Below are 72089 nucleotides of genomic sequence, written 5' to 3' on the forward strand. Positions count from 1 at the left end.
AATCACCGCAGACCTATCCAGGCGACCCTCATTTTGGAGCTTCAATTATGCAGTCAGTTTGCGGACCGCATACGTGTTATGCGATCGCATATGAGATCGCAAATCTGCGTCGGGGTTTCAATTCTTTCTAATTTTTTACCCGACCCAACTTAGATTCATAGCCCTTGAAGCTCATTTTGGAGCAAAAATCTGACATTTTTAGAGAGAATGGAGAGTGTTTTAGAGAGAGGAAGAAGCTCAAGTGCTTTGTTCATCAAGATCTTGTTCAAGCTTTGAAATCCAACAAGGGAATATCAAAAGATCTTCACCCAAGAGGTAAGGTTCTAACCCCTAGTCTTCAGTTTCGAGTTTGGTAAAGATGGGTGATTAAGAGTATGATCCTTGGGTATAAGAGTATTATTTATACGTATCAATAAGGTTTATGGAAAGATTGTTGAGTTCAAATGGGTAAAGATTGGGTTGAAAATGGTAAAAATCTTCAAAGACTTTAATTGAAGATTTGAGGGTCGAGTTGATGTCGGAATTTGGTTAAATTTGTATGGTTGGACTCATTGTTGGATGGGCGTTCATATTTTGTAAATTTTGTCGGGTTCTGAGACGTGGGCACCACAGGCGATGTTTGAGTTAATTTCGGATTTTTATTGGAAAATTAGTATTTCGTTATGGAATTAATTACAGTAATTGGTATTGACTGAGTCGAATTAATTGTGGCTAGATACGAGGCTTTCAGAGACCAATTCTCGTGGCAAGGGCATAGCGGAATAAAGAATTTTACGGTTTGAGGTAAGTAACAGTTCTAAATTTGGTCCTGAGGGTATGAAACCCCAGATTATGTGTTATGTGATTGGTTTTGAGGTGAAGTGCATGCTAGGTGACGGGCGTGTGGGCGTGCACCGTAGGAATTGTGACTTGGTCAAATTCTATGGAACTGTGTAGTTGAATTATCTGTTGATATCCGTACGTTCTCTACGTGTTAGAAAAAATTGAGCTGAGACTCATATTAAAATCATGCTTAGACATATGTTATTATTATTGGTACCCACTGGGGTCATTTCTGTGGTTGAATTATACGTTTAAATTGTAATTTCACACTCGGTCATGTTCATTCATTTCATATCATATCTCAGTCTCTGTTGCTATATATTGATGCATCATATTATCATTTTTGGGCTGGTTTTCATGACATCTTGAGCCCGAGAGACTGGAGAGGTTGATGACTGAGTGGGTCCGAGGGCGTAATTTTGAGGATATTTATGGGATCGGGCTGCACGCCACAGCATGTTTCATTGTTATATGCCATAATTGGCTTGATATAGTGCTTGGGCTAAAGGAGCCCCTCCAGAGTCTGTACACACCCCCAGTGAGTGCAGGTACCTACTGAGTGCGAGTGCCGAGTGCGAGTGCCGAGTGCCGAGCGATGAGTGACTATGAGGAAAGAGTGATTGTGAGGAAAGAGTGATTGTAAGGTTGGAATGAATGGCAGGACTGAGTGACTGTTACTCTAAGAGGATGCACTGATTTCATTAATTGCTGCATTTCACCAGTCACATATCATTGTTTTAGAAATTTCGGAAAAATATTATTTTCTGTTTCTGTCAAATTTGATATGAAATTACTGCGAAATTTTTAACGTTGAACTTGAGAGCATGCCTACCCTTTTCTATTGGAAAGTACTGTATTTGGACTTAGTTGAGAAGCGCGTCACTACTTTCAGTTCCTTATTTATTATTGTTACTTACTGAGTTGGTTGTACTCATACTACACCCTTCACTTCTTGTGCAGATCCAGGTGATCCCGGACACAGCGGGTGTTGATTCTTTCACACAGTTGATTTTCCGGAGGTTCAGAGGTAGTTGCTATGTTTCGCAGACCTTGTCTCTCCTACCCTATCCTTTTGTTTATTGTATTTGGTCTCGAATTATTATAGACCGGGTTCCCCAGACTTGTAATGTATAGATGCTCATGTACTCAGTGACACCGGGTTTTGGGAGTGTGTTTATTTCTAATGTTTGTGGGATTTACTCTTAAACTTAATTATTATATTTTCAGTATTTAAAATAAATTGTGGGTTATTGATGTTGTCGGCTTGCCTAGTATCGAGATAGGCGCCATCACAACGGGTGAGATTTTGGTTCGTGACAAGTTGGTATCAGAGCCTAGGTTACATAGGTCTCACGAGTCATGAGCAGGTTTAGTAGAGTCTTGCGGATCGGTATGGAGACGTCTGTACTTATCTTTGAGGGGCTGCCGGACCCTTAGGAAGATTTCACTTTCTTTTATTCTATCGTGCAAACTTGTTGATTCCGAAAAAAAAACCTAAAATTTTGTTATTCTATTCTCTCACAGATGGTGAGAACACGTATTACCTGATCGGACGGTCAGCCACCAGTTAGGGTCGTGAGAGGCCGGGCGTGGTAGAGGTCGGGGCCGAGGTAGAGGTCGAGGTATCGCTTGTGCAGCAATTGGAGCAGCACCTGTAGCACCACCAGTTGCTCCAGCTCAGGAGCAGATTCCAAATGTAGTTGAGCCGGCAAGGCCCGCTCAAGCACCAGTTGTGCCCATTGAGATTCCAGGCCTACAGGAAGCTTTGACTCAGATATTGACAATTTGCATTAGCCTTGCTCAAGTGGTTTCGGCTTAGGCCGCACCAGCCACTTCTCAGGCTGGAGGAGGTACTCACACCCCTGTTGCCCGTGCTCCAGAGCAGGTAGTGCAGGGACTTCAGATACTGGGGGCACTACCAGTCCAGCCGGCTGTAGCTGCTTAGGCCCCAGTAGTCCCCGTTATGGCAGATGATGAGAAGAGACTTGATAGATTTGGGAGGCTTCGACCTCCATCATTTAGCAGTGCTGAGTCAGAGGATGCTCAGGGATTTTTAGATAAGTGCCAGCAGATACTGCGGACAGCGGGTATTCTGGAGACCAGTGGGGTCTCGTTCACTACTTTTCAATTTTCTGCCTTCAGATGGTGGGAGGCTTATGAGAGGCGCAGGCCAGTTGGTGCAGTACCACTTACATGGCAGGAGTTCTCCGTTCTCTTTTTGGAGAAGTTCGTGCTTCAGTCTCGCAAAGAGGATCTGCGCAGATAGTTTGAGCAGTTACGTCAAGATGGCATGTCTGTGATGCAGTACGAGATGAGATTTTCTGAGTTGGCTCATCACGCAATTTGGTTGGTTTCCACTGATAGGGAGAGGATTAGGAGGTTCATTGATGGCCCCACATATCAGTTGCGGTTACTTATGACTCGGGAAGAATATCGGGTGCTACTTTTGATGAGGTAGTTGAGATTGATCGGCAGATAGAGATGGTCCGTAGTCAGGAATGTGGAGAGAGGGAGGCCAAGAGGCCTCGTGGACCAGGTGATTTCAGCGGTGTTCCTTCAGGGGGTCAGTTTTACCACGTTAGGGGTCGTCCTTACAAACACGCTCAGACGGGTCATCCAGTTCACCGTGGTGCATCATCCGGCCGGGTTCATACAGTTCTCATCAGGGCTAGTCATCTCTCAGTTCCCTCCCAGACTAGAGTTCGTCTCGTGCCCCTTCAGTTCAGGGTTCATTTGCACCGGGTGCTTCTAGCACTTATTTTGGTTCTGGGGGCCCGATTCAGTTTGCACCACCACCAGTACCGGGAGCTGCTTTGAGTGCGGGGAATTTGGGCATATTTGGAGACAATGTCCTCATCGCTCGGGAAGTCTAGTGCAACAGAGGAGTAAGACTACGACTTCAGCACCAGTTGCTTCACCACCCACCTAGCCAACACAGGGTGGGGTTCAGTCAGCTAGGGGTCACCTAAGAGGGGGAGGCCGATCAGGTAGCGGTCAGGCCAGATTCTATGCTTTTCCTACCATGCCAGATGTCATTGCCTCAGATGCAGTGATCACGGGTACTATCTCAGTATGCCACAAGGAAGCTTCTATATTATATGACCCTGGTACTACTTATTCGTATGTGTCATCGTACTTTACTCATTATCTGGATATGCCCCGTGAGTCCTTAGTTTCACCTGTTCGTGTATCTGCGCCGGTGAGCGATACTTTTATTGTGGATCATGTGTATCGGTCGCGTGTAGTAACTATTGGGGGACTGGATACTAGATTTGATCTCTTAATGCTCAGTATGGTTGATTTTGATGTAATCCTAGGTATGGATTGGTTGTCTCCATGTCATGCTATTCTGGACTTTCACGCAAAAACTGTGACATTGGCAATGCCGGCGTTGCCAAAGGTCGAATGGAGAGGTTCTCTAGATTATGTTCCCAGCAGGGTAATTTCTTATTTAAAGGCCCAACGTATGGTGGGGAAGGGGTGTTTGTCATATTTGGCCTTTGTGAGAAATGTTGGGGTGCACTAGTTCTGTTTGTGAAAAAGAAAGATGGTACTATGCGGATGTGCATCGATTACAGGCAGTTGAACAAAGTTACAATTAAGAATAAATATCCATTGCCGCGTATTAATGACTTATTTGACCAACTTCAGGGAGCGAGGGTGTTCTCCAAAATTGATTTGAGATCGGGGTATTACCAGTTGACAATTTGGGATTCGGATATTCTAAAGACGGCATTCAAGACTCGTTATGGTCACTACGAATTTCTTGTGATGTCATTTGGGCTAACCAATGCCCCAGCAGCATTTATTCACCTGATGAATAGCGTATTCCAGCCGTATCTTGACTCATTTGTCGTGGTATTTATTGATTATATCCTGGTGTACTCACATATCCAGGAGGAACATGCACAATATTTGAGTATTATGCTACAGAGGCTGGGGGAAGAGAAACTTTATGCCAAATTATCTAAGTGTGAGTTCTGGCTTAGTTCGGTCGCATTCTTGGGACACATAGTGTCCAGTGAAGGAATTAAGGTGGATCCGAAGAAGATAGAGGCGATCCAGAGTTGGTCCATGCTATCTTCAGCTACTAAGATACAAAGTTTTCTCGGCTTGGCGGTTATTATCATTGCTTTGTGGAGGGTTTCTCGTCTATCGCATCGCCTATGACTAAATTGACCCAGAAAGGTGCTCTGTTCAGATGGTCGGATGAATATGAAGAGAGCTTTCAGAAGCTCAAGATAGCTTTAACTACAGCCCCAGTATTGGTGTTGCCTATGGGTTCAGGGTCTTATGCTGTGTATTGTGATGCATCATGTATTGGTCTCGGCGCAGTGTTGATGCAAGAAGGTAGGGTGATTGCCTATGCATCCAGACAGTTAAAGGTACATGATAAGAATTATCTGGTCCATGACCTTGAATTAGCAGTTATTGTTCATGCCTTAAAGATTTGGCGGCATTATTTGTACGGTGTCCGTTGTGAGGTTTACACCGATCACCGGAGTCTACAACATCTGTCTAAACAGAAGGATCTTAATTTGCAGCAGCGGAGGTGGTTGGAGTTGCTTAAGGATTATGATATCACCATTATTTATCATCCCGGAAAGGCCAATGTGGTGGCCGATGCCTTGAGTCATAAGTCGGAGAGTTTGGGCAGCTTAGCATACTTACCAGTAATAGAGAGGCCTTTAGCCTTGGAAGTTCAGGCCTTGGCCAACCAGTTTGTTAGATTGGATGTTTCCGAGCTGAAACGAATTTTGTCTTGTATGGTTTCTCGGTCTTCTTTATATGATCGCATCAGAGAGCGCTAGTATGATGATCCCCATCTGCTTGTCCTTAAGGACACGGTTCAGCACGGTGATGTCAAGGAAGTCACTATTGGAGATGACGGTGTATTACGGATGCAGGGCAGGCTATGTGTACCTAATGTAGATGGTTTGCGTAAGTTGATTCTCCAAGAAGCTCACAGTTCGTGGTACTCCATTCATCCAGGTGCCGCGAAGATGTATCAGGATTTGAGGCAGCACTATTGGTAGAAGCGAATGAAGAAAGACATAGTTGGGTTTGTAGCTCGGTGTTTAAATTGTCAACAGGTGAAATACGAGCATCAGAGACCGGGCGGATTGCTTCAGAAACTTGAAATTCCGGAGTGGAAGTGGGAGCGTATTACTATGGACTTCGTAGTTGGGCTCCCACGGACTTTGAGAAAGTTTGATGTGGTTTGGGTGATTGTAGATCGGTTGACCAAGTCCGCACATTTCATTCCAGTTGGTACTACTTATTCTTCGGAGCGGTTGGATGAGATTTATATCTGCGAGATTGTTCGCCTACACGGGGTGCCCGTGTCCATCATTTCGGACCCGGGCACGCAGTTTACATCACAATTTTGGAGATCAGTGCAATGAGAATTGGGCACACAGGTTCAGTTGAGTACAGCATTTCACCCTCAGACGGACGGACAGTCCGAGCGCACTATTCAGATATTGGAGGATATGCTACGCGCTTGTGTCATTGATTTTGGGGGTTCTTGGGATCCATTTCTGCCACTGGCAGAGTTTGCTTACAATAAAAGCTACCAATCGAGCATTTAGATGGCTCTGTATGAGGCTTTATATTGGAGACGGTGTCGGTGTCCGGTGGGTTGGTTTGAGCCGGGTGAGGCTAGGCTATTAGGTACTGATTTGGTTCAGGATGCTTTGGAGAAGGTTAAGTTGATTCAGGAGCGGCTTCGCATGACGCAGTCTATACAGAGGAGTTATGCCGACCGGAAGGTCCGTGATGCTGCTTACATGTTTGGGGAGAAGGTTCTTCTCAATATTTCGCCCATGAAGGGTGTGTTGAGGTTCGGGAAGAAGGGAAAGTTGAGCCCTCAGTATATTGGGCCTTTTGAGATACTTAAGAAAATTGGAGAAATGGTTTATGAACTTGCTTTTCCACCTAGTCTATCAGGTGTTCATCCAGTGTCCCATGTATCCATGCTCGGAAAGTATGTCGGGGATCCGTCTCATATTTTGGATTTTAGTACAGTGCAGCTGGATGGTAATTTGACTTATGATGTGGAGACGGTGGCTATTTTAGACCGGCAGGTTCGAAAGTTGAGATCAAAGAACATAGCTTCAGTGAAAGCACAGTGGAGAGGCCAGCCAGTCGGAGAAGCTACTTGGGAGACTGAGCGGGAGATACATAGCAAATATCCACACCTATTTGAGACTCCAGGTATAATTCTAAACCCGTTCGAGGACGAACGTTTGTTTAAGAGGGGAAGAATGTAACGACCCGGCCGGTCGTTTTGAGTATTACAACCGTGTTCCCCCATTTACTGCTCAATTTATGGTTTACATTTGTTATGTGACTTGCCGGGGGTAATTAGTTCGGGTTCGGTGAGGTTTTGGAATGATTTGGAACACCTAGTTCCAAGGTTTAGAATTTAAGTTGAAAAGGTTGACCAGATGTTGACTTATGTGTAACGACCCCGGAGAATTTTGCTAAGGAAATTAAGGTTTTGTGGTGCCGAGGTAGATCAATTAGTACAAAGGTTATAGAAATTTCTCGCGGCTCGAACTTTTTGGGTTGAACAATGCACTGGGGAGTAAAGGAAAATTTTCGGTAGAAGAGGACATTTATGCGGCCCACTATGCGATCGCAGAATCACTCTGCGGACCGCATAATGGCCGCAGAGTGAAGCAGATGCGAGGCAAGATTTAAGGAAATCTGCGATGCATTATGCGACCGCAGACCTGTTCTGTGGTGTATTATGCAACCGCAGACCTGTTCTGTGATGCATTATGCGACCGCAAAATAGGTATGCGGGCCATATAATCACCGCAGACCTATCCAGGCGACCCTCATTTTGAAGCTTCAATTATGCAGTCAGTTTGCGGACTGCATACGTGTTATGCGATCGCATATGCGATCGCAAATCTACGTCGGGGCTTCAATTCTTTCTAATTTTTTACCCGACCCAACTTCGATTTATAGCCCTTGAAGCTCATTTTGGAGCAAAAATCTAACATTTTTAGAGAGAAAGGAGAGTGTTCTAGAGAGAGGGAGAAGCTCAAGTGCTTTGTTCATCAAGATCTTGTTCAAGCTTTGAAATCCAACAAGGGAATTTCACACGATATTCACCCAAGAGGTAAGGTAAGTTTCTAGAAAGATTGAAGATCAAAAAGATTACATCTTCTCCATATCACCCAAGTGCCAACAGATAAGGAGAGTCAACCAACAAGGTGATAATTCAAAAACTAAAAAAGAAATTGGAGGACCCTAAAGGCAATTGGCCAGAAGAGTTACCGAGGATGCTATGGGCATATCGAACAACGGCGAAATCTAGCACAGGAGAGTCACCCTTTTCCCTTGAGTATGGAGCTAAAGCTTTGATTCCGATGGAGATTGGGGAACGAACCATAAGGTATTCGAGGACAAGCGAGGAAGCAAATAATGAAGCAATGGTAGGGGTGGCATATGGGACGGTCCGGGCCCTAACCGGGCCAAGTGGGTCGGTCCAAACGTTCCCGGACCCGGGCCGGTCCCTAACTAAATGGGCCAAACGGTCCCGGGCTAAACGGTCCTTTTCTAGGAATCGGCCCGGGACCGGGACTGCGAACTCATGGTCTCGGGCTAAACGGGCTAAGTGGGCCCAATGGCTAAAATATTATTTATTTTTTAAAAAAAATAGAATTGAAATTAGAGACAAAAAGATGTAAAAAAAATATCTAAGGCAATGCCTTGTAAATTTTATGATAGAATTGTGACCTAAACTTTTTAATTCAAAATTTAAAGACAAAAATATTGTAAAGAGATATTCAAAACAATGTCTTGTAATTTTATTATAGCATTAAAAAAAATATGGCAATATCTTTCTTAGTCTTTCTCCCCCTATGGAATAAGCACAACAAGGTGCTAATACCACTATTGAGAAGAAAAAGAAACTAATCAAGATGTGCCAAAATACAAGTTACATAATAAATACTAATTTTTGTTCATACAAGTTACATGGTATCTCTTACAAACTTCATAAATCTTTCAAGGTTCGGAAGAATTTCCGTTGGTGGTAGCGTAAAAGTAGCTTGGTCATTGCCGCTTCCATTGTCGGGCGAAGTAGCATCCTCGACAAGTTCAGCTAGCAGTTCTTCGTAAGCTTCGTCTTCCTCTGGTTGTGATTCAGCAAGTCAAAAATTTCTTCTTTGCGAACGGATCCAATTTCTAAAAAGTATTGATTTTTCCAAGCTCTCCCTCATAGATGCTCTATAATCACCAAGTTGAAGTCTTGCTTGACTGAAAGTGCTCTCCGATGCCACTGTTGAAGCTTGAATAGTTTAAATATCTCGGGTCATCCTTGAAAGAACCGGAAAGTGTTTTTCTTTGACCTTCCACCATTACAAAAGATTAAAGGAGCTGTCGGGATTCACTTCCTCAATTTCCTATGACAAATAAACTTCAAGCTCATTTAGTTGTGAAAAAATCACTACTACTAGAACCTTGAGAACCCCTAAACTCCGCCCAAACACTAAGTGCTCTTACTCTTGCAGTTCTTTTAGATGAGTGAGAATCAGAAGAAGAAGGAGTTGGAACATTTGGTCTAGCATGATTTAATGCAACTTGATAAGCATTATAAATAGTTTGAGCATTTATTCTAATTGAGGCTATTGCTTCCGGAAGTTGAGACAACTCATCATCCTCAAGTGATAAACCATTATAAACAGTTTCGTACCAAAACTGAGGACCTCCTAATATCATACAAGGATTTAACAGAGCAGCAACACCATAAATAGGGGGAATAGGAAAAAAATATTTTTTTAACTTTTTTCTCATAGAATCAATAGCAAGTTGATAAATTTCCACACCCTCTGAAAAATTAGCAAACAAATTTGCAAGTTCTTCAATATAAACTAAACAGTTAGAAATAGTAGGATAATATTGCCTAGAAAATTCATTTGTAGCAGCCGTATGAAATGTTTCTAAAAAATCAACAAGCATTTTAACATTAGCCTAATCCCCATTCGTAAGGTGCTCATCATCATCACTTACATGTGCATTAAACGTTGAGTTTATGGGGTTTCTATATTTATATGCAATAACCAAACTTTCATACATGTAATTCCATCTAGTTGGACAAGGTTTAGGAACCTTTCTTTCTCTTAGACCAAATTCATCTCATCTTTTAAAATATTCTCTAAGTCTACTTCTACGGTTTGAATAAATAAGCCAGTTAAGAGCCATTTTAACCTTTTCAAATTTAATATTTAAAATTCTCATACCATCACCCATAATTAAATGGTAAATATGACAAATACATCTAACATGAAAAATGTTACTAAATGCAGGATTTGGCGTAGTGGTAAGCAAGGCTATAGCATTTGTGTTACTATTAGCATTATCCATTGAAACTGACATTATTTTATCACTAATACAAAAATATCTACAAATATTTGTAACTGTGCTAGCAATAAACTTCCATGTGTGACGTGAATTAATTATTTTATAAGCAATTATGCGTTTTTGCATTATCCAATCCTCATCAATCCAATGACTGAACTGTGCTAAAATCCAGAACATGAGACGGATCGCCGACATACTTCCGGAGCATAGAAACATGAAATAATGGATGCACACTCGACAAGCTAGGTGTCAGGGCAAGCTTATAAGCCACATCTCCAGTCCTTTGAAGTACCTCAAAAGGCCCAATGAACCGAGGGCTCAACTTACCCTTCTTCCCAAATCTCATAACACCCTTCATGGGTGAAACCTTCAGCAGAACCTACTCCCCAACTGTCGCACCCTCGTTTTTCTCTCTCGAAAATCGAGTTTCGACGTGTGACAACTCTTTTAAAGGAGGGTATTAAAAGAGGAGAGTCGCCATCTAACGGTTTAAGGTGCGTTAGGGCACCTATTTGCATATGACTCGGGTTTGACTAGTTTGCATCACCAGAGATCAGGTAAAGGCTCAAAATTACCTCGAAGAGAAGGTGTTAGGCACTCTTCGAGGTCCACAACTGTGGGTCCCGACTGAACTTGAATTATATGAATTAGTCGGATAAATAAAGACAGAGAAAGCAACTATGGGTCCAGAAAGTTTTACAAAGACCGGAGTTGAATTCAAAATAAAATGCATAAAGATAGCCCCAAACATCGGTCACCAAGTCATGAGCATCTAGATATCCAGTCTAATAAAAACAGTGTCTAAGTATCAATACAGAAAAGAAAGAAAACATGGAAGGAGAGACAAGGTCTGCAGACGCCGGCAGCTACCTCGTAGTCTCCGGTACTCGATCGCGCGCAAACTCAACAACCTCCGTGATCAAACACACATGGATCTGCACATGAAATGCAGGGTCTAGCATGACATCTAGATAACCAGTCTAATAAAAATAGTGTCTAAGTATCAATACAGAAAAGAAAGAAAACATAGAAGGAGAGACAAGGTCTGTGAACGTCGGCAGCTACCTCGTAGTCTCCGGTACTCGATCGCGCGAGAACTCAACAAACTCCGTGATCAAACACACCTGGATCTACACATGAAGTGCAGGGTGTAGCATGACAACCAACTCAGCAAGTAACAGAAATAAATATGGAACTGAGAAGCAGTGACGAGCTATACAATTACAGTTCATTTTTAATAATTCCGGCAAAGAATAGACATGCTTTCACATCCGACAGTTTAAGTCCAATCAATTTTATACAGTTAAAGTTCAGCTAATCCAGATATAGAATCCTTCAGGAATTTCACAACAATGACAGATAGCAACTACGTGCATCAACAAATGAAAAAGCAAGTACAGCCTCTCAGGGCAACAGTCACTCAACTCGTCACAACAGCTCAAATCACTCGGCTCTCAGCCCTCAATACTCACACTCAATAGGTACATACGCTCACTGAGGGTGTGCAGACTCTAGAGGGGCTCCTTTCAGTCCAAGCGCTATATCCGCACGGACAACTCACGTGTTGCACGGACAACTCACGTGCTATAGTATCAATATGTGGATCCGCACGGACAACTCACGTGCCATAGTATCAATACCTCACAGACCGGCCCTCGGCCTCACTCAGTAATCAACCTCTCTAGTCTCTCGGGATCTCAGAAATCACAAAAATCGGCCCAAACAAATATAACATAGTGTATCAACAAGAATCAAGAAGAGACTGAGATATGATACGCAAGTAAAACCATGACTGAGTACAAGACAGTAATTAGCAAGTAATTCAACAAGTACACGACCTCTGCGGGTCCCAACAGTACCATCACATAGCCTAAGCATGATTTCTAACATAATTTGCAGTCAAATTTCTATAACACAGGGAGAGCATATAGCTAGCAACAAGTTATCCAACTTTACAGTTTCACGAAATAGACCAAGTCCCAATTCCTACGGTGCACGCACACACACACGTCACTTAGCATGTGCATCACCTCCAATACTCACATAATCCGATAATCCGGAGTTTCATACCCTCAGGACCAGATTTAAAACTGTTACTTTCCTCAAACCGCACAAAATCCTATTCCGCAAAGCCTTTACCCCTCGAAACACCCCGAATCTAGTCACAAGCAGTACGATATAATTAATATAGGTTAAAAGAATCAATTCCATAAGAAAAACACAAAATTGTAAGCCAAAATCCGAAATATACTCAAACCGGGCCCCGGGCACACATCTCGAAATTCGACAAAAGTCACAAAACCCGAAAGCCCATTCACTCACGAGTCTAACCATATCAAATTTACCCAAATCCACTAATAAAATCCCATTCAAAACCTCAAAAATCTAACTCAAGAATTCTTCCTTTTTTCCCCAAATTTTTCACCCCAAATCACAAATTAGATGGTGGAATTAAAGGCATAATCATGGGGTTTGACCAAAATTGGATATGAATCACTTACCCCAAACACCCACGCAATAATCTCTCCAAAAATCACCTTCTACCGAGCTCCCACTTCAATTTTATGATATGAACTCGAAACCCTCGTTTCTAATCTTTTAAATCTGCCCAGATGCACCTTCATCGCGAACGCAACCACCCTCTCGCGTTCGCGTGGACCAATCTGCATGCCCCTCAACTTAACTCTTCGCGAACGCGACCATAGCTTCGCAAACGCGAAGCTTTACCAACATCACCCTTCGCGAACGCGACCCCTAACAACTCCAGCTGGCCTCTCAAATGCCTTGCGCGATCGCGAGACATCTCTCGCGAACTCGATGAAGAAAAGTCTGCAACAAAAATACCAGAAATCTGCTATCTCTCCTAAGTCCAAAATGATCCGTTAACCATTCGAAATCAACCCGAGGCCCCCGGGACCTCAACCAAACATACCTACAAGTCCTAAAATACCATACGAACTTAGTCGAGCCTTCAAATCACATTCCGGACGCGTTCCTAAGTCCTAAGACTTAAGCTTCTGTTTTAGGGACTACGTATTCCAAAACACTCCGAAACCAAAAATAAGACCTCCTAGCAAGTCACGTAAGCATAAACAGATACGGAAAAAGCAGTAAATAGGGGATCATGGCTAATACACTCAAAACGACCGACCGGGCCGTTACACCTATTTAAGAATCATTCTTCCAAATTAATTTCGAACAACTCAAAAACCAAAACGACTATACACGCAAGTCATAATACACCATATGAAGCTTCTCATGACCTTAAACCACCAAACTGAGTGCAAATACTTAAAATGACCGGTTGTGTCATTACATTACAACCTTTTATTTTTTTAGAAACGAGATATACATGATAGTAGGATGGGGTAAATGTTAGTTATTTTTTCATTTTCTTTCTAAATTTGAGGGAGTCCCAAATTGTAATTTTATTTTTGGTAACTAATAATTTTTTTTATCTTCACCAACAAAAATATTAAGTGTTGTAGCATTCTTTAAGTACAACAACAAATCTAGTATAATCCCACATAATAGGGTCTCGGGAGGGTAATGCATTCTTTAAGTGATTTTACAAATTTTAACATTACTCTTAGAATGTTTCATTGTATTTTGTCCCTTAATTGGGTCAAACCTTTATTAATGAGTTTATTTGGATTATAACTTGCTTCAACCCTATATCGACAACTACTGGAGCATGTTGTAATGGAGCAAAGCCGCTTCTTTCGACACAAGATTGAAAGTTTTATTATTTTTTGTATGTATTTTGTAATATCTACAAAAGTATTTGGTATATCGCATGAGCATAGAGACTAATACTATATTAAGACCTCATTTGTTTTTATTAAGTTTAATACGTTTGAATCTGAATATTAATATGTATATTAAGATTAAAACGTCTGAATCTGATTACCCATCTGAATATTAAGAGGTTGTATTATAATTTGAATATTGAATAATTAAGATTGTTTGTTTACTCTACATCTGAATGTATAAAACTTGTCTTTATTTAAAATTTAATAAGTATAAATTCAAATGAAATAGTACTAATTAATCTAATACTATATTAATAAAATAATTTTAAAACTTTTATGATAGTTAATGGTGGTGATGGCTAACAGTAGTGATTGTGAGTACCGACTGGGTAGTAGTTGGTGGTGGTATTGGTTGGCGATGTGAGTAGTAGATGGTGGATGGAAGTAGTAGTTAACGGTAGTGTTTGATGGTGGTGGTCACTAATAACAGTGATGGATAATATATAGTGCTTATTGATAATTATTGTGGTAATGGTGGTTGGTGGTGATGGATGTGAATGATGGCTAGTAGTAATGACAACTAACGTTCGTGCTTGGCAACGGTGGTAGTTGTAGCTAAGGATGATGGTAATGGATGATGGCTAAGGATGGTGGTAGTTTATAACGGTAGAGGACGGTGATAATAGTGGCGATGGTGGTTGGTGGTGAAAGTGTAAGAGTAATAGTAAAATATCATTTTTACATAAATTCTTGAATGTATAACATCTTAATGATATTAAGACTCTGTTATAAATCTTAATCATTAAAATCTATTCATACCCGTTAAGAGATTATAAAATTACAAAAATAAACAGACTTACTGGTTAAGATCTAAAAAATAAACACACTTAATGACTAATATTTGAAAGATTAAAATTCAGACATACACGAAGTGCAAATAAATGAGGCTTACGAATGGCCTTAGGGAAATATTTTTCTCCCTTTTTATCCTTTAAAAAATTAATTTCACACTAGACAAGTTATTCATTTAGTTATTTCCCTAAAATTTAAGTCTTTAAAATCAACTAAAATTTTACATGTTAAATCTTTTCTTATTTAAAATTCTATGTAACTAATCCTTATATATAGGACTCACCCATGCTATAAGCATGAAGAATCCATACAAAGTATTTCCTTTTATGAGAAAACGGAAACTTAAGGTTTAGCAAGGTTGTAATTTGCTTGATATCATCGTTTATGTCCTAATTTTAATAGAAAACATATTTAACTTTTGATAAAATCTATTCTAAACAAATCATCATTAATTTTTCCCGACTATTTAAACAAACGACCATTCCCTATATATTAAATTAAATTTTGTAAAATATTTCTTTTAAGATTTAGTTTTCAGTTTGTTATACTTGATAAATTTTGGTTAAGTATTTTCATATTAGGTCAAAAAATAACAATAATTTTTACAAGATATTATAGTCAAGAAGTTCCTGAAAAATCACAATAAGATATCTAAGAACTTAGTTGGCCAAGATTTGAGGGTGAATGACATAGTTACCCACAAAAATAAAACTATTTACCCTTACCTACCCATTTGTTTTTCTACCCATCAAACTAATTACATTTCCTACCCATAGTAGTTTTTTGGGGGAATTTTCTCTTTTTTCTCCAATTCTTTTTTATTTCTATGCTTCTTTTCTTTCTTTTCTCCTTTTCTTTTTCGCATTTTCTTATTATTATTTTTCTTTTTTCTATTTATTTAATTTTGCCCAAATTCTATTATTGTTATTTTTACCATAACTTATTTCACATTCAATTTTTATTCCTTATTTATTTATTTTATTTTATTCTTTTTTCTTTTTTTCTTTTTCCTTTTCTAATTTCATTTAACTCTTTTTTTTCTTTTTTTTTCTTTATTTCCTGTTCCTTTTCTAAGAATCAATACGTGATTTCTATGCAAACCTTGATCTCCTTCCCTACAAATATCAGTACACACTCTACCATTAGCAGTAACACAACCAGTTATGGAGCAAGAAAACATAATCTACGGCCACCAAATCTCTATATATACTAGTTAGAATAGAAATGATAATAAATATTAGAAAATGCAATAAAAGTATAAGTAGCAAAAAAGACTTATAATACCATATGATACCAATATGATATATATGTATACCAACAGGGTATATGATTGCTCTAGAATATTGCTACAACTATCTGCGACTATACTATTGTACCAAAATATTAAAGAATGCAATAAAAGTATGAGAAAATTGCATGCTCACATTGCAAGCTAAATATTCGCAAAGCAACTTGCTCATTCCCTATACTAACAAGGTATATAGTTGTATGAGGTCGTTCCAATAATTGTCTATAACTATAAAAACTATTACATAATACACATAATCTATGTCCATCGGCACAAAAAAAAATTCCAGCACTGCAAATCATGTTCATATATATAATGTTAGAATAGAATTCACTTAAAAATGCAGCTAAAACAACCAAAAAAATATTTAAACTACCATATGATACCAATATGGCATATAACTATACCAACATGGTATACAGTTTTACTTGTTAATTCCCAATAACTATATGACTATACTACTATTACATAACACACATGCATATAGAGAAAAATAAAAAAAAAATAGTGTACCACATATCAATATAATAAAGTATTTCAAGATATTGTACTATATTACTATTATTAAAAGAAAATCAAATAGTGTACCAATTAAATGCAACTAATTCAACCACAAAAGGATTCAACTAGCATATGATACCAATATAGTATATAGCTATACTAATAAGGTATATAGTTGCACGGGGTCGTTCCAACAACTGCATATAACTATAAAAACTATTACATAATACACAAAATCTATGTCCATAGGTACAAGAAAATCCAACACAGCAAAACATGATTATATAAATCATTTTAGAATAGAATTCACTTAAAATGCAGCTAAAACAACCAAAAAAATGTTCAAACTACCATATGATACCAATATAACATATAATTATACCAACATGGTATACAATTTTACTTGTTAATTTCCGATAACTATATGACTATACTACTATTACATAACACACATGCATATATAGAAAAATTAAAAAATAGTGTACCACATATTAATATAATAAAGTATTTCAAGATATTGTACTATATTACTATTATTAAAAGAAAATCAAATAGTGTACCAATTAAATGCAGCTAATACAACCAAAAAGGGATTCAACTAGCATATGATACCAATATAGCAAATAGCTATACTAATAGGGTATATAGTTGTACGGGGTCGTTCCAACAACTGCATATAACTATAAAAATTATTACATAATACACAAAATCTATGTCCATAGGTAGAAGAAAATCCAACACAACAAAATATGATCATATAAATCATTTTAGAATAGAATTCACTTAAAAATGTAGCTAAAACAATCAAAAAATATTCCAGCTACCATATGATACCAATATGACATATAATTATACCAATAGGGTACACAGTTCTATCAATTAATTCCAGGCAACTATATATGACTAAATCAAAAAATAATGTACCACATATTAATATAATAATATATTTCAGGATATTGTACTATAATACTATTATATAAACCAAATGCATAAAGAAAAATCAAAATGATTACATAATACACATGCATAAAGGAAAATTAAAAAAATTCAAGATACAGTATTAATCTACTATTACTAAAGAAAAATCAAGTAGTGTACTAATTAAATATAGCTAATACAACCAAAAAAGGTTCCAACTAACATATGATACGAGTATAGTATATAGCTATACCAACAGGGTATACAGTCATACGCAAAGAGTTTAAAAAGGACTTTTTTAATTCAATTATTAAACACTCATTAGTTCTCTATGATACTCACATGATATATATCATATGACGTTAGGATATCTTAGAGAACTGGTTCATTCCTTCAAAAATACTTTAGCTTAAATTTAATATTTTAATTTTTATAATATTCTAAGAAAATTTTAGTTGTGAAAAAAATAAAAAAAAATTAGATTCATATTTTAGATATAAATATAATGTATCGTTTGCGAAGTTCATACTGATTTGTGTCATGACCAAAAATTCATAAAGGTCGTGACGGCGCCGGACACCGCCGTCAGGCAAGCCAACAATAAATACTTAATAAATTCTCATTTAATATTTTTGAAATCATAGTTGCTTCCCTCAATTAAATAACAGAAGATGGAGTTTACAAAATACGTAATAATATCTTTAAAAATTTCCAATACAATGCAACCCATAATCATCCCAAAACCCGGTATCACAAGTGCACGAGCATTTACTAAGAATGTAAAATAAAATACAACAGCTGCCCGGAATACAAATTGGACAGGAAAAATGTAAGTACTCTGAAGGAGACTCTGTTGACTGCAGAGCGTCGTATAGAATGCAGCTCACCTAAGTCTCCGTAATAACCGCGCCTCTGCGCCCACAAGGCCACTAGTCATATATGTACATGCACAAAACATGCAGCAAGTGTAGTATGAGTACGTAAATCAACGCGTACCCAGTAAGTATCCCGCCTAACCTCGAAGAAGTAATGACGAGGGGTCGACTCGGACACTTACTATAGGCTATAAATAGGATATCAATGATATAATTAAATATGAATTATATGAACAGTTGCAAGCTCAATATTTTGAAGTAAGTAAGCAGCTTTTTTATTTATAATTAAGAAATCTCCAAATTTATCTCCTATTATTTAACTATTTAACTTAGTCCGAGGAGGCAATATCATTATTTATAAATTTCAAGGCAAGCAATACAAGCATGCGCAAATTATGCAGAGGTCGTACGACCCCGATCCAACAAATATTTAAACAGTGCACTGCCAGAGGGTCGAATGACGCGAACCATAGATGCATCTATTACCCCACTCGTGAATCATACATACGACGCAGTCAAATGTAAATTTAAGGAATTACCCCGCTCGCGAATTATACCTGCGAGGCGGTCAAACATAAATTTAACAGTAAGTCATAATCCTTTTCTTGATTCTTTTCAAAATAAGGGAAATTCAGCTTGTAGCTTTTTAAGAAAATTACCCCGCTCGCGAAACATACATGCGACGTGGTTACACATAGATTTGCTATTATATTATTCCTCAATTCTTTTCAAAATTACGAAGTTCAAATAAAACCTTTTAAATCTTAAGTTCTTCAATTTCAACTCCTTTCAAAATATTTAATAAGCAGACTCAACCTCGCTGATAGCATCCTAGGAAGCTCAAATCTATTCAAGGACAAGAATGAAGCTTTGAAATCTCAAAGAGGGCCTTTAACAAAATGTCAAGCTAAAGAGTTACAAAATAAGGTCATTAGGCTTCGAGTGCAAATAAAGAAGTTATTAATTGGGATGGAGAGCTCAAGGATAAATGATATGAGTTGTCTAGGTATTATAATTATTTTATGGAATTCATGTTCAAGAAAAGGTGGATTAGATCCCAAGAGACATCTTGTGAAGAAGGTCCAAATCAGGCCATTATTGGACCTATTTGGCACCTAAAAAATGTGTCCAAACTTGCAGCCCAATAAGTCCTACATGAAGCCAAGTTTTTATAATACAAAAAGGACTTACTTGCTTCCCAAGAAAGATTCAATAGGCGTGATAGAAGTTGGGTACAAGTTGGTGCCAAGTTGCTTGCAAGTTGCCTCCAAGATTTCCAAGATCCTATCCATGATTGGTTTGCGACTTTCAAGATTCTATCCAAGATTGATTTTAACTTATTTTCATATATTTTGGTACTAGATTTATTGCTTTCCTAGGTAGTTAAGGTTATGTTTTCCTTTTTCTAAGATTATTGGAGTTACTTTCCAAGATTGACTTGGTTTTTGTTTCCTAGTGTTTTTCCTTTTCCTAAGGTATTTGGACTTGTTGTCCAAAGTAGTTTAGGACTTTATTTTCTTGTTTTTAGGTAGGAATTTCATGACCCCCTCTCTATATAAAGGGGTATATTCTTTATTTTTAGATTATTATAGATAATATCAATAAAAATTATGAGATTTTTCTTGCACTCTTGTGTGTGGCTACTCTTGGATTTATTCTTCAACCTTCAAGACTCAACTTAAGGTGGTAAGTTTAAACTCTTTCGAAATCTTAGATCACTTCTAGGTATTCAAGAAAGGTGATAAGTTTAGGCTTATTGTTATTCTTGTTATTCTAAAGGGTCGGGTTTCACAATCTATCTCTTGTTTTTAATTCTCTACCAAAGGCGATTAGTTCTTTGTTAGCTAATTGTTGTTGTTAGGATTCAACTTCAAGAATAGACTTCTTGAATTCAAGAAACTCTTTCTTGAATTCAATCTATCTTTAATTTTTCGTTGTTTTTTTGTTTCTTTATTTTTTTTTAGCTTCCGCGCATTTCTTGATTTTCTTTAGTAATTCTTGGACCCCTATCGTGTTATTATCAAGTGGTATCATAGCATAGGCTAATCAAGATTTCAATCTTGATAATCTTGGGAGGTTCTTGGACAAAACAAAAAAACTAAAATCAGCCAAAAGAAAAGCATTATGGCTCATTATTATTTGTAGAATTCAAGTGTTATTTGGTTTCCAAGTTAAGAAAGGAAACAAGAAGAGGGGATCCTAGTTCTTGAAGATTAAGGTAAGTTCTTTCCTTATTCTTGTGGGTTTTGGGTTTCCTAAATTCTTTCCTTATTTTTTCTACATAACTAATTCCTATTCTTCCAAGGTTTGGTCCTTCACTTTTCTATTCTTTTTCTAACTCCACATTCTTATCACTAAGGGTTGTGACTAGTAAGGTTTATTAATAAATCTAAAGTATAATGACCAAGAGTTGCTTTGAATGAAAAAAGGCAAGAGAGGCGAGAACATTAGAGGAAAAAGCCAAAGTTTGAGAAATACATAATTCTTCTAATCTTTGTTCAAGATGTTTCAAACAGGTAGTTATAGTGAAAGGAGACGAGCTATGACTCAACAGCTTGAAAAGTCGAACTTACAGTATACCGAATGGATGGAAGACAATGGTAAAATTATTTTTCAAACAAGAGCTAAAGTGATGTCTGCGATTTGTGCCCTTAGAATTGACAAAGAGTTTGGCTATAACTCAATTTGCACTTATATGGTTGAAAAATTGAACATGCCTTGTGTTGAGCATATTGAACCCTATATGTTGAGAGGAGTAAAGGAAGATAAAAGAGTGTTATTACTATTCTCTATTGGAAGGTATGAGGATGCGATCTGGTGTGAAGTGATTCCCATGAATAATTATCATATCTTGTTGGGAAAGCCATGGTATACCTATAGAAGAGCTTCATATAACATGGAAAAAAATAGATACTCTTTTGAGGTTAACAGAAAAAAACTTATTCTTGGACCTTTAACTCCCTCACAAATTTATGAAGATGAAAAGACTGTTAAAGAGAATATGGAAAAATATGAGAGAGAAAAGAATGAAAAGAGTAAGGGAGTGCATGTTGACATCCCAAGAGAGGAAAAATGAGAGGTTGTATTGAGTGAAGAGACTAGGATGTCAATTGAGAAAAAGAGTGAGCTTGAGGGAAAAGAAAAGAGAGAAGGCAATGAGATAAGAAAAGTCTTTGAGGTTGAGAGAGAAAAATAAGAGGGTTTGAGTAAAGAAGAAGAAAAAAACTTTAGTGAGAAAAAAGAGGCTAAGGGTGAGGGAAAAGTTAGTTTTGTGATAAAAGCCAAAGAGAGTGTAAGCAAGAATAAAATTTCTTTACTTCCTAACCTATTAACTCATTCTTGTTTTAGTTCTTGTGATTTTGTGCAGCCATGTGTTGAAAGACCTTTTGAAAGGAGGGGTGAGGCGCGAGAAATGGCGGTAAAGGATCCAATTGGATTCCAACATGAATTAGGCGAAATTAATTCTTGTTGGATGGTGGAAGATAAAAGCTTGGTTAAATTCTTTGTTATTGAACCTTTTAACTATTTTAATTCTTATTTATAGATTTATAACATGGAGTTTCCTAAAGCCATTGCTAAGCTGGAATCATTGCATAAAAGAATACAAGGTGATGTTGTTCCATTAGTAAATAAGTCCAAGTATGATATGTATAATTGGTTCATTCACATTCTTGGCCTTCCTAGAACACCTAAGGTATTTTTGGAGGTAATGAACTATACTCTTGTTTCTTATGTTGGTGACTTTATAATTTTTGTGGATGATGATATTTTGATGCATATCAAGTCATTAACTGTAATATCTAAGTTAAAGTACAAGAGTAATTTGCTTCCTTTTGAAATTGAGTATGACATAGATGATTATGCATTCCAACTTGGTGGAAAGATGCATGAAATTTATGAGAAGAGACTTGCTAATGAGTTAAATATTCTTTCTTCTCTTATTCAAGTGTCTAGTGAGTTTTCATGTGATAAATTGCTAGAATGTGAGTTTGTTGTTTGATGGGAAGTCATTCTTCTAGGCATGTTGATTGTGAGCCTGTAAAAGTGTTTGCTACTATTAAAGAGGATATGCATGATTATTGTGACGTTAGTGATCAAATACTCTTTCATGAACCTATCTATGACTCTTTCTGTGACAGTTTGAGCAATTATGTAGAATCTATTGATGTTGCGAATATTATTGGGAAAAGTTATAATCATGAGCTTGAATGTATTGAAATTTATATTTTGGAATTTATGGGTTCTTCTGACCTTTCTGAGAATTTATATGCTTCTTTGAATAACGTACATGTAGAAGAATCCATGGGTTATTCTCAATTTCATGCCCAATTTCGTGGTCAAAAATTTAAAATACCAAATTCTAGGTCTTCTACCAAAAACTCCACAATTTATATTAATTTTCATGTTCCAATTCATGCATAATTCATGTATTTAACTCACAAATGGGAAGAAACCACTTACCTAGAATTGCTTGATGAAAATCTCCCCTTAAAGCTCTCCAAAGTCGTCCAAACCAAATGAAAATAGGAGAAAAATGGGCCAAGTCCTATTTATAAAAACCCTTCTGCCCTGCGACATTACCGCACCTGCGGAACAGTAGTCGCACCTGCGGCTTCGCAAGTGCGACCAAAACCTCACACATGCGCATTCCTTCTGCCTAGCACGACTCCGCACCTGCGCCTTTCCTTCCGCATCAGCACCTTCGCAGGTGCGGGCATACCCTCGCACCTGCGCTACCAGACTTTTCTCTCACTCTCGCACCTGCGACGCACCTCCGCATCTGCGACCTCGCATGTGCGGACAACCCTTCGCACCTGTGATCACTGCCCAGCTTCGCCCAAACCGCACATGCGACCTTGCACCTGCGGCCCTTATTACGCAGGTGCGATCACACCAGATATCAGCTGCCTCATCTTTTCTTCCAAGTCCAAACTCTATCCGTTAACCATCCGGAATCCACCCGAGGCACTCGGGACCTCAACCAATTATACCAACACGTTCCAAAACACATTACGAACTTAGTCAAGCCTTCAAATCACATCAAACAACGTCGAAGTCACGAATCACAACTCAATTCAAGCTTTATGAACTCTAGAACTTTAACTTCTACATTTGATGCCGAAACCTATCAAATCACGTCCGATTGACCTCAAATTTTGCACACAAGTCATAATTGACATTACGGACCTACTTCATCTTTCGAAATTGGAATCCGACCTCGATATCAAAAAGTTCACTCCCGGTCAAACTTCTCAAAAACCTTCAAATTTCTAACTTTCGCAAAATGGCCCCAAAATGACCTACGGACCTCCAAATCCACTTCCAGACGCACTCCCAATACCGAAATCACCATACGGAGCTATTCTCAGACTCAAAACTCCAGACGGACATCGATAACATTGAAATGCACTTCAATCCAAATTTATGGGATTCTTCCAAAATGCTAACCTCCACAATAGGTGCCGAAAACGCTCCCGGGGTATCCAAAACACGATCCGAACATACGCCCAAGTCCGAAATCATCATACAAACCTGCTGGAACCTTCAAATCTCGATTCCGAGGCCGTTTACTCTAAAATCCAATCTTAGTCAATTCTTCCAACTTAAAGCTTTCGAAATGAGAATTTTCTTTCCAATTCAACTCTGAACTTCTGAAATTTCAATTCTGACCACGCGTACAAGTTATAATACCTGAAGTGAAGCTGCTCATGGCCTCAAACCGCCGAACGGCGCGCTAGAGCTCAAAACGACCGGTCGGGTCGTTACAATTTGCTTAGTTTATCATCGAACAATAACAAATTCCAAGTACCGAAATCACAATCAAATTTTGAAAAATGACTCGAACAATGACAAAGAGTTACGAGAAAATATAAAATTTGTAGGGAGGGAGAGAGTGTTTTGTGGCGAGGAAAGGCATTCAATAGGTGATACTTTCATTCAACAAGAGAAAATTAAACTACATGCACGTAGTGAGTTAATTGAATCGTAATTTGCACATATTGAGTAAACCTCTTTTGTTATATACACGAAATCATCACATAATAAACAATTTAACTTATGAAAATAAAAGCAAGAACAAAGAGAGAAAATTGATGAAGAGAGAAATAAAAATGTTTCTTACCTTGGAAACACGGAAGATTAAGGTGGGTTGGATATATGTTCATTTCCCCTGAAGCCTTTAGAGACTTCCTTTATGGCTAGACGGGTAATAGTTTTATATGAAATATGTATATTTAGTAATTACTATTCAAATAGGTAAAATCGGATAATTAGTTTAAGTTTAATAGGTAATCCCCGTAAATTCTTATAGATTTAATTGAGCTAAATGAGATCAACATTCTTTTTTTGGTGACATTTTCTTACTTTTTATTTTATAACTTAAAAAATACATTGTTTAATAGTAATATTTATAGTATTTTTTTTTAGAGTTGCGTATTCATTAATATGGGGTTCACTAAATAAAACCCCTACGCCCCGTTGGTACACGCGCTGATGTCAGTGCGCCTTCTGAACCCCCAGTCCTCCGCCCTTCTCCATTTTCACTTCCGCAACTCCCTTTCTTCATCAGCCCCAAGGAGTTGCGTTCCGTCACATTTTAGGTTAAAATCATCTGCTATGTCTTATCGTCCGAACAGCCGAGGCGGCCGTCGTGGCAGCGGCAGCGGCGCAGGCCGCGGTGGCGCAGGCCGCGGTGGCGGTGGTCGTGGAGGAGGAGGACGCGGTGGTGAACAGAGATGGTGGGATCCTGTCTGGCGTGCCGAACGCCTTCGGCAACAAGCCGCTGAGGTACTGTTCCTGTGCCAAGCTTACACACACACATTTTTTCCTTTTTGCCAAAATGAAGGCTTCTTATGTATAATACATAATCTGCTTTTTGGTTCATTGTTTGTGCTTTTGTTAGAAATGTATAAATATAGATGTACGGCTGCAGACGAACAATACCCTTTCTTTTCACTGTTTATATGAAGTCGTGATGTGTATGTTTATGCAATTGTGAATAACATTCGAGTGATTGATGGCGTGTTCAAAGTTAACAGTGTGAATTTTGGTTGTAGATGGAGGTGATGAATGAAAATGAGTGGTGGGGGAAGATGGAGCAGTTTAAGAGAGGAGGCGAGCAGGAAATGGTAATAAGGCGGAATTTTAGTAGGGATGACCAGCAAAAGTTGGCTGATATGGCGTATCAATTAGAGCTTTACTTGTAAGTGGTTTGATCATGAGGAAAAACTGCGGTTATCACTACTAGGATTTTGATTTATTTTTGTTTGTTTTATATTTAGCATGGCATGTGCTGCCATTTCCATCATTATGAACTTACATTTATAATTAAACATAGATTGCAAAGACCAAATGTAATTGAAGATGCGAGTAGTCTTGCTTTTGTAATGCAGGAAAATGACAATTTACACAAAAAGAAAAATTTCTTAAAACATGCTTCTACTGTGTCAAAACACATATTTACCTTTCTCCTCCATGCATGTCCTAAAACTTTGCGAACATTGCATACATTCTCTATTTCTTATTTATATATGTAAATTCGTAAAAAGAAGATTTGAGAAAAGTGCATCATGGAATTTGAGAAAAGGAATTGTTACATTACCTGTATATTAGATATGGTTGTGAGACAGGAAATGAACTTACTTAAATATGACTTTTGTATTTGTGACCTGTTAATCTTCACATAAGTTGCAAACGTACGGAGAATGTAGTAGTTGCACAATTTATTTAAGATGTAAACCATTTAATTTTGTTTATTAATTCATTTAAAATTACATGGAAGAAAGTTATCTCAAAAGGCCTACAATATCTCAGAATCCATGAGAACTTAGTGGAAAATAGGGTATAATGGAAAAAAGAAAAGATCTTGTTAATTTCTATTAAAAATGACAGAAAGCAAAAAGCCTACATAGGTGATATCAATTAGTTGGATTAAGGCTTAGACATATTGGTAGCTTACTTTTGGTCCATTATTCTCTAGGAGTCTTGTAATCTTATTAGAGATTTGTATGCAAGTAGAAAGTGTAGGGATTTTCTAGTGTTAGAGAATCTATGTAATTGAATATTGGGCAAAATGTATAGTGAGGATGCATATGGCAGGTACCAACTAACTGAGGATTGAAGTGTAGTTGTTATTTTAAATTATGTAATGTCTACATATTCTCTACTTTATCTCAAATTAATATGTTTTTTACTTTTTTTATAAGTAACTCAAACTTAGGAGATGAAAAGCAGACATGTTCATTCTCCAAAAAAAAAAAAAAGAAGTTTCATTCTCAATAAAGCAGACATGTTACTTACACTTTCCAATGTATGGTAATTGCGGGAACTTACATGTGTGATATATGACATTTCTTGTGTGTTTGTGTCTAACTTAATGGAAGAAGAAACTAAACCTGGTAAATAAATTGGCTCCATCCGCTCATTTGAAAAATAAGCTGGCTTCCTTTGTGGTTTTAAGAAAAAATGGTTTTCCTTGTGGATTCACCATTAAAAAGCACCATTTTATGTCATAGTGAAGTAAAGCATTTACCTAATTGTTCTTTCCATGCCTTTTGTATTTGCTGGAAGAAAGCCATGCTTATAACAAAGGAAAGGCACTTGTTGCAAGCAAAGTCCCATTGCCAAGCTATCGTGCTGATCTTGACGAGCGTCATGGATCTACTCAGAAAGAGGTATAATACTGGCATCTTGCTGTTAGCTGGTAAGAGTGTTCTTTCACTTATCATTATTGGTGGGTTGCTTGTGTTCTTTGGTATTTGTTAACGTGTAAGTTAACTGTAACCACACTAATAAAAAATATAATTACTTTGTAACTATGTCACAGATAAGGATGTCTACGGAGATTGAGGAAAGAGTCGGAAATCTATTGAGTAGTTCACAAGATACTGTATCTGGTGGGACTTCCTCTTCAACATCTGGTAGTTCTGCCAAATTATCATCCAAAGCTCTAGAAACGGCCAGACCTAAGTTGACTGTAGAGAATGATACTGCCAAGCAGAGACTTAATAATGAACTTAAACAGAAACAGGAAAAGACAAGGGTACACCGTACACCTTTTTCTCTCTGGCTTATCTGTCCTCAATCTTATTTTTATGGTACTTTTTAGTTGCAGAAGTTGACTGTTTTTAGATCATTCTGCTTGTAGGAAAGTGAAAAAGTCAAGGCAATGATCTCATTCAGGGAAGAACTTCCAGCATTTAAAGTAAAATATGAATTTTTGGAAGCTGTTGCAAGTAATCAGGTGCAATATCAGTAATAATTACTTTTGCCGCATGAAAGTATGCTGTTTCAGCTCATTTTATTTCCGAATTGTCTAATTTGCAGATGATTTCACATACAACTCTACTAAACTTTAGATCTTGCCATGTGTATTTAGAAACACTTACGCATTTAAATGTACAATATTCATCTTAAGTGGTTTTAGAGTGTGCATGGACAGTATGCATTGGTCTGTCTGGGTAGTCATCACTTGCTTTCTCCCTATTATATATATATATATACACACACATTTATGTGTGTGTGTGTGTGTGTGTTGAAGTTGATAGCAAATTTGGCTGGACTAGGAGAGCAAAATATGCCACATCGTTATCTGCTTAGCTTTTGAGTCATGGAGATATTAGTTATGGAAGGTGGAAGTAAAGGAATCAGGTATACAAGGACCTACACCTGAATGCATAAGCAAGATTTCTAGCAATTTGCCTGGTAATTCAAATTACAATCTTTTGAGTATGTTTTATCACATGACTGCTATGGCTTTGGGATCATAGTTTGAATTTATAATGACTCGCAACTTCTTGATACTGAATTTTACTTGAAGAGAACTTTATTTAGTAATGGAGTGCAAGGTTGGAGTACTGAAGCAGATTATTAGAGTGCGAGTCTTGAAGCAGAAAAGTACAATAATATCTTATGTCAAAGCAGAATAAAGGGCAACCCGGGTGCACAAAGCATCCCGCATTCACGCAGGATCGGGATTCGGGGGAAGGGCCGCACCCCAATAGGTGTAACGTAGACAGCCTACCCAAAACCAGAATATCAGACTGAAAGTTTTGGAGTATGCAATTATAACAATAGATGAATTAGAAAGGTTCTTGTCAATTGCTTTTGTGTTTTGGCCACTCAGCTGCTGGTATTCATATAACTAAAAGAATAAATTATATCCTATATGTACAGGAGCAACAGTTAGTAATTATAATCTTATTAGCTTCAATGTTACATTAACTCTTGCTATCATTTCTTATGTTATATTAACTCTTCTGATTGTCTCTCCTCTTTACCAAGTGAAGAGAACGCGGATCGGGTGTCCTCTTGGATGTTCCAAACCACCATCTTGGACTTCCGACATTTACTTCAGATAGAAAGTTTGAGACTACTCAGCCCCCCATTTCAATTACAAACTCTTACTTCTCGGTCCAACTTAAACTAATCCCTTATCAATCAAGAAATTCCTATTAATCAGACAAAAAGTAAGTTTTCACTAACGGTTCACTTTCAGGTGTGATTGCAGCCATTCCCCAAAAAGGGAGAGGGTGGATGTAATTCAACTCGAATAAAGTGAGAGAGGTAAGGGGTCACACCCTGTCCCACTTGGTGGATGAAATCTTCTATTGTTTTGGATTTTTTCCACACACCTTTTCCTACACACCTTTTTCCCTCTTTCCGAGGAAAGACTAATCTTCCAAGCGAATAGAGACCTAAATTTCCATTAGATTCATTCCTAAGCTTGCTTTGTGAGCAATACTACTTACTGTTGCGCAACGAAGTTTACATTCGTTCACTAATTATGACGTGCGTACTAGCCGATAGAACGGACACAGAATCATTATGGGCTCGAACTTGTTGCCACTATGGGTCTCTTTGAAAATTCCGAGCTATTTGCGGTGATCTAATCAGATTTCGTGCTAAGAGGAACCACCTCCACACATTAACTAATTCCATGAAAGAATATTCTAATTTTATCGAGTATCCTTAGCTTGTCGACCCACCTTTTGTCTAGTGTCAAATTAACTTGATCTAGATAGAATACTTACCTTCCTAAAAAAAATTGGTCTAGAGGGGCAATAGTACTGCTGCTTAAAGATTAAAACCGTTTTCATTTTCTACACGCTGGGATTGCACTTTCTCCAACATTAAACAATCCCTTCTCCCTAAAGATCGCTCTGATCACTCTCCTTACTTTTAGTTTAGAAACATATGGCTTGAGAAAAAGGGTTTTGAAGGTACAACCAAGAATTGGTGGGCCTCCTTTTTATATACATGGCAAACCAGATTTCATTCTAAAAGGGTTAGTCGGTGCCCAAAGCATTCCCATTCACGCAGGATCCAGGAAGGGCTGCACTTCCGGGGGGTATGATGTAAAAAACCTGAAGATGTTAAAAGCTAAGTTGTAAGAATGGAACTAGATCTCCTTTGTTAATCTGGAATGCGACAAGTCCGATATCCTCAATAATATTCAAGCTCTTGATATTATCACAGAAGAAAGAAGCTTCAATGATGACAAGTTGTTGTTGAGAACTAGTAAGAATTTCCAGAATGGAGGAAATTTTGTGGAGACAAAGTCTAGATATTTTTGGCTCAAATAAGAGTATAAAATTACTAAGCTCTTTCATAATATGACGGATGAACACATACGATATTAATCAAATTTGTAGCCAAGAGATTAATGGGGTCATGGAGGAGTTATGAGAAAACAACCTGCAATGAGATTTTTGGTTTCTACAAAGCTCGGTACACTAAATTCGAAGAAAGAAGCCATACTTGGTCACATGAAAACCTCTCAACAATCACGTATGAAGAGAAAAATTGGCTACATAGACCCTTTGAGGAGGGTTGTTTTTGGGGCAATCAAGAATTCATAACAGTGACGAGGCACTCGGCTCGAATGGATTCACCATTGTTTTTACCAAAAAAGTTGGATTATTATCAAGTTGACGCCGGAACATTGAGGTGTACCAATATTGGCGAGGTTAGGAACACCACTATGACACGATAGCCGGAAAAGAGGCCACCTTGGTTGGCTATTTCCGGGGATAATTCACGTACTTCTTAAAAAGAAACACTCTTGAAAGAAACACGTTAAAGCATAAAGCTTTATATCAACTATACTAAAATTAAAATGGTTTACTACTTAAGGTTTGAGGGCTCGTTTGGTACATGAGATAAGGATAATAATCCCGGGATAAAGTTTTGGATTAACTTTATCCTATGTTTGGTTTGGGATATTAGTTAATTTGGGGATAACTTTTACACACCGATGTTTTGATTTCCAGTCTTTTTTTTCCTAACTTGAGGTGTTTGGCCAAGCTTTTTTGGGGAAAAAAGTGCTTTTGGGAAGAAGCAAAAGCAGTTTCTGAGAAGCAGAAAAAGTAGCTTCTTCCCAAAAGCAGAAGCAGAAAAAGTAGCTTCTTCCCAAAAGCAGAAGCAGAAGCAGTTTTGACTTTTCTTCTTACCAAAAATACCCTTAACAAAATATAGTATATACCAAAATAACCATTAAACCTAATACTTAGGATATTAATGTATAAATATTTCTTATTATTTTTAGGATAGTTTTCTAATATATAATGACTTTAGGGGTGAATGCTTTTATATTTGTTGAATGATTTTTAATACATTTTAACTTATATTAAAAGAATTAAGTACTTTTAAATTTTATTTTCATATTTTACTAAAATAAAATGAAATTTTTTAATTATTGCCTGTAATAACAATTTTTTAAGATTATTTATTTACTTATAATATTAACTATTAAGTAAATTTATTCATGTCCTTATTCGTAATTTGATACTTAAAAGCACTTTCTGAAAAGTTTGGCCAAATACAAATTATTGCACAAAGTGCTTTTCAGAGTGATTAGCCAAACACAAATTGAAAAAAGCACTTCTCAAAATAAGCTGATTTCTCCAGCTTGGCCAAACAGGCTATACCTCTTCTGGCATAATTGTTTTATGTTCATCCTTTCATTATGCTTCATACTTTCCATTTTGTTTTTCTCGGAGTCACTTTGAAATTTTGTGGAAAACTTGTCCCATGTTTGAAAAGCATTCATTGTTAGGAATCTCTGCTTGCAGGTCAATTGGCATGTTTGCAATAATCTTTCCTATTGCTGGATTCTAATTCAATTTCCTGGTCTTTCTGGTGCTTCCATGCTTTTGAAACGCATTACTAGCCTATTAGCGCTTTTCCAGGGAGAGTATACTCACTATGTGGTCAATACAGGTTTTGGTAGTTTCTGGAGAAACTGGTTGTGGCAAGACCACTCAGCTCCCTCAATTCATTCTAGAAGAGGAGATATCATCCCTCCGTGGTGCTGACTGTAACATTATATGCACTCAGCCTCGCCGTATATCTGCCATATCAGTTGCAGCTAGAATATGCTCTGAAAGAGGAGAGAATCTTGCTGATACTGTTGGTTACCAGATCCGACTGGAGTCAAAGCGCTCTGCTCAAACGCGGTTGCTATTTTGCACAACAGGAGTGTTATTGCGGCAGCTGGTATTACGCTCTGCAACTCTTTTCTGCCAAGACTTTTGTAATTCTTGTTTAATTGAAATAGTACAGGGCAGCGCAGATTGCTACTTGCAATGCTTCATATACATATTATTTTTTTGTCTCTTCACATTTTTATGACTAAGCTGCTGTGTATTCAGAGAGTCAATTAACACGGCTTCTATGTGCTCCGATATAAGCTCAACAATAGAAGATGAAGGAAACTTAATGTATTGTCTTAATATTTCTGGACAGAGAGGAACCTTAGATGCTTTGATGGTATCTCAACTCCAAATCACTCCTTAAAGGCTAGATGTCTATGAGTCTGTTTAGCTGGTGTAAACTCTCTTCTGTAAATAGCACAGATCATCTTTTTGGATTTTGTATGCTCCCTAGTCCTGGTCTAATTCTCATGTATTGGAGCTAACAGAATCACATTTGTAACTTTTGTTATTTTGCATCTTCTTGATGCCTTCAATGAATCTACTTCATAAAAAAAAAACTTAATATATTGTTTGCTTAAGATGGGTGTGATACTATTTATATAATTATCTAGTAGTTATCTTGGATTAGTACGAAACTACGAATGAAAGTTTTTACATCTATTTGAACGAAAGATGATTTTTTCGTTCCTTTCCTTTTCAATGTAGGTTCAGGACCCTGATTTGACTGGTGTTAGCCATCTGCTTGTTGATGAAATCCATGAAAGAGGCATGAATGAAGACTTTCTCTTAATAATTTTACGTGACCTCCTTCCTCGACGGCCTGATTTGCGTCTCATTCTGATGAGTGCTACTATTAACGCTGAGTTGTTCTCCAAATACTTCAGAAATGCACCCAAAATTCATATATCGGTATTGCGGTTTAAGCTTGTGTATCTCCATGTTATAAGACAAGTTCAAATATGATGTTCTGCATCTAATTTTCTTAGGTTTATTTTTCCAGGGCTTGACATATCCAGTGGCAGAGCTGTTTCTTGAAGACGTGTTAGAGAAGACTCGTTACCTTATAAAATCCGAAGCAGACAGTTTCCAGGGAAGCTCAAGGAGAAGGCAGAGGCAACAAGATTCTAAAAGAGATCCTCTGACTGATCTTTTCGAGGCATGGTTTCTGCCTTGAATTATTGCCTGTTGATGATTTTCAAGTAAAATGTTTTCGTTTCTCTTGAAAATGAACTTGATGAATTAGACTTGACTTTTTGACTCAGAAGTACTATTACCAGTTTATTGTTACCTGTGTTTCTTTACATTTTGAGTTAAAATTGATTTAATTCAGCTTGTTCTTGCTGTTATAATTAATGCTTGAGAAATCCTTTTCTTTGCAGTTGCATAATATTTGTAAATTGTGACATGCAAGCATTTAGTATATATAGGTCGATCTGCTTATCAAACCTTCATTGCTCTAAAACATGCTTATCTGGCCAGATTTGCTGAATACCTTTGTCCTGTCTAGGGGAGACTTAAGAGTGAATGAGAGAGAAATGAACTGTTGCATACTTGCTATATTATTTCATACATGGTCATCTTATTCATCAACCGAGGAGCAAATATAAGAATTTGCCATGTAATTTCACTTTTAAAAGCAGGTGCTATTGCTTGCTTTTCAGAAGGTTAAAATTTTGACAAGGATAAGTAAATGAACTGAAGAGATATTTATTGTCTTGATGAAATGGTGAATGACTAACACAGATTATGTTTCCTTGTATGCTTTACCTCCTTAATGGTAGGAAACATTTTATTTTGATGCAAGATATGAATTCGAGTCAATCATTAGAGCTTCCTGTCCTATGTGTTAGTTTACAGATATGTATAGTGTAGTCTTGTCCCACATTGGAAGAGGAGTAATATCTCCTTGCAGTGTATAGCTATAAATAGGGACCTCTTGTATTGTATTTATCATCCAATATCAATAACATATTTTCTCCCGTGCCTTCTCACATGGTATCGGAGCATTAGTGAGAAAAGATCGTTGTGCGTCATTCAAGCGTTAACCGGGAAGAAAGAACTTAGTCATCGTGCAATTTTTTCCGGTGACCTAAGGCTTGTCTAAGTGAAAGTCACTTTCTGTCGGTGTTGTGCTAAAACCAACACCACCACGATGTAGATTACCCTCCGACGACCAACCCTTGAAAATTTATCCGGCAGAAAAGCCGCTACGCTCCTCCACGCGCCGGCAACAACTTTTCCGGCGAGGGTTCTGGCCACTTTTCGGCCATTTTTTCGCGAAGCTTCTTCAGGACAATCTGCTCTCCTCAAAATTCCGAGCTTACCCATCTAATTCAAATCAATTCCGACCACTTTTATATTTTCCGGCGTGAACAGTGACCTTCCGGCCATTTTTTGAAAACATTTCTTCAGGACAGCTTGCTCGCAAGGGAATTCCGAGTCTATCCATTCCGGGTACGACAAATTCCGACAACTTTGGAATTTTCCGGCGAGCTACAGTGTTTCCGGCGCAGAACAGTCTGTTTCCTGCTGTAAATAGTGTTTTTCAAGCTCAGTGTTTTTGAAAGCGAGAAGCGCGCAAAAAAGCGACAGGGGCTTGCCTCGCTTCAAAAGCGAAGCGCACGCTTCATTGAAGTGAAGCGCAATTCTTAAAAAACATAATGTAAACCTTGCAAAGACACAATATAAATAATCAAAATGTTCAATTTATATATAAGAAAAAAACATAATCAAATAAACTGAAAATATATATATATATATATATATGTATATATATATATATATGTGTATATATATATATGTATATATAATAATTAACTTTATAAACTGAAATACGCATAAAAATTAATAAATAAAGGTTAAAATACTAGTCAAATAAACTGAATATATATATATATATATATATATATATATATATATATAAAATTAACTTTGTAAACTTAAAATAATCAAATTTATAAATTGAAATACACATACAAATTAATAAATAAAGGATAAAATACTAAATAAGAAGAATAAAAGGAAAAAAAAAATCGCGCCTGCCCTAGCTGTGAGCAGACGCCTGGACGGGAACAAGAATAAGAAAGAAGAAAAATTATCTGGAGGATTGGAGAGGTCTTTGGCGACTTGAACCCTAGCAGCACTTAGCAGCAATTGATTTTGGGAAGAAGAGAGAAATGGTCTTCACTTTGGTCTTAGGGGTCTGTTTTGTATAATAAAAAAACAGACCCAAACTTTTTTTTTAAAAACTGACCCTCTGAACAGAAGCGAGCGATTCTGCGCTTCTCGCTTCAGGTCGCTTCGCGCTTTTTCGATTGAAGCGAGCGCTTCGTGTGGTCGAGTCGCCTCAGGCATGGAAAAGCGAGCAGCCATCGCTTTGCGTCGCTTCTCGCTTAAAGCGATCGCTTCGTCGCTTTTTAAAACACTGTTCAGGCTATTTCTTTAGTTTTCTCACAGGAGTTACTTATTTTCACTATTTCAAGTTAACCTTACTACTACAAATTGTAGCGACATGGGAACCGATGCTTTGAATAGTCGGATGGTTTCTTTAGCAGATTATATTGAGTTCCTTCAGTACAAAGCATGTAAGCAGACATCTTCTGAGATAGCTTCTGTTGTTCAAACAGGTAATAGCGTGACTTGTTTCTCCCAATCTTCATCCTCTGAGTCTTGGGTCATCGATTCAGGTGCATCAGATCATATTTCTAGTAACAAATCTCTTTTCACTACTATTTCGTATTCTCAATCTCTTCCAAAAGTCACAATGGCCAATGGGTTTCAAACCATGGCAACTGCAATAGGTCAAGCAAGCCCACTTCCTTCCTTACCTTTAGATTCAGTCCTTTATGTTCCCAATAGTCCTTTTAATCTCATAGCTGTTAGTTGCTTAGCCAAATCACTTAAATGCGTTGTTTTATTTCTTGATGACCAAGTTTTTATACATGAACGCAGTACGGGGCGGATCATTGGTACCGGGCGTGAATCAAACGAACTTTATTACCTTATCCTTGCTAAATCACATGGACTCACATCTTGTCTTCCTTCTACAACTTGTCCTGTTACTAATTCACCAGATTTATTACATAAACGGTTGGGACATCCCAGTTTGTCAAAACTTCAGAAAATGGTATCTGGTTTATCTCACTTGTCAGCTCTAGAGTGTGAGTCATGTCAGCTCGGTAAGCATACTCGCTCCCATTTCCCTCGGCGTCTTGATAATCGAGCAGAGTCACCTTTTACTTTAGTCCATTCAGATGTTTGGGTCCTAGTCGGGTCAGTTCCACCTTGGGATTCCGCTACTTTGTCAGTTTCATTGATGATTATTCTAGGTGCACTTGAATATTTTTGATAAAAAATCGATCTGAGCTGTTTTCTTTTTCCAGACCTTCCACGCTGAAATTCAAAATCAATTTGGGGTTTCTATTCGCACATTTCGTAGTGATAATGCCCGAGAGTATTTGTCTTTCCCATTTCAGCAGTTTATGAAATCTCATGGGATTATTCATCAAACATCTTGTCCGTACACATCTCAACAAAATGGGGTAGCTGAAAGAAAGAATAGACATCTTATTGAAACTGCTCGTACCCTACTCATACAATCTCATGCTCCGTTGCGTTTTTGGGGGGATGCAGTTCTTACATCTTGCTATCTAATTAATCGTATGCCATCTTCAGCTATCCAGAACCAAGTTCCATTCTCTGTCATGTTTCCCCACTTACCTTTGTTCTCTCTTCCACCTCATATCTTTGGAAGCACTTGTTTTGTCCATAACCTTACTCCAGGAACAGATAAGTTAGCTCCTCGTGCTCTTAAGTGCGTATTTCTGGGTTTCTCGAGAACACAAAAGGGGTATCGATGCTACTCTCCTGACCTCCAGCGGTACCTTATGTCCGCTGATGTTACCTTCTTTGAAACCCAATCATACTTCACAGGTTCAGGTCATCACTTAGATATTTCTGAGGTACTACCAGTTTCATCTTTTGGAGATTCAGTCACTCCAGCTCCACTACCTATAGCTCCAGTTCCACCACCTATAGCTCCAGTTGTAGCTCCACCACCTATAGCTCCAGTTCCTCCACATAATCCAGTTCAACCTTCTACAGCTCCACCACTCTTGACTTATCATCGTCGTTCACATCCAGCATCAGGCCCAGGTGATTCACGCCCCGCATCAGATTCTGCACCTACTGCGGACTTGTCTCCTCTTAGTCAACCAATTGTACTCCGCAAAGGTGTACGATCCACACTTAATCCTAATCCCCACTATGTCGGTTTAAGTTATCATCGTCTGTCGTCACCTCATTATGCTTTTATATCTTCTTTGTCCACTGTTTCTATCCCTAAGTCTACAGGTGAGGCACTATCTCATCCAGGATGGCGACATGCTATGATTGACGAGATATCTGCTTTACATGCGAGTGACACTTGGGAGCTTGTTCCTCTTCCTGCAGATAAGTCTACTTTTGGTTGTCGTTGGGTTTATGCAGTCAAAGTCGGCCCGGATGGCCAGGTTGATCGGCTTAAGGCTCGTCTTGTTGCAAAAGAATATACTCAGATTTTTGGGCTTGATTATAGTGATACTTTCTCTCCCGTGGCTAAAGTAGCATCTGTTCGTCTCTTTTTGTCCATGGCTGCTGTACGTCATTGGCCTCCTTATCAGTTAGACATTAAGAATGCTTTTCTCCACGGTGATCTTGAGGAAGAAGTTTATATGGAGCAACCACCTGGTTTTGTTGCTCAGGGGAGTTTAATGGTTGTGTGTGCAGATTGCGCAGGTCACTATATGGTTTGAAACAGTCCCTCGAGCTTGGTTTGGTAAGTTCAGCACAATTATTCAGGAGTTCGGCATGACTCGTAGTGAGGCTGATCACTTTATGTTTTATCGGCATTCTGCTCCTAATTTGTGTATTTATCTAGTGGTTTATGTTGATGATATTGTTATTACTGGCAATGATCAGGATGGTATTACTAATCTGAAGCAGCATCTCTTTCAGCACTTCCAGACTAAAGATCTGGGCAGATTGAAGTATTTTCTAGGTATTGAGGTCGCTCAGGTATTGTTATTTCACAGCGGAAGTATGCCTTAGACATTCTCGAGGAGACTGGAATGATGGGTTGCAGACCTATTGACTCTTCTATGGATCCGAATGCTAAGCTTCTGCCTGGACAGGGGGAGCCTCTTAGAGACCCTACGAGATATAGGAGGTTGGCTGGCAAATTGAATTACCTCACAGTGACTAGACCTGGCATTTTTTTTTCGGTGAGTGTTGTAAGTCAGTTTATGGATTCTCCCTGTGATAGTCACTGGGATGCAGTTGTTCGCATTCTTCGGTATATAAAGTCAGCTCTAGGCAAAGGATTACTATTCGAGGATCGAGGCCATGCGCATATTGTTGGGTACACATATGCTGATTGGGCATGATCACCTTTTGATAGACGTTCTACGTCTGGATATTGTGTTCTAGTAGGAGGTAATTTGGTCTCGTGGAAGAGCAAGAAACAGAATGTAGTTGCTCGATCTAGCGCCGAAGCCGAATATCGGGCCATGGCTATGGCAACGTGTGAGTTACTTTGGTTCAAGCAGATGCTCAAGGAGTTAAGTTCGGAGAAATCAGCAAGATGGAACTGGTGTGTGATAACCAAGCTGCTCTTCATATTGCGTCAAATCCGGTGTTCCATGAGAGGACTAAACACATTGAGACCGACTGTCACTTTGTAAGAGAAAAAATACTTTCAGGAGATATTGTTACAAAGTTTGTAAAGTCGAATGATCAACTAGCAGATGTTTTCACTGTGTCTCTTACTGGTTCTCGTATTAGTTACATGTGTAACAAGCTCGGTACATATGATGTGTATGCACCGGCTTGAGGGGTAGTTTTAGTTTACAAATATGTATAGTATAGTCTTGTCCCACATTGGAAGATGAGTAATATCTCCTTGTAGTGTATAGCTATAAATAGGAATCTCTTGTATTGTATTTATCATCCAATATCAATAACATATTTTCTCCCGTGCCTTCTCACACTATGGATGCCTTGAATGGCCTCGTGACTTGAGTAAAATGCTGGTGTCTCTTAGCCAGTTAGAAGCTGCTTTTATTGAACTTAATTTCTATAAAGATTGCCCTCCTAATAGAAAAATGCTGTTTGGGGGATGTGAGGCTGTGTGTCAGGTGGTTCTCCCTTTTAAATTAGAAGGTTCAGGTTTTGTGGGGGGGGGGGGGAATCTATTTTTTTGTACTGACTAGCCAATTCTAAGAACAAATTAATTAGGTTTGAGCCATTAATTTGATTCTGTACTGTGAAAATTGTGTTGTGTCAGAACTTGTATGTTCTTCATCCTTTAGTTATCTGATCGTTTCAAGCGAAATGTGTGACTAGTTAGTGAGTTATTTATTGTAACTGCATTTGAAAACGACAATTACTCCTTTACATGATATGTTTATTCTTTTACCAAGGAGGCGCTTATTGAAGATGTCTGTTTTGTAGGATGTGGACATTGGTTCCCATTTTAAAGGCTACAACACGACTACAAGACAATCTCTTGAAGCATGGTCTGGTTCGCTGCTTGATTTGGGTCTTGTACGTACTTTACATGTTCACAGATGAAAGGAGTTTTGTTCAGGCAGATCATTTTGATTTATAGCTCCTTATTGACCGTGGGGTCTTATCGAAGACACATTTATTGCATTGGTTGCACAGGTTTTCGTGTTTCCTAACTTTGAATTTTTTTATTCCTTTCATCTTTGAGTAGGTGGAAGCAACGATTGAGTATATTTGTCGTCGTGAAGGTGAAGGTGCAATTCTTGTATTCCTGACTGGTTGGGATGACATTTCTAAGCTGCTTGATAAAATTAAGGCTAACAACTTCCTTGGAGACACCAGGAAGTTTTTGATCCTCCCTCTTCATGGTTCAATGCCAACAATAAATCAACGAGAAATATTTGATCGCCCATCTGCTAGCATGAGGTGCGTTCTTTGTTGAGCAAAGGTGGATGTCCAAGAATTCGCATACTTTAATCTTTTAGCTAAAACTACCTTTTAGCAATAGTACCATTACTCAAGCATTCGATATTTCAGGTGTAGCATTACTTTTTCTTTTATTTCTTGTAATCTGATGGTGGACTTCCAAAGGGTCGGCTATATGAATCCTCACTGACCACGTTCCCTAATTAAATTCATCTCAAGCTAATATTAATTAAATGAATTTAAATGAAGAATACTAGAAATTCTCTATATATTCTATTGGCATAAGAATCTCTAATAGAGCTAAAAGACTCCTATAAAACATAGGAACTAAAGTATACGTATTAACATCACTAAAATATAATTTTTTTTTAAAAAAAACATCACTAAAATTTGTTCCCAACTAATTGGTATATCCTATTATAAATCTTTTTCTTCCATTGTGCCAAATCTTTCGTTAAGTCTTTATTGATTCCAAGAGATTATAGGCATTTCGAGACAACTATCATGCGGTTTCATATCTACATTTCTTTTTAACACCTTCGCTTATCATGGTTTTGCACCTATTGCCCGGTTCATCTGGAGGTCAACATAGGACATGACCAAGCCATCTCAATCGACCTCTCATTTTATCTTCAATTGTGCTACATGTACCTTCTGACGATTGTGGTCATTTTTAATCTTTTTCTAACCTATATGACCGCACATCTATCTTAGCATCTATATCTCTATCTCTGGGAATTTCATCTTGTGGATATGTTGACTTTAGCAGCTCAACATTCATTCTCATATAACATTGCTGGTCATATAAGTTTATAAATTGTTTTATAGAACTTATCTTTCACTTTGTAGGCATCCTCCTATCACACCCTGGTAGCGCTTCTCCATTTCAATCATCCCCATTTGATTCTCTGTGTAATATCTTCAGCTAGTATTCCATTCTCCCGGAATACGAGCATATATTCACTCTTACTTCTACTTATCGAAAACCCTCACACTCTAGAGTGCTCCTCCATAGTTTAAGCTTTTGGTTCACACCCTTGCAGTCAATGAGCACAATGTCATCAACAAATACCATACACCGTGGGACCTCAAGTAATTCCACCATGCCGGTCCCAAGTTCGGATAAAGGCGGGTTGCGGTAGGCTGGCGGCCAATGTAAATTAGCCAATTTATGATGAATCAGTCAGAGTATTTTTTTTTGCAAATGAACATCTTTGGTCTGATCATGCAGGAAAATTGTGCTTGCAACCAACATAGCTGAGAGCAGTATAACTATAGATGATGTCGTGTACGTCATAGACTGTGGAAAGGCGAAAGAGACTAGTTATGATGCTCTTAACAAGCTAGCTTGTTTATTACCATCATGGATTTCAAAGGCCTCGGCACATCAGGTAATTAAAAGTGCAGAATGAATTTAGATTGATATATTTGGAGCACATTGCCATCCCAATTCTTTCAATTTCATTTGGCTTAATTTTCTGCCTTACTGGAGAATTTTTATTTTCTGCAGAGACGTGGTCGTGCAGGCCGTGTGCAACCTGGAGTTTGTTATAGGTTGTATCCGAAACTAATACATGATGCAATGCCTCAATATCAACTACCTGAGATTCTTCGAACACCATTACAGGAGCTTTGTCTCCAAATTAAGAGCTTGCAGTTTGGCGCTATTGAATCCTTTCTGGCCAAGGCACTTCAACCTCCAGATCCTCTCTCTGTCCACAATGCCATTGAACTTCTCAAAACTATTGGAGCGCTGGATGATACAGAAGAGCTTACTCCTCTTGGTTTGTATACTGCTGTATACTGCATCTATCTTTCTCTGTATTTTCCAGATGGGAGCGTTTACTTTGAATGTTGCTTTACAGGTCGCCATCTTTGCACTCTACCTCTGGACCCAAATATTGGAAAGATGCTTCTGATGGGGTCCATCTTCCAATGTCTAAACCCTGCACTGACTATTGCTGCTGCTCTTGCACACCGTGATCCTTTTGTCCTTCCAATAAACAGGAAAGAGGAAGCAGATGCTGCCAAAAGATCATTTGCTGGTGATTCTTGCAGGTTAAACCCGAAAAAATGGTTTATATGACTCTGGCTTCCAAGAATGGCATCATTTTGTGAAATGAAATATTTCTTTATTCATGTGAAACACTATTCTCTTTGATGCAGTGACCATATTGCACTTCTTAAAGCATTTGAAGGATGGAAAGATGCTAAACATTATAGAAAAGAAAGAGCATTCTGTTGGGAAAACTTTTTGTCTCCTGTAACGTTGCAGATGTTGGAAGACATGAGAAATCAGTTTGTAGACCTACTGTCAGATATCGGTTTTGTGGATAAATCACGAGGAGCTAAGGTGATGTCTCCAAATTTCTTCTTGAAGATCTCTCTGCTCTAATGCTGTTTCAGTCTGGTTTAACCATGTCTTGTCATAAATGTTTATTATTCGTAGGGGGTACTATTCATATGGGTGGCCCTTGGGAGGGAGAGTGGGAACACAAATACAGAAAGCATATATATCATGATGTGGAAGAAGCAAATAAGATTTAGCTCCTGATTTAAGTCCATATAGCAGTACTGCACCCATTCATTAGCAAGATTGAAAGATAGTGATCTGATTTTGCAGGCATACAATGAGTATAGCAATGATTTAGAGATGGTATGCGCTATCCTTTGTGCGGGTCTCTACCCAAATGTTGTGCAGTGTAAAAGAAGAGGAAAGCGTACTGCATTTTACACGAAAGAAGTTGGAAAAGTTGATATTCACCCTGCGTCTGTTAATGCTGGTGTTCATCTTTTCCCTCTTCCATACTTGGTTTACAGTGAGAAAGTCAAGACTACAAGCATTTATATCAGAGATTCAACAAATATGTCAGATTATGCTCTCCTTATGTTTGGGGGTAATCTCAGTCCAAGCAAAAGTGGAGAGGGCATTGAAATGCTAGGAGGCTATCTTCACTTTTCTGCATCAAAAAGTGTGTTGGATTTGATAAAGGTGTGACACCTGGTTGGTGCAACATTTTCATCTTTGCGGTGTACATTTTTTATTATTTCAAAAATAAACTTATTTCCTCGTGCAATCAAATTTTGCAGAAACTGCGAGGGGAACTGGATAAAATCTTAAAAAGGAAAATCGAAGAGCCCGGCTTTGACATTTCGGTCGAGGGAAAGGGTGTAGTTGGTGCTGTGGTTGAGTTACTTCATAGTCAAGACATACGATACTAATAGGGACATTACCCGTTTATTTATCGTATAACTAGTAGTGACCAACCATATATAGATGATTATGGCTTTGATTGCAAAAAGATACTCTGACAAAAGGTTTGAGGCCCATTTTGTTGTAGAAGTGTTAGCATAGAAAGATAGAAAATTTATTTCAATGAGTTCACACTTTAATTCGCCATAAGTCCAAGTTCTAGCTGTGAAATATCACCCCTATAGCTCTCACAGTAGCAAAAATGATGTAGCTGTTACATTCGAAGGAAGGGTGCAATTGTGTATTTCTTGTGCAACAATAGCGGTAATGTATTAAGAGTTATTTCTTGGTAGATGAGTCGAAGAGTAGATGACTTTTTGCTGAGACAATATACTCACATTCTCCCGCATAGTTATTTTGTCACTTTAATATCGAAAGCCTGGTTTCAGAATTCTATTGCTAGGTATATCGTGGCTTTCTGGTTACCGTTTTGCACTCTACTCGTTTGGCTTCTTTCACTCCTTAATACATGGAATACTATATTAAAGGTGCCTTTCTAACCTTCATATTTTCATGGCATCTTTTACTTCTGCAGGTCTAATTCGACAACAGAAGTTTGTGCACTGTAGAAAGTAAGAGTATCTATAAAATAATTCGTGTGGTTGGAGCAATTGATCAAAACAGGCCATCATTCTCTCTTTGATCTGACTATCTCTTACCAAAACTTGTTAGGGAAGTTCTTTAGTACACTTTAACCTCAAGCAAGTATTTACCCATCTTGTCTCTTAGTCATGTTTGTTTGTACATTTCTTTCTTCCCTTTCTGCGTAACTATCAGTATAGGGCATCTGAGGCTTAATTACCTTGGATTTTACTATTAGCTTTCTCGTCTCCCTCCGAAGGGTTCTCCATATCTTCAGCTTTTGGTAGCTTCGTTCTGTGTAGCTATTCTTTTGCTTCACTAGCTTATTGCATCTTCATATTCTACCACCATGATTTTCGCGGTCGAGGTCCTAGGCCTTTAGACACACTTAGGAAACTGTTTGCTACATTTTTAGTGCAGGTTGTCATTTCCATTCGATAGCTTGTCCGGAAATGTTATTTGGCTTGCTCCAGTTAATGTACATAATCGGATTCCATTGCATGTGACTCTTCTCCTTTTTTGCTCAGTTCTTTAACTTCACCTGGACTATTAGTCTATGTTTGAGTAGTTAGAGCTTCCCCTTGTATAACCTTGCAATCCTAACGTGTGGTCTTGTCACATCTTTAGGTACACTGAAGTTTAATTGGTTATAGTTACCTCCATTCTCAGAAGCTATCAAGAAATCCCTTTCCTCTTTTCAGTAATTACTAAACAATAACTATATCTACCAATATGTCTGAGACATCAATGTGATGAAACCTTTTGTTTATTTTTCGTCACGCCGAAGTATCAATGGAGGATTTGCAGCCGTACCCTATATTTGTGTCACCTTTTAACCTGTACCCTATTTTTTAAAATTATTGATTTGGTAGCCATCTCACAAAACATCCGTAATAATATGACAATTACACCCTTGACAAAAGATATAAAACGATCTCCTCTTCTCCTCTCAGCAACTTTATAAGAAAATTAGAAACTTGTCCAGATTCATCTTCAGAATCACACTTGCATGAAGTTGTTTCACCTTAAAGCTAAAATTTCATGCTAATGTAGCATGAAGTTATTTCATGTTGAAGCTAAAACTTCATGCTAATATAGCATGAAATTGTTTCACATTGAAGCTAAAACTTCATGGTAATGCATGCTGAAGTTATTTATCCTGCAATCTACAGTTTTGTCATGAATTTTATTCGAAACTTTAGTCTAAACATGCTGAAGTTATTTAGTTCATTTGCTAAAATTTCAGACTAAACATGCTGAAGTTATGTAGTTCATTTGCTAAAATTTCAGACTAAACATGCTTAAGTTATTTAGTTCATTTGCTAAAATTTCATACTAAACATACTTAAGTTATTTAGTTCATTTGCTAAAATTTCAGACTAAACTTGCTTAGGTTTTTTAGTTCATTTGCTAAAACTTCAGACTAAATATGCTTAAGTTTTTGTCTTGTAGTATGTAATTTTCTAATGAGTTTTTGCTAATGCATGCTGAAGTTATATAGTTCATTTGCTAAAACTTCCGACAAAACATGCTGAAGTTTTTTAGTTCATTTGCTAAAACTTCAGACTAAACATGCTTAAGTTTGTCTTGCAGTATGTAATTTTCTAAAGAGTTTTTGCTAATTTATGCTGAAGTTATTTAGTTCATTTGCTAAAACTTCATACCAAAACATACTGAACTTTTGTAACGTAGTCTACAGTTTTGTCCCGAGTTTTATCCGAAACTTCAGTCGAAACAAGCTGAAGTTTTTTAGTTTATTTGCTAAAACTTCAGCCTAAACATGCTAAAATTTTTGTCTTGCAGTTTGTCAATAGTCTTTTATTAAAGAAGGGCAAAATCATCTTTTTAAAACGCTTTTAACAAAAAAATGAGTACGGATGCAAATGAAAAAATGAAACGGGTATAAGTTAAAAAGGGGCGACCAAATAGGGCGCACCATGCAATTTTTACAGTATCAATGTAAGACGTGTCTAGGAAAACTAGCGGAAGTAAAGCCCGTGCTGTCGCACGGGCCCAACATTGTAATTAAAACTGTTATGAAAGAAGAATATTCTAATATTATAGTAATATTTAAATTGGTATTTTCATAGAATATCCCTGTAAATAATTTTAATTTTTAATCAATATTCTCAAGTATTAAGGAAAATTTTCAAAATATTTAACTACTTAGCTCTTAAATATCTACTACTTGAATATCCTTAACGAGTCAACTTTCTCGAGATTGAACACTATATACCATCCAATTCAATAATTTTAACTAAACTTTTAGAAATAGTTATTATATTTAAATTTCGCGTATGATATTAAAAAAAAATTATAAATAATAAGTGAGTGTAAGAAATATTTTTCGACGAAATATTAACACAAGTTTTCATCATTTCTTATTTTCGCGGGATAGTCAAATCAGTTTCAAACGGTAGTAATGCAAATAGACATATCACTTGCAACTCAAGAAGTAACTAAATTAAAATGGTGTAAATTATCGGTTTTTTCCATAATATATATACTAGTGATTTGGTCCATTATTTAGGGTAAATAACAAATATAAATTAAGTTAATAACTAAATTAGTAATTAGCTTAAATGTTAGTATTTAAAAATAAATAAACTCATGACAATATAAGGGTTAATAGGTTAAAAATAATATCGTAAAAGTTAAATTAGAAACAAATTTTAAAGTTGCAAAATTAATGTAAAATTTTACAATAAATTTTATTTACATAATATTACTTTATTAGAAAAAAAAGGTATGTACATTCCTTCGTACCGAAAGAGTTGGCGCCTAAATAATTGTACTACTATTTGAAAGCATTACAAACTACTTAAATTGTAAAATGTTATAGTATTGTATTTACCTTCTTAAACCTAGCATATATTTATTTGTAAAAATTATTCTTTATTTAATGAATTTATTCTACTATATTCTTTTATTTAGTGAATTTATTCTGCTACGTTTTAACTTGTCAATTTTATTTATTCAAGCTTAACTATTGATTTAACATATTTGCTATTCAAACTCAGCAATTAGTTATCTATTAGGTCCTAATTGCATAAAACTTATATATTTAATTGAATTCAAATTCAATTTCCTTTTCAATTTCTGTGCTTGAAATAAATGAGCTGCCAAATATACTTGATTTAGAAAATCTTAGATTTGGTTGAAGTATTTGTATTATGTGCTTATAAACAGATGCAACTTTCAAGGAATAGTGGTCTGACAATTTGTACTTTGCATATGTGGAGAAGTCTTGGGTAAATATGTGTTCAAATGGGTCCCACGTTTAGATACTATGCATCTGTCGAAAATTCCCCAAAATTTCCTTTGTTCACTAAATTGTGGGTCCCACGTTTTTGTACTATGCATTTGTGGAGAAAAAGTAGGCTTTGAAAATGCCTCAAAAGTTCCCTTTATTTACTAAACTGTGTGATGATAGTTAATGTAATAATATCAAACAACAAGGGTAAATATATAATGATGGAAGCTGGCATCTAGACGAAGACGTCTCTGCTTCACCTGTTTCTACTGTGCTTCTTATATAGGATATGTCCAAACCTATTCAATAACGTAAGATTCATTATATATTGACTAGTTTTTTGGTGTTTGTTAATTTACCACAACTCTCATTCTTTACTTCGATTGGGATTCGCAATGCAAACGAACTCGCACAAGCAAAGCTGTTTCTATTGTTTAACTTGATTTCTTAATTTTGGAAGCTAGGGCATTGGTGGGGTCGCTTTCTTTTTCCTCTTTTTACTAATCCCCATTTCCCAAATGATGTTTTGGTAGCTTGGACCTACAAGGAGTAACTTACTCATGAGACTGATGTATTGGTTTAGTAAATTTACTTTCCTTTCATATCCATAAGGACTTCTCCATGCCACAATTTTATTTTTTTCCCCTTCTTATGGGATAGAATGAGAGGCAGGAGGGGTAATTTCAAGAGTTGCACCATCCCAACTCGCATGAGACATATCATTCTAAATGAAAGGTGCATTCAGGATTTGGAGGTTTTCGATGCCATACTGCTTTGGCATTCAGTTTGATTTATTTTGGGCTTCAATTTGGGTTATTTCTCTTTTTGATGTATATAAACAAACTGATCAAACTAAAAAATTAATATTATGACATCTTGGAGCAAAGCATAAAACTTTAATAATATTATTAACCTTATAAAAATACATCATTCATTTACAATTGTCGATATTTTTCATATACTTGAGTTATCGTCTAATTTAAGGATGGACAGCTAGAACTACAACTTGGTTAAGAATATTTCAACTTCTTGATGAGTATATCCATCTCAATTTCACAAGAATTAGGAATATTAAGTCAAATCCAACTTGCTGGAGATTGAAGTTTTGATGATTAATAATCATGCAGCTTAAAAACAGGCTGAAAGACTTGGTCTTACTGGTTGGTTTTCGTAGAGCGCTGACACTTAATCTTAGAGAGAGTAGGATTCACTTTTGCACGAGATATTATTTTATTTCATGTTTTATGACCTAGCTGCCGCTCAAATAATAGAGAATCTTGGTAAATCTTTATTGTTAACTTAGAGATCAAGTTTGTAAGGAAATAGATTTATTATTTGAGTTTATTTTAAGGAAAGAATTATATTTTTTTTATACTTCTTTTATTCTATAGGGTTTTGTCAGGACCCAAAATTCTACCAAGTCTTGATAACACCTAATCCAATCTGCTAGGTAAGCCAACTAACATTAACACACTCTGAGCAGATAATCATCAATAAATAATAAATAAGATTGCGGAAATTAATACAACTATCCCAATGACTGGTAGTACAAGTCATGAGCGACTAAAAATAAGAATAAGAATACGACTCTAATATGAAGAAAGATTACATCATCTGTTTGAAATTTACATAAACAGAACATAAGTCCTAAACTACCATGAACAAAGTGGTAGCTTATAACTGAAACACTGATACATCTCCAATGCTAGCCTTTGTCATCCACCATAACTCAGCTCCAAAACTTGTACTCAATAAGTAAGTATCAAGACTAACCTCAACGAAGTAGTGACGATGTTTTGTCAAAAAGATGCTCACTTTATATAACTTGTGCAGCTCAAAAGCATATATAATAACAGAGCAACAGAAGGTGCACAAAATGAGAGGAAGACAGTAATCATGCTTCTCAATACCCAAATCAAAACATGTACAATTGCACCAAATCCGCGTATCAATACAATTTGCACAGAAGCTCTAACTCAAGTACTTTTACATGATTGCAAAGAGACTATGCATAATAAAGGTCATTTTCCCATCAATTTTCTAATAACATTTATGTGAATGCTCCAACATGAGTCTAAGTGTCAATGCATGTTAAAGACTCAACATATACATCAAATCCGACACTCTCTAAAGTGTCCAATCAATCCACTAACAAGTCTCATGCATATGAAAAACCCATGAATGTACATATATCAATGCTATGTATAAATATTTTTTATACAGATCAAAGATGTCAATGCATGCTCAAGGCTCAATTTTTCATTATACCCCGGTACTCCTACATGTACCATCACAAATCTCAATCTCCCCATATAATCGTGAAAACCCATGCACCCAAAACAAAATTCATGTTCCTAATACAATTCACAATACTTCATCATAACCTAGTATAAGACCCATGTACTCAACTCTGCCAATAAATCACATGCACATATGAAATGCGCTAAATATCGTATGTAGATAATATATATGAAGATATATAAATATACATGCACACACATACCCATCACATCATCCATGTAATGACCCGACTGATCGTTTTGAGATCTAGTATTCGATTCCGTGGTTTGAAGCCTTGAGTAGCTTCATATGATGCATTAGGACTTACGTGTGTGGTTGATTTTGATTTCTGTGAAGTTCGAGATTTATTTGAAAGAGTAATTCTCAGTTTCGAAACTTTAAGTTGGAAGAGTTGACCAAGATTTGACTTTTGAGTAAACGACCTTGGAATCAAAATTTAATGGTTCCAATAAGATTGTATGGTGATTTTGGTCTTGGGCCTATGTTCGGATTTGAATTTAAATGCTCCTAAAAGGTTTTGGCTTTATTTGTCAAAAGTTGACAACTGAAGAATTAGAGAGTTCATAAGTTTGGCCGGGAGTTGACTTTAGAGTTATCAGACTCCTATTGTGGTTTTGAAACCTTGGATAGGTTCACTTAGTTGATTTGAACTTGTGTGTAAAGTTTGATTGAAATCCGAAATGTCTATGTGTGATTCGGACGCGTTTGGCGAAGTTGGAATGTTTGAAACTTAAGAGTTAGATTTTGATATTCGATTTGTGGTTTTAATGTTATTCATAGTATTTTGAACATTTGCATAAGTTTGAATTTCGTATACGGACTTGTTGACATAATTGGACGGGGTCCCGGGGGGAGGGGACTCAGATGTGTTTTAGATTGATTCTGGGCTTTGTTGGTGACTATTGGCAGAATTGGTTCTGGTGTGTCACACCTGCTGAGCTTTTGCGCAGGTGCGAGATCACAGAAGCAACCCAGATAGTTCATCTGTGTGATCGCAGAAGCAGGGAAAAGGGTGCAAAAGCTGTATATGGCCTAGGCTTGGGAGTCCGCAGATGCGGATCTGGCTGCGCATAAGCGCATGCGCAGAGGCAGGTTTTTCGGTGCACCAGCGGCTCCGTAAAAGCCGAATTTTCATCGCTGAAGCAGAGGTCGAGTGTTTAAGTAGATCTCACATCTGTGAGGGTATTTTCACAGAAGAGATGTTGCAGAAGCGACCAATTTGTCCGCAGATGCCGAAATCACTAACAAAATGCTATAATTTGAGGGTTTTGCTTATTTTCATTTTTTTGACTTTTAGAGCGGTTAGAGGCAATTTTGGAGGAGATACCATAATTTTGAGGGTAAGTGATTTCTACTCGATTTTGGTTATATACCTTATTTCCCAATGAATTATTACACATAAATTATGGAATTTAAAAGAGAAAATTGGGGGTTTTGTCTACAACTTTAGAGAGTATAAATTGGTGATTTGGGAGTCAATTTGGACTTGGTTTGGAATCTAATCACATATTTGGACTCGTGGGGTATAGGTAATCGTGATATATGCCTTGACTCGAGTTTTGACCAGGTGGGCCCAGGTTGACTTTTGGGGATTTGATTAAAGAATGAATCTTTATGAAATTAATTCCTATGGCTTCATTTGACGTTATTGAGTTGTATTTGACTAGATTCGAGTCATTTGATGTTGGATTTGAAAGGAAAATGCGGTTGTTGATTAAAGCTTGCCGGATGGAGGTAAGTCTCTTGTCTATCCTTGTAAGAGGGAATTACCCCTATAGGTGATCTATTTGCTACGTATTGCTTGATTTAGGAGCCACGTAAATGCAAGGTGATGAGTGTATATGCATAGCTAGATTATGACCATATCCAGTAAAGTTTAGCTTATGATATGCCTTGTTTGGACTATGTGAACTTTTTATTCTTGTTTCGTTGATTCTATGACTATATGATGGCTAGTAATTATGGCTTTGAAGCATTCCTAAGGTTATGACTTGTTGAACTGGGAATAAATGATTATTTTGCCATATTGAGCTTCTCTGTTGGGCCATAGTCATATACTTGTCTTATTGATTTATGATTTTGTGGTTAAATGGCTTATTTTATTCATGGTAAATATTATGATAAGACATTGAACAATGTAATTGCTTATCAAATTATTGAGATGAATTGAATTACATGATTAGCCATAGCCATCTTTTAGCCATATGCTTTTATCCCCATTTCTATTATTATAATCCAGTGCCTTTAATTATGTTGCCTCATATGTATACCTATAAGTTTGAGAGTTGGATATTGTGAAAAAATAAGAATTTTAGCACCACAGATATTATTAGGGGATATTGGATATTGATGATGTTGTATGGATCGGGTGGCATGCACCACTAAAATATTTGTGTATTGGGTTGCACACAACAATGGAATTGGATGGCACGCTGCCACGGGTACATGTGTGGATCAGGTGGCATGCCGCCATGGAAATATTTGTGGATCGGGTTGCACGCCATACCGTTATTATATTTATTAGTGGATCGGATTGCATGCTGAAATAATGCTTGGATTGATATCGTTCCTCCGGAGTCAGGTAATTACCTATGTTACTTTGAGCCCTATGAGATTGGTGCTAGTTGGGACACTTGGCTCATGTCGGTTATATATATGTATACAAATTTGTGTTGTGAGATTTGATATTGGACTATGAGCATGCACCGGTAGCCTCTATTCCATGTTCCATTTATGCTTTATATGCTTATTGAACTGTTAGTAGGTATTGATGTCGACTCCTCGCTATTGCTTCTTCGAGGCTAGACTTGATACTTACCGAATACCGTAGTTTTGTACTCATACTATACTTTTGCATATTTTGTGCAGGTTCTAAGACTGGTATTTGCGGTATCCCTTGAGTTAAGTAGGAGTATTATTGGAGACTTCATGGTGAGCTTCTTGACTTGTTCCGATCCACATCACATGGAGTCCCTCTTCCCTACTTATCTTTTTCTGTCTATGTATTTCTTTTTCGGATAGATGTATTTGATCAATTGATTCTAGTCGCTCTTATTAGATACTTTTTAGTGACACCGAGTTTTGGGCGTTATAGATGGTTGTGGTCGTGCTTAGACTTTATCATTGATTATATATTTATGATATTGAATTGAGATTTATATAAAAAAATAGTTAAATGGTTTAATAATTAGATTCTTTTGTTGCTCTTGAGTGTTGGCTTGCCTAGCAAGCGGGTTAGGCATCTTCATGACCTTTAGTGGGATTTTGGGTCCTGACAAGTTGGTATTAGAGCACTAGATTCTGAGGGTCTCACTAATAACGAGCAGGCCTAGTAGAGTCTTGTGGATCCATACAGAGCCGTCGGTATCTATTTGCGAGAGGCTATATGGCTTTAGGAACTTTTACTTTCTTGATTCCTTATCGTGCAGATTTATTTTGGTTTGAAGCCTATATCTTCAGTTCCTTCCTATTCTTTTGTACACGATATTTAATACTCGATATCAGTTGCGCACCGATGAATGTGATGATGCTACAGATGTAGGGTGGGGTGTTATTTATGTTATTAGTACATACTACTATCATCACCTTGTGGATGAGTGTTCATTCGTTTTAGCCCAGTGTTAGTGTTGTCCACTAGTTTAGGGCTATATATAGTGTATTGTTATGCTTCACGCGTTGATATTTTCGTGATGTCAGTGTAAATGATAGGATAATTACTTATGTGTCACAACAATTGAAGCCCCATGAGAAGGATTATTCGGTTCATGATTGGAGTTTGGTATTTGCTCAAGCGGAGAGGGAGGCATTTAGCTATGGATATTCAGGCCTTGGCTAATAGATTTGTGAGATTGGATATTCTGAGTTTGGTAGAATTCTTTCTTGTGTGATTGTCATCCTTGTTTGAGTGCATTAAGGCTCGTAAGATGACAATCTTTATTTTCTTTTCCTTAGGGACACAGTGTTGCAAGGTGGTTCTTAGGAGGCTGTCATTGAAAATGATGATGTATAGCGATTTTAGGGCCATATTCTATTCCTAGTGTTGATGGTTTGAGAGAGTTGATCCTTGAAGAGGCTTATAGTATACTGTATTCTGTTCATGCGAGTGCTACAGAGATGTATCAGGGTTTGAAGCAGTATTGTAGGTTTTGGAGGTAGGGTTTAAGTTTGATATTATTTGGGTCATCGTGGGCAAATGACTGAGTCTATACATTTTATTTTGGCGATAACTTCTTACGCTTAAGGAGTTCACATTTGACGAGAAGGGACTGCTTGAGCTACAAAGGGAATGTGAATGCTTGATTATCATCTTGGTGTGCAATACAACCTTGAGTTTTGGGATATGTTTATGGATCTTTCAGTTGTTCATTGGCTGGATGAAACAGATTCTTACAGCTTGTGGACGAGTGTAGACTTGGAGGAGTCATTGATTGCATAGTGGTTGTGTCCATAACAAGACCATAGAAAGATACTGATATGAAGTCACACAAGTGGGATATATCCCGTGAGAAGATGCATAGGTTGTATAATTTATTATGAGGTTCCTTGAAGAGCTTTACCTTCTATCCAGTGGGATGTGTGTGTTACGATATGGGTCTTGAGCGCTTGAGAATGATGGCACAACTGTCACAAGGCTGAGTGTGCATTAGATTAATAATTTGGGGTGTGTTATCATTGGTGCAACATGAGCTTATGAGAAATTCAGCTAAGTAACAGTATGGGATTATGGCAGTTAAGGAGGAGCAGTCATTATGGGTTCATTTGGATTATGTGATAGTGGATTAAAGCCAAGTGGTGAGCCTACCGTTGACGATTGGGTCACATGGTCATGTGTTGTAGTAGGTTCTGGACTAAGGGGCACTTGCAGATTGGTTATGACTTAAGGAGGATGACTTCGAGGATGATTCAAGCAAGGAATTTGCTAGATGCGTGTTATATTTCACCTTATTGACATATGGAAGTTGTGGAAGGACTTAGGTTCGATATTATTCTGTGGGGGGTAGTGTGTAGGGGAAAGGATTCGCTTGGTTTCTTCTCTTCGGGTATGCATGTGCTAATAGAATACTGGCCGACATGTTTTGTTGTGCATTCAAAACTAGGTCTGAGCGGGTGACTCTCGAGGATAGTTCTAATGGGTTCAAGATTCGATAATGGTATCTAAGGAATTTCGAATTTGTATGTGACTAAGAATTTGATATTTGCACTGGATTGTGAAAGAGAATTGAAGTATTTCTGTATCATTATCATTTTTGCAATGTAATGCCGAGAGATGGAAGAAATAACTTCAGATTCATCGAAGGTCTCTTCAGAGCAACTATTTCAGTTTGAGGTACTATTAGGTGTATAAGAGGGAATAAAGTGGCTTACGAGTCTCAGGACTACGAGATTTAATATTGGAATCACTTAGGATGAGTTTTTATTGAGGTCCATAATGTACAAGCAAAGATTAGTGTCTCCGTGAAGACGAGTCATGAATAATATGGAGAAGTTGGGTCAGTTTAGCAGCGACTTGGATCAACATGGTAATAGAGATGATCGGTTCCTTCGGTATAATGGGGCTTTACAAGTGTTTTGTGGCAATACTTTGGGGCTTGGCAGTCTGTGTGACTTGGTTGATTTAGAGGGATTTAGTTCTGTTGGCTTAGTTATGTGCAAATGGATTTCTAAGAGTTTGTTATGGTTTTGACCGTGACTTGCGGTTGGTGTCTTCAACAGGATGTGATTTTCTCTTAAATTGAGCTAGTGAAAGGTTTCTAATCGATGGAGTATGTATCCTATTCGTGATTCAGAGTTGATAACGAGATTCTCGGGTTTCATGTAATGGCAGGATATATGTGGTGAACTATGTGGAAATGGGATTAACTGGACAAGGTTGCAGTTCAGTTTTGAAAGGAGGTCATGGGTTCTAGATAACACGGGAGATTTTAGATGTCTAAAGGCATACTAGCACTATCTTGTATCTCATGAGGAGAGTGTGTGTTACAGAAGATGCATTGTGTATTAATTGGTGGATGCTTGACTAGTACTACAGAAATCATGTAGTTCGTAATTATTGATGTTCAAGTTTTGCTACCTGATAAGAAAATTTATGGGAGTATCTTCCATGGGGCGATTGTGTGTGTGTGACATGTCAATCATTTAAGTGGGAGAGTTAGAGATCGCATGTGGAGATTCTGGTACTCTCCCAGTTTGGAGATTATATTTCTGAGAGGTGGACTATCCTTCTGTTGCGGACTGTAAAAGTGGTGTTCAAGATTTGACTGCTGATTGTATGTGTCATGGATAGGGTCACTATTGACTTTTGAAAGGCTATTTACATATTTTTTTTGAAATGATCTGAATCTGTTGGAGGCCCATTGGTAGGCCAGATGAGAATGTATATTCTACACTGTATTGGATTTGCTTACTCAATGCAATATTTGCTATAGGTGTGTCATCGGGTAGACATGATCTTATTCATGCCTGGATCTATTTCATGTGTTAGTCTTTGTACGGTGGGTTGTGAGATTACTTGATTATTCATACGCATGTTGTGGCCCTGTTTAGGCCTTGTGGCGTTATTTGAGCGAGATAGATCTTGAGATGTTGATTTACTTATTGCACCTTAATCGTGCTTGGCTTTTCCCCCATGGATATGTTTATGCATTTATGGTATCCCCATATGGATTGATATGTTTGGATCGGATTGCACGCCATAATGGAGTTATGTGGGGTGTCCTTCGTTGTGTTTATTTTGTGTGTTTTATTATCCCTTTGTGAGAAGATTTCATGGCATTATGATTTTGTTGTTATATCTGTTAAACTTGTTGGATAACTCTCTTATTCGGTCCTTTTTCTACTATTGGTCATATTCGAGCTATTGCTTGTTTGATAAACGGATTGTGTCGTATGAGGTTTTAGAGGCGGTCTTTAGGAAGCACCAATGTCTCCGCAGAAGTGGAATTTTCATTGAAAAAGCAGAAGTCTGCTATTTAAATAGATCCCGCATATATGAGGGTGTTGTCAAAGAAGCGACATCGCAAAAGTGACCAATTTGTCCACAAATGCGGAAACCATTGGCAGAATGTTATAATTTGAGGGTTTGGGTTATTTTCATTTTTTTTGAGTTATGGAGCTCGGCTAGAGGCAATTTTGGAGGAGATTTTCACTATATTTTTTAAGGTAATTGATTTCTACTCGATTTTGGTTATATACCTTATTTACCCATGAATTATTACACATAGATTATGGAATTTGAAAGAGAAATTTGGTGGTTTTGTCTATGATTTTGGAGAGTGTAAATTGGGAATTTGGGAGTCGATTTGGACTCGGTTATGGAATTTAATCACATGTTAGGACTCGTGGGGTTATAGGTAGTCGGGATCTACCCCTTGACTCGGGTTTTGACCATGTTGGCCTGTGTTGACTTTTGTTGACTTTTGGAGATTTGATTAAGATTGAAGATTTATTGTTTGGAATGGATTCCTATGGTTTTGTTTAACGTTATTGAGTTGTATTTCACTAGATTTGAGTCATTTGGTGTTGGATATGAAAGGAAAATGTGGTTGTTGTTGATTAAAGCTTGTCGGGTGGAGGTAAGTCTCTTATATACTCTCGTAAGAAGGAATTATCGCCATAGGTAATCTATTTGCTACATGTTGCTTGATTTAGGAGCTACGTATCTACAAGGTGACGAGCGTATATGCATAGCTAGGTTATAACCTTATTCAGTAGAGTTTGGCTTATGATATGCCTTGTATGAACCATGTGAACTTGTTATTCTTGTTTCGTTGATTCTATGACTACGTGATGACTAGTAATTATGGCTTAGAAGCATGTCTAAGATTTTGACTTGTTGAATTGGGCATAAATGATTGTTTTTCCATATTGAGCTTTTTTGTCGAGCTAAAGTCATATACTTGTCTTATTGATTCATGATTTGCTGGTTAAATGACTTATTTCATTCATGGTAAATATTATGATAAGAATTTCAACGATGTAATTGCTTATTGAATTGTTGAGATGAATTGAATTACATGATTAGCCATAGCCATATGTGTGTTTATCCACATTTCTACTATTATGATCCGATTCCTTTAATTATGTTACGTCATATGTATATCTATACGTTTGAGAGTTGATTATTGTGAAAAAACTAGAATGTTAGCACCACAGATATTATGAGCATATATTTGATATTTATGATGTTGTGGGGATCGGGTGGCATGCTGCCACATGATTATATGTGGATCAGGTTGTATGCTGTAATGGTATTATGCGTGGATCGGGTGGCACGCCGCCATGGGTACATGTATTGATCGGGTGACATGCTTCCACATGAATATTTATGGACCGGGTTGTACATTGTAACATTAGTAGATTTATTAGTGGATCAGGTGGCATGCCGCAACAACGCTTGGATTGGTACCGTCCCTCCGGAGTTAGGTGATTACCCATGTTACTTTGGGCCATGTGAGCACTGACACTGAGATTGGTGCTAGTTGGGACACTTGGACAATATCGGTTTTATATATATATATATATATATATATATATATATATATATACACACACACACACACACACGCACACACACACACACACACACACAGAGACAGAGATTTATGTTGTGAAATTTGATATTGGACTCTGAGCATGCACTAGCAGCCTCGACTCATGCAATGGCTCTTACATATGTTTATATAACTGTTGACTGGTTTATATTATGATTATGATAGATTATGTAAAGACCCGACTGGGCATTTTGTGTATATGAGCCCCGATTACCCTTACACATATGTATTTGTGGTTTTATGAGTTGCGGGGTTGGTTAGTTTCGTTCCGGGAAGGTTTTGGGTTGATTTGGACCCTTTGGTTCTTGGTTAGAAGTCTAAGTTAGAAATATTGACCAAAGTTTGACTTTTATGAAAACGATCCCAGAACGGTATTTTGATGGCTACGATAGGTTCGTATCGTGATTTTGGACTTGGGCGTATGCCCGGAATCGAATTCGGAGGGCCCTAGGTTGATTTGACTTGTTTTGCCGAAAATTGGCAATTGGAGATTTGGAAATTTTCCCAAGTTTGACCGTAGGTTGACATTTTGACTATCAGGTTCGGAATTTGGTTTTGGGACTTGGAATAGTTCCGTTTTGCTATTTGAAACTTGTCTACAAAATTTGGTGTCATTTGGAGTTAGTTTGATAGGATTCAGACTCTTGGTTGCAATTCTAGAGGTTTTTGAGTTTTCATTTGAAATTCATGCATTTTGATATCCGATTCGTAATTCTAGATGTTATTTTTGTGTTTTGATCGAGCGAGTGAGTCCGTATGATTTTTTTGACTTGTGCGGATGTTTGGTTTGGAGCCCCGAGGGCTCGGGTGAGTTTCGAATGTATTTCGAAAAGGTTTAATCTCAAATACAGGTTGCTGGTGTGCTGGTGCTGCAATTGTCGCAATTGTGAACACCAGCTTCGCAATTGCGAACATGAAAGAGGGACTCACATATCTCAATTGCGATACCTTGTTCGCATTTGCAAAGATTAGGCTTAGGTGGGTTTGTTCGTATTTGTGATAAATAGGTAGCATTTGCGAGGAGAGCAGACTTCGCATTTGCGAAGTCTGTGTCGCAATTGAGACATCTCCTAAGCTTGTCAATAGCCACAATTGCGAGACTTTCTTCGCAATTGCGAACCCAGTGTTGCAATTGCGACATCTGCAACTAAACATAAGGTTGGAAAGTCGAGATTTCATCTCAGTTTCTCTCATTTTAGAACCCTAGACTCGGTAGGAGGCGATTTGGAGAGGGGATTTTCATAAAAAATATTGGATAAGCGATTCTAATCAACTTCCAACTATATTTAATGATTATATCTTAGATTTAACATCAAATTTATGAGAATCAAAGAGGAATTATGGGGATTTTTGTCAAAGTTTTGAAAAATGAAATATTTTGGGTTTTGAGAGTCGATTTAGACTCGGATTTAAAAAAAAATACATATATGGACTCGTGGGGTTATGGATAGTCGAAATCTACCCTTGGACGCGGGTTTTGACTGGGCGGGCTCGGGGGTTGACATTTGGGAAATCGTGAAAGATCATAGCTTTATCTATTGTAATTGGTTTCCATTGCATTGTTTGATGATATTAAGTCATTTTTCGTTGGATACGAGCCACGTGGGGGCGAATTTCAGGGAAAAAGCTATTTTCCAGGGTTGATTTGGCCTAGTTGAGGTAAGTATTTTGTCTGACTTTGTGTGGGGAAACTACCCATTAGGATTTGGGCTGATTGTGTTATCTGTATTATATGGAGGACGTGTACACAAGTCGACGAGTACGTACACGAGCTATAGGTGATATTTGACCCTTTTAGACTTTTAGACTTCTTCTATGCATTAAATTGAACTTTTCATAACATGTTATATCTTTCATTGTTAAATTTACTCTCACATGCTCTAGTTGACGTCGTTAGCACTTGTTCTATCTTTTATTGTTATGTTTGCTCTTACATGTTTTAGTTGAAGTTGTTACCTCTCTTATTGTCTTGTTACCTCTCTTATTGTTGAATTACTCTTACTTGAAGTTGTTATTTCGTGGGAATATCTTCTTGTTGGGTTATTGATGTTGAAGTTGTGAAAGATGTTACCACATTGAGGTGGAAGTTGTTGATTATTGAGATATCTTTCCTTGTTGAGTATTACTCAATTCATTTTGTTAGTTTTGCGATTCATGTACACATTGTGGATGAGCCGTGGTCTATTTGTTGTGGTAACATTGGTGTTGTTGATTTCGGCAAGTTGTGGAATATGGGCACATGTGGTGCGAGTTGTTATTGTGTTGTGATATTGATGCGCATGCGGTGGTATAAGAATATGGGTTGATGTACATAAGGTGGGATTTATGTCTAGTAAGGGAATTACTTGAAGCCACGTGGCAATATAAGGGGGCTAAAGTGCGTGTAGCATTTTCGGGAAAAATGTTTTCAAAAATGTCTAAATGTAAGGCTCACGCGGCGATATAAGGAAAAATTGTTATTGAGATTGTGAAATGTGAATATGAGGCGTGTCACCTCTGTTGTGATTCTTGCTGTACATTCTACGTTAAAGATGCTTGTTGGTTGAAAATTCTTGTTATCTCTTCATTTGCCTTACTTGTATTTGTCCGTATTGATTTTTTGTTGTTATGACCATGTGTTCACCCCTTGTTGCCTTCATTGTTTTAAATTCCTTTGTTAGCTTTTATTATTTAACTTGTTTATTGTCATTCATTCCTTCGCTTTTCATTTTTGACTATACTCTACTCTGTTTAGTTTTCTAGTCCTAGTAGGTGTCTTGACCTGGCCTCGTCACTACTCTACCGAGGTTAGGCTTGATATTTACTAGGTACCGCGGTGGTGTACTCATGTTACGCTTCTGCATATTTTGTGCAGATCCAGGTACATCTGCTCGTGCCGGACTCTAGTGATCATTCAGTTATTTTTGGAGACTTCAAGGTATACCTTCCCGATGCTCGCAGGCCTCGGAGTCACCTTCTGCTATTTTCTTATTATTGTTATTCCTATTATCAGAAAGTGTTGTATTATGTTACTGCCCCTGGACATCAGGAGACAGTAGCATAGTTCTTTAGCATGTTCGGCACTTTAGTTCTGGCTAGATTTGTTCCCCTTGCACCAGCTACATCTCAGGTTGGGGGGAGGAGCTCAGACTCCAACGGCCCATACCCTAGAGCAGCGGGTCCATATTGATCAAGTCCGTGCATCATGCCAGCACAACCCATTATACCGGTTCAGCCTAAGGTCAGGCCAGAGGCATGTGAGGAGGAGCAGAGGAGACTTGCGAGGTTCAAGAAGTATGACCCTTCTGCTTTTAGCGACACAACCACCGAGGATGCGCAAGGTTTTCAGGAGAAGTGCCACCGTATTCTCCGTACCATGGGTATTGTGGAGGTGAGCGGAGTTGATTTTACTACATTTTAGCTGTCAGGAGCATCATATCGGTGGTGGAAGGCTTACGAGGAGGGTAGGCCAGCTGATGCAGCCCCACTCATTTGGGCTCAGTTTTTAGAGATGTTCTTGAGAGAGTTTGTCCCCCAGACCTTTCGGGATGCCTGACGCACAGAGTTTGAGCAGCTGCGTCAGGGGACTATGTCAGTATCAGAGTATGCTATCAGATTTAGCGAGTAGTCCCGACATGTACCTTCTTTGGTTTTTACAGTCAGAGAGCGAGTCCGCAGATTCATCGAGGGCCTCAGTTATGGTCTTAGGTTCAGTATGGATCGAGAGCTGGAGACAGATACTTTGTTTCAACAGGTGGTAGAGATCACTCAGAGGCTAGAGGATATGCAGGGCCGAGAAAGAAAGGATAGGGAGGCCAAAAGGCTTCGAGGTATTAGAGGATTTAGTGGTGGCCACATTGCAGTTTCAGCCTGTGATGTCAGGGGATATGTGAGCCGGCCAGTTCATTCAGCACTTCAAGCTTCTAGCAGTGCTCCGACTACTCTAAGGTCTTAGGTTGCCCATTTTTCTCAGCCAATGTCCAGTGCACCTCCTGCACGGGGTGCCTTCAGCGATCAGTCTAGCCGACCAAGCCAGAGTCAGTTTCAGTAGCCACGCCCATCGAGATCTTGTTTTGAGTGTGGTGATACTAGACATATGGTGAGGGACTACCCTAGACTCAGGATGGGTGCACCTCCACAGACTGCATAGGCTCCACGTATTCCATAGGGTCCACAGGGTTCACAGGCCATGGTTGCTGCTCTAGTTGCTGCTTCACCTACACCGCCAGCTAGGGGTGGATGTTAAGCGGGTAGAGGTCGCCCTAGAGAGGGAGGCCATGCTTATTTATATGCTTTTCCTGCTAGAACGAAGGCGGTTTCATAGGATGCTGTCATCACATGTATTGTTCTGGTATGTCATAGGGATGCTTCAGTCTTATTTTATTCGGGTTTCACTTATTTATATGTGTCATCATACTTTGCCCCGTATTTGGATATATCTCGTGATTCTTTGAGTGCTCTTGTAAATGTGTCCATGCCTATAGGATGTTCTATTGTTGTGGACTGTATTTATCGGTCGTGTTTAGTCATTATTGGTAGTTATGAGACCAGAGTTGATCTATTGCTGCTTAGGATGGTAGACTTTGACATGATCTTGAGCATGGATTGGTTGTTGCCATATCACACTATTCTGGATTGTCACGCCAAGACTGTGACATTGGCTATGCCAGGTTTGTCGCGGTTGGAGTGGAGGGGTATATTGGATTATATTCCTAGCAGAGTTGATCCTTTCTTAAGGCACAATGGATGGTTGAGAAGGGGTGTGAGGCATATCTAGCCTTTGTGAGAGATGTCAGTACTGATACTCCTACCGTTGAGTCAGTTCCGGTAGTGAGAGATTTCCCAGATGTGTTTCAAGTAGACCTTCCGTGTATGCCGCCCGATAGAGATATCAATTTTGGTTTTGACCAGGTGCTGGGCACTCAGCCCATTTCTATTCCACAATATTGTATGGCGCCAGTAGAGTTGAAAGAGTTAAAGGAACAGTTGCAGGAGTTGCTTGATATGGGTTTCATCCGGCCTAGTGTTTCACCTTGGGGTGCTCCGGTTCTATTTGTGAAGAAGAAGGATGGTACTATACGGATGTGTATTGATCATAGACAATTGAACAAGGTTACTGTGAAGAACATGTACCCATTACCGCACATTGATGACTTGTTTGGCAATCTTAGGGTGCTAGATTGTTCTCGAAGATTGATTTGAGGTTAGGGTATCATTAGCTGAAGATTCAAGATCCAGATATCCCAAAGACTGCTTTTAGGACTTGGTATGGTTACTACGAGTTTCTAGTGATATCATTTGGGCTGACCAATGCCCCAGCAACATTTAAGCACCTAATGAATAGTGTATTCCGGCCATATCTTGATTCTTTCATCATCATGCTTATTGACGACATCTTGGTATATTCTCGTAGCTGGGTGGATCATGAACAACATTTGAGGATTGTGCTCCAGACCTTGAAAGAGAAGAAGTTATATGTAAAATTCTCCAAATGTGAGTTATGTCTTGATTTAGTGGCGTTTTTGGGTCATGTGGTGTTTAGTGAGGGGATCAAGGTATATCCGAAGATGATTGAGGCAGTTCAGAGTTGGCCTAGACTGTCTTCAACTACTGAGATTTGGAGTTTCCTTAGGTTGGATGTATATTATCACCGTTTCGTAGAGGGTTTCTCATCCATTACTGCACCTTTGACTTAGATTGACTCAGAAGGGTGCTCCTTTCAGACGGTCCGAGGAGTGTGAGGCGATCTTTCAAAAGCTCTAGACTGCATTGACTACAGCCCCAGTGTTAGTGTTGCCTATGGGTTCGGGGTCTTACACTGTGTATTGTGATGCATCGCGTATTGGTCTTGGCACGGTGTTGATGCAAGATGGTAGAGTGATTGCCTACGCTTCTCGGCAGATGAAAGTGCATGAGAAGAATTACCCGGTCCATGACTTGGAATTGGTAGTTATTGTTCATGTATTGAAGATTTGGAGGCACTATTGGTATGGTATTCCATGTAAGGTCTATACCGACCACCGAAGTCTCCAGCATCTGTTCAAGCAGAAGGACCTCAATTTGCTGCAGCAGAGATGGTTAGAGTTACTGAAGGACTATGATATCACTATTATTTCTTCCCGGGAAGGCCAATGTGGTGGCTGATTCCTTGAGTAGAAAGGCAGAGAGTATGGGCAGTTTGGCATACTTACCTGTAGCAGAGAGGCCACTGGCCATGGATGTTCAGGCTTTGGCCAATCAGTTTGTGAGTCTAGATGTTTCAGAGCCTAGATGGGTTCTTTCTTGCAAGTTTCTCTATTTTTTTTTGTATGAGCGCATCAGAGCGAATCAGTGTGACGACACCCATTTGCTTGTCCTTAAGGACACGGTGCAGCACAAAGATGCCAAGGTGGTTTCTAATGGAGATGTTGGAATTTTGCGGATGCAGGGCCGGATATGTGTGCCCAATGTGGATGGGCTGCGTGAGAGGATTCTTGAGGAGGCCCACAGTTTGCGGTATTCCATTCATCCGGGTGACGCCAAGATGTATCAGGATTTGAGGCAACATTATTGGTGGAGAAGGATAAAGAATGATATAGTGGAGTATGTGGCTCGGTGCTTGAACTGTTAGTAGGTGAAATACGAGCATGAGAGGCCGGACGGTTTGCTTCAGAGACTTGAGGTTCCTGAGTGGAAATGGGAGCGTATTAACATGGACCATCGTTGTTGGGATCCCACGAACTTTGAAAAAATTTGACGTAGTATGGGTTTTTGTGGATAGGCTGGCCAAGTCGGCACATTTCATTCTGGTGGTGAATACCTATTCTTTAGAGCAGCTGGCTCAGATTTATATCCATGAGATTGTTCGTCTCCATGGTGTGACGGTGTCCATTATCTCCGATCGATACACGCAGTTCACATCGTATTTCTGGAGAGCCATGCAGCGTAAATTAGGTACATGGGTTGAGTTGAGTACAATATTCCACACCCAGAGGGATGGACAGTCTAGCGCACCATTTAGATCTTGGAGGATATGCTACGCGCCTGTGTTATGGATTTTGGGGATTCATGGGATCAGTTCCTATCGCATGCTGAGTTCGCCTACAATATATCTACCAATCGAGTATTCAAATAGCTCCTTATGTGGCCCTATACAGGAGGCGGTGTCATTCTCCAGTTAGTTGGTTTGTGCCAGGAGAGGCTAGGTTGTTGGTCACTGATTTGGTTCGGGATGCCTTGGAGAAATTCAAGTTGATTCAGGATCGGCTTCGTACAACATAGTCTAGACAGAAGAGTTATGCTGATCGGAGGTCTTGTGATGTAGCATTTATGGTGGAAGAGGGTTTTGTTGTGGGTTTCACCCATGAAGGGTGTGATGAGGTTCGGGAAGAAGGGAAAGTTGAGCCCTAGATATATTGGTCCTTTTGAGATCCTTGAGAGAGTTGGTGAGTTGGCCATCTTGCCCTAGGCAAGGTGTGAAGAAGCTTGCATTGCCACCCAGCTTATCGGTAGTTCATTCGGGTGTTCCATGTTTCAATGCTCCGTAAGTATTATGGTAATCCGTTCCATGTATTAGATTTAAGCTCAGTCCAATAGGACAAGGATTTGACTTATGTTGAGGAGTCGGTGGCCATCTTGGACAGACAGGTCCAAAAGTTGAGGTAAAAGAACATTGCTTCAGTGAAGGTTCAATGGAGGGGTCATCCGGTCGAGGAGATGACCTGGGAGACCACGACATGCGGAGTCATTATCCTCACCTTTTCGTCACTTCAGGTATGCCTCTATGTACGTTCGAGGATGAATGTTTGTTTTAAGAGGAGGATGATGTAAGGACCCTACTGGTCATTTTGTGTATATGAGCCTCGATTTCCCTTTTGATTCTTCACACATGTGTATTTGTGGTTTTATGTCTTGCGAGATTGGTTAGTTTCGTTTCGGGACGGTTTTGGGTTGATTTGGACCCTTTGGTTCTTGGTTTAGAAGCCTTGGGTCTGCTCTCCTTGCAAATGCGACCTATTTATTGCAAATGCGAACAAACCCACCTAAGCCTAATCTTCGCAATTGCGAACCAGATATCGCAATTGCGATATTTGAGTTCCCCCTATCATGTTCGCGATTGCGAAGCTGGTGCTCGCAATTTCGACAACTGCAGCACCAACACACCAGCAACCTATATTTCAGCACAAACCTTTCTGAAACACGTCCGAAACTCACTTGAGCATTTGGGGCTCCAAACCAAACATCCACACAAGTCTAAAAATATCATACGGACTCGCTCACATGATCAAAACATAAAAATAACATCTAGAACTACGAATCAGACATCAAAACGCATGAATTTCAAATGAAAACTCAAGAACCCTAGACTCGGGAGGAGGTGATTTGGAGAGGAAATTTTCATTAACAAACATTGGGTAAGTGATTATAATCAATTTCCAATTATATTTCATGATTATATCTTAGATTTAATATCAAAATTATGAGAATCAAAGAGGAATTTTGGGGATTTTTGTCAAAGTTTTGAAAAATGAAAGTTTGGGTTTTGAGAGTTGATTTGGACCCGAATTTGAAAACCAAACACATATATGGACTCGTGGGATTATGGGTAGTCAAAATCTACCCTTGGACCCGAGTTTTGACTGGGCGGGCCCGGGGGTTGACTTTTGGAGAGTGGTGTAAAGATCCTAGCTTTATCTATCGTAATTGGTTTCCCTTGCATTGTTTGATAATATTAAGATTTTTGGTTAGATTTAAGTCATGTGGAGGCGAATTTTAGGGGAAAAGCTATGTTCGAGGGTTGATTTGGCCTAGTTGAGGTAAGTATCTTGTCTAACTTTGTGTGTGATGGTAGGCTATAATTATGTATTTTAGTCGCTTATCGCACTCTAATTCACTGCACTTTGATTGAGTTTGAGCTTTAATCGCTAGTGTTTTGCACTAATTGTGTGTTTTATGCCTTGTAGGAGTGATTTCAATCTATGTAGATGTTATGGAATGAATTCAAGCTATTCTGGAGCTTTGAAGTCTGAGTAAAACCCCAAGGATTAAGTTGGGATCGTGTTCGGGGATCAACGGATGATAGCGCACATTAAGAACGAAACGAAGAATTGAGTAGGTATATTGCACAGTATCCAGTAAAATGCACATAACAATTCGCTCATATATTCGTTTGGGGTCCACAATATATCGTTGGAAAGCTATTTAAATGGGCTACAACTTTGATGTTTTACATTTTCCCAAATTCCTAACTAGTTCGGTGTACTGGGTGACGTACAGTGTAACACATCAGGGTAAAAATCTGTCAGGAATTGTCAAACTTCAGAGACTAGGTTTTTGGGGTCTGTCAGGAAAAAGCACTAATTCTACGCACCCTTCTACGCACAGTGCGATGCATGAAAAGAAATAAGTTTGCAAGTTTTCCTATTTCGGCTAGGAAAAGGGAATTTCGTCTAGGCCCGACCCTACTTGGTATAAATACATGAAAAAACAATATTTTCTGGACTTTTGACACATCTAAGACCTAAGGAAGCTTAGGAGGAGGTGGAGAAGCAAAAGCACAAGGATTTCATCATTCAATCCTCACTCAAGACAAGGGTTTGGATTGTTTTATATTTTCCTTTAACTTAAACATTGTTATGATGAATTACTCCATATCCATAGAGTAGTTCTCTTTAGGATTTGATGTATTGATACTTGTTTGTGGATAATTAACTCTAGTTTTATGTATTGAATCATTTTGGGTGTTTTAATCGTTGCATCTATATTCACTAGTTTATGTAATCGAGAGAGGCATAACTTGTGATATTCTTGCATTATATTTTGTTGGCTGAATTCATTAATTCTTCTTAGTAATCGAAAGAGGCTAGTTGAATTGTTGATTAAACTATGTTAGGAGGATAATCGAAAGAGGTTCTCCTAAAGACCAATCCACTACAAATTCTTGCATATCTTCACGTACTTAGAATTGGTTCATCTTATGAGGTTGAGACTTAATCGAGAGAGGAGTTTCTACTAATCAATTGAACAAATAACCAAGTAAATTTGAGAGACTCACTTGAACATTAGAAGTGAATTATCTAGAGTTAAATCCCAAACATTTATCTTGCACCCATCCTATCAACCCTATCTTCTCACAATTGATAACTTCATTTGCTTAATACTTCTGTTGATTGTCATTAGCCAATAGTTTAGACTCTTAGTTAATTTTAGTTTAAATCACATAAATCTCCATTGTTGATCGTATTGAATATAAATCTAGCTATAAATTACTAGAAAACTGTTTAACTCCAATCCTTGTGGATACGATATTATAATTTACTATATTCGACTAGCGAGCATAATTTTGTGTTGTGTTTTTAGCTCGTCAGTATGGGGGAACTACCCCTTAAGATTTGGGTTGATTGTGTTACTTGTATTATGTGGAGGACGTGTACACGAGGTGACAAGTGTGTACACGGGCTATAGGTGATATTTGACCGGTTTAGACTTTTAGACTTCTTCCATGCATTAAATTGAACTTGTCATAAAATGTTATATATTTCATTGTTAAATTTACTCTCACATACTCTAGTTGACGGTGTTAGCACTTTAACTATCTTTTATTGTTATGTTTGCTCATACATATTTTAATTGAAGTTGTTACCTCTCTTATTGTCTTGTTACCTCTTTTATTTTTGAATTACTCTTACTTGAAGTTGTTATTTCGTGAAAATATCTTCTTGTTGGGTTATTGATGTTGAAGTTGTGAAAGTTATTACCACATTGAGGTGAAAGTTTTTGATTATTGAGATATCTTTCCTTGTTGAATAATTCTTAATTCATTTTGTTACTTTTGAGATTCTTGTACACATTGTGGATGAGCCGTGGGCTATTTGTTGTGGTAATATTGGTGTTGTTGATTTTGGCAAGTTGTGGTATATGGACACATATGGTGCGAGTTGTTATTGTGTTGTGATATTGATGCACATGCGGCGGTATAAGGATAGGGGTTGATGTGCATGCAACGACATAAGATGGGATTTATGTGCGTGATGAGTGTAAGGGAATTACTTGAAGTCACATGGAGATATAAGGGGCTAAAGCGCGTGTTGCTATTTCAGGAAAAATATTTTCAAAAATATCTAAATGTAAGGCTCACACGGCGATATAAGGAAAGCTAGTGACTGAGATTGTGAAATGTGAAAATGAGGCATGGTACCTCGGTTGTGGTTCTTGATGTACATTCTACGTTAAAGAGGCTTGTTGGTTGAAAATTTTTGTTATCTCTTCATTTTCCTTACTTGCATTTGTTCGTATTGATTTCTTGTTGTTATCACCATGTGTTCACCCCTTGCTGCCTTCATTGTCCTAAATTTTGTTGTTAGCTTATATTATTGAACTGCTTTATTGTCATTCATTCCCTTGCTTTCCATTTTTTGACTATAATATACTATGTTTAGTTTTCTAGTCCTAGTAGGTGTCTTGACCTGGCCTCATCACTATTCTTCTGAGGTTAGGCTTGATACTTAATGGGTACCGTTATGGTATACTCATACTACGCTTCTGCACATTTTGTGCAGATCCAGGTACATCTGCTCGTGCTCGATGCTAGTGATCATTCAGTTATTTTCGGAGACTTCAAGGTATGCCTGCCCGACACTCGCAGGTCTCAGAGTCACCTTCTGCTATTTCCTTATTATTGTTGTTCCTATTATCAGACGGTGTTGTATTATTGATTTTCGTACCTTTATGCATAGCTTATGATTCAGTTCCACCGATTTTGGGGATTTTGTTATTGATGTCTGTTTTGGAGTTATTATGAGCTTTCTCAGTTTATTTTGTTATTCTAGTTTGTTATTTCTATTAAACTATCAATGAATGTTAGGCTTGCCTAGTCTTAGAAACTAGGTACTATCATGACATCCTAAGGTGGGAATTTGGGGTCGTGATAGATTGGGATAACTGATATTGTGCTATCCCCCTTGTTTGAGATGATAGTGGCGAGGATTCTTTTGTTGATGTTGAGTGTTGGCTTGCCTAGTGAGCGGGTTAGGCGTCATCACGACCTTTGGTGGGATTTTGGGTCGTGACACTAACACAAATCTATGTGTCTCATACCACGTACTATTCCAAGTGCCTATACTCTCAGGGCCCAAAGTAACAAGGGTAATCACCTGAATTTGGAGGGACGGATCCATATCGAAGCATCAACACATGAATACATCATCATAGGGCCTATCGTTTTATATCAATAACAACATCATAACAATCCACACGGTATAACTCACGTGCCATAATCATCTCAATATTAATCTGCTCTTAATGTCCCAGTGTCATAATTTCATCAATCCGTATGAAAATCCCATTTCTAAGGATATATGTGTATGCTTTAGAGATAATCATTTAGAAGCACAAAGACATAATAAATAACAATGCGGGGATGTATGTATGTACGCATAAGATTATCTCTAAGCATGATTAATGCATGTATATAACGTATGACTACGGTCCCAACATGTAACCCATAATCCAATAACCTTCATGTCCAAATAAGCATCAAAAGACTAAACATGGTCTCTAAAATGCATAAAAAAACTCAAGTAGTCATACAACAATTTAAGGCATATCACAAGAATAATATGCTCAAACGTGTGTTCATAATATAACGTGTGACTACGACTAAATCAAGTATATCAACAAATCTTAAGAATGGCTCATCGGGCTCAAACAAGATGTCATAATTTGAAACATGATCTCTAAGCATGAGAAATTGTGCCACGAAGTCATAAAGATCAAATAGAGTATAAGTTAAGAAGAACACACGTCCAATCAAGGCATAGCAAAGTCTAGAATCTTCCCCTAACTTGGTACAACCTCGGTATCCGCATATACGCTTGTCACCTTGCATATGGGTCACCCCTATAACACATAACACATAGCAAATAATTATATATTTAGAAAATAATTCCCTCAAGTTGATGTTAAGCAAGATACTTACAAATCGCTTATAAACCTCGTTCTTTCCCTCAATTTTTGTAAATACAAGCCAACATCATCCACGAAAGTCAACCAATGATATAAGAAGTGATCCTACTCAATAAATCTTCAATTTTTGAAGGGTTTTCAAAAAGTCAACTCGGGCTTGCATGCCCAAAATCTGAAATCAATACTAAATTCTGATAACTCATAACCTGCCGAGTCCAAATATATAATTAGTTTCTAAATCCAGGTCCAAATCGATGATCAAATTTTCAATATACACTCTCTTAAGTTGTATACAAAAATCCCAAATTTTACCTTGTAATTCCATATTTTAGGTGTAAAAATCCATGAGGAACCATGATATATAATCAAAATCAAGTAGAAATTACTTAACCTCAAAATATAGGTGAAATCCATCTCCCAAATTGCCTCTTCCCGATCTTCAAAATCAAAATAGTGAAAATGAGCAGTTCCCAAAATTCTGGACATAAAATACCCCTGACAGCAATTCCTTCTTCGCGATCGCAACCTCTAGTCATGCTATCGCGATGTACAAAATGATCTAGGCCTCCAGCCCTTTTATGCAAATACGAACAAGACATTGCGATCACGAAGGGCCAATTGACCTCTCCTCTACGAGAACGCGAGCTTCCTTCTGTGAATGCGAAAGCCAACCTTGCCAAACTCCCCTCTTCTACACGGTCGCACAACTCCCTTCACGATCGCGATACACCACCTAGTTACTCCCCGCGATCACGTCACCTTTTCCGTGATCTCATAGCACAAAAACCTTATGCATCCGTTTCCTTCTCTGTGATCATGTGGCTACCATCCGCGATCGTGAGACTACCATCCACGATCGCGATTCACTGCAACACACCAAAAAACCAACAATAGCAAAATGGCTCAAAATGATCTAAAACCATCCCGAAAATCACCAGAGCCTCTCGGGATCGCATCCAATCATCCTAACAAGTCCATATACCTTATTCAAACTTGTCTAAAGTCTCAAAACACGAATAACAATATCAGAACCAAGAATTGCTTATAAAACAAAAAATCTTCAAACTTTCATAAGTTTAAAATTTTAACCTTCAACTAGAAGCGCCGAATCAACCCGGGGCTATCCGAGGCCTGAACTAAACATACATACAAGTCAAAAATCATCATACTAACCTACTAGAACCTTAAAATTACCAATCCATAGTCATTTACACAAGAGTCAAACCTTGGTCAAATCTTTCAACTTAAAGCTTCCAAATTAAGAATTTCTCTTCTAGACCATCCCCGAACCTCGCGGAAATCAAAACCAACCATGCTCGCAAGTCATAATACATTGTATGAAGCCACTCAAGGTCTCAAATAACTTACAAGAATACTAGAACTTAACACGTCTGGTTGGATAAATACATTCTCCCCCACTTAAACATATATTCATCCTTGAAC

At 38.0% G+C, this 72089-nt stretch overlaps 2 protein-coding genes across 6 annotated transcripts; both read left to right on the forward strand.

Annotated features, from left to right (window-relative positions):
- The first annotated feature begins 24843 nt into the window (after positions 1–24843).
- LOC104095283 (DExH-box ATP-dependent RNA helicase DExH1) lies at positions 24844–43409 on the forward strand. Of its 5 annotated transcripts, XM_070181638.1 has the most exons (16): positions 24846–25172; positions 25442–25587; positions 26959–27058; positions 27211–27426; positions 27532–27627; positions 31605–31880; positions 32525–32728; positions 32820–32975; positions 39308–39400; positions 39573–39787; positions 41019–41178; positions 41298–41571; positions 41653–41845; positions 41954–42140; positions 42411–42779; positions 42878–43409. In XM_070181638.1, the coding sequence occupies exons 1-16, from the start codon at positions 24879–24881 to the stop codon at positions 43007–43009; spliced, it is 3111 nt and encodes a 1036-aa protein (XP_070037739.1). In that variant the 5' UTR covers positions 24846–24878; the 3' UTR covers positions 43010–43409. The 5 variants fall into 5 exon arrangements, with proteins under 5 accessions (XP_070037740.1, XP_070037739.1, XP_070037743.1 ...); XM_070181639.1 differs by lacking the exons at positions 42411–42779; positions 42878–43409 and adding an exon at positions 42237–42400 and having other exon boundaries at positions 24844–25172; XM_070181642.1 differs by lacking the exon at positions 24846–25172 and having other exon boundaries at positions 25445–25587; positions 26955–27117.
- Positions 43410–63918: 20509 nt separating this feature from the next.
- Positions 63919–64314, forward strand: LOC138895726 (uncharacterized). The gene has a single exon (XM_070180448.1). The coding sequence runs from the start codon at positions 63919–63921 to the stop codon at positions 64312–64314; it is 396 nt and encodes a 131-aa protein (XP_070036549.1).
- The last annotated feature ends 7775 nt before the right edge of the window (positions 64315–72089 follow it).

Source organism: Nicotiana tomentosiformis, chromosome 7 (genome assembly GCF_000390325.3).
Source record: "Nicotiana tomentosiformis chromosome 7, ASM39032v3, whole genome shotgun sequence".
Classification (NCBI taxonomy): Eukaryota; Viridiplantae; Streptophyta; class Magnoliopsida; order Solanales; family Solanaceae; genus Nicotiana; species Nicotiana tomentosiformis.

Excerpts from the sequence above, each read along its gene's own strand:
- LOC104095283 (XM_070181638.1), top strand. The coding sequence starts at position 24,879 with ATGTCAGTGCGCCTTCTGAACCCCCAGTCCTCCGCCCTTCTCCATTTT. Across the intron at positions 25,588-26,958 it reads TATCAATTAGAGCTTTACTT|CCATGCTTATAACAAAGGAA; the intron begins GTAAGTGGTTTG and ends GCTGGAAGAAAG. Across the intron at positions 31,881-32,524 it reads GAGTGTTATTGCGGCAGCTG|GTTCAGGACCCTGATTTGAC; the intron begins GTATTACGCTCT and ends TTTTCAATGTAG.
- LOC138895726 (XM_070180448.1), top strand. The coding sequence starts at position 63,919 with ATGGATGTTCAGGCTTTGGCCAATCAGTTTGTGAGTCTAGATGTTTCA.